Genomic DNA, 72,089 nt, shown 5'->3' with positions numbered 1-72,089 from the left:
CTATCCTCAATGTTTGGACGAGTGATCTCGAAATCTTCCTTAATGTTTATTATTTTAGTGGCTGTTGTCATTAATGAGAATGGTAATGATTTAGAAACTTTTGGGGGGTGATAACTAGTTGCATGTAATGTGGTGTTATGGTCAGTAGGTTTTCCGTTATACTGTAGTAATGTATGTATCTTACAATCTTTTCATTTAATAAAAATATCCAGAAAAGAGATCTCATTTCTTTCTCCATGAGGTAGTAAACGAATTGTGGATTCCAATGTGTTAAGGTAATGAAACATTTTAATTCATTTTTCTTCTGAAATATTGAAAAATATATTTAGAAAATTCAGATGAGTATATATATTAATTCTCATATTGATCCATATGTATATGTTGGCATAGGAGGGTGCTGGAATGGATCCCATGGAACCCTTCCAGCGTCAATGCCCTTATGATATGGTATATTTGTAGAAAGAATAGCTACAGTACGTCCACCATTACCTATAGAAATTCATTATTCTCAATTCCATCTACAGTATGTTAACTTTGGACAGAAAAATGTAGGAAGACGTTACCAGCTGATTTGTGCAGAAAAAAAAATCTAAATATTGTGTAAGTAGTTGACGAATTGAACAGGTAGAGGAAATTATTGGTCTTTTTATTTACTTAGATTGCCCTTGTACTGATGGTTTTGTTTGAGATGTGAATTGATATCCCATTTTATGAAATTAGAAAAGATACAGCTGAATTTCTACAGTAGCTGGGGGCATCATTTGAATTCTAGCTAAAAAAAATAAATTGCTGTATCCGTGTTGGTTAAGGGCTGCACATACCCTGCCTGAAGAGAAACAGTGTTAGTGGAAAAGAAAGAACATAAATTAAGCGGTCTCTCAAATTTTAACCATTCTACTTCAAATTCAATCTGGCTAAATAACACCGTACTGTAGGTACAAAGGTCAAACCTTTTGTCGATACAGTCAATTCACAATCAGTAAGTTGTTTTCAGTCAAGTTAAATACCATCAACTCACCTTCTTCCTTGTTCATGGTTCTAATATCCTTGCCGGACTTCGATTTGGGCGTTCCATTGCCCCTTTGCGTTTGTTTCTTAAAGCCTGTGACTGAGATTTCCTGAAAGAGGTATCAGATGTAATATCTATATTCCGCTGAATTCTCCTTTAAGAGAATCTCATTTTATTTTGTTGAGGACATTGTGAATCTTTTAGGAAGCCCCACCATCCTAAATATACTGTACTAAAGGGGGGTCTGACTATTACCCCATGCTCTCTTGTTGGTGTCAATGTGTGTCACAGATACACTATCTGTAAGATACACTACTGGAGATGTGTGATTTTTTTTTTCAACAAACCTTTTTCTTACAAATATTACATCCAGCGCTTTCAATTGCTGGGTTTTCAGTGCACCACCTTTTGTGTTTACCTTACCTTCATGATTGACTGCAGGCAGGAGCACGCCTACAATGGGACAGGATTTCGGGACACGGCTCCGGACCACATCAAATGTTCCAAGGCAGTGAGTTTTGAATATACATTCCATTTTGTGTTGCTTACGTGCCAGTGTGTGACAGCAGGGGGATTTCAGTGGGTGTTGGCCTTGTCACGATCGGCGTTGGGGGATGCACCTTATGGTGGGTTTGCTGGCTGCCGGTCTATCCTGCCTCCTCTTTCCCTTACCTGTAGAATCATTTTTGTCCACACGTTCATGGTGTAACGGGTGCTCACCACAAACTGGACTGAACCGCGAGGCTGAGGTGGGGATATAGAAACACCGACCTGAAACAGCGAATTTGCGTCCGGAATACAGATGCATAGTCGTGGTTAGCCGGGTCAGGGTTGGAGAGGTGAGAATAGTAGGGGTCACGTAGTCAAGGTCGAGGGTAGTAGAAGTTAGCGTAGTAGGTATCCAAGCCAAGGTCGAGGGTAGGAGACAGGAGGGTAGTAGGTAAATCCGTGGCAAAGGTACAGGAGAACTGAAGGAAAGACAAAGCACGGCAAGGCAGGACAAGGGATAAAAGAGTGCTTGCGACCAGCACAACGTCACACGGTACAAACTATTATGCTCAGCCAAATTGCAGAGGCAAAGACTGAGCATATAAAGGGTCAATCAGCCAATCAGTGGACTGTTTGTCAGCAGAGGCTGAAAGTGATACCAGAGTGTTGATTCGTTGGTGTGCAGAGTGCACACAGCAGGAGCTGATGAGGAAAGCCTGCAGCAAGTCAGAATCAAACTCTGGAGCGGAGCTTGTGCCCGATCCTCACACATGGGCTCTAGTCTTTTCTAACATAGACACAGCATTTAGAATTCCCATGGACCTATATTGACACACTGATACATGTCAGTTAGAGCATTTCTTCTCCATAAACATTTCACTCTCTAAACCTAGAGTAACCTACATAATAACATCATCTCAACATTTGTGCTCCTATCTGCAGCCTGGAGCAAAAACCCCAGAGAAGAGCAGGAGTGTGGCAGGAGCTTTGTAACCATGTCTCTTCCCTGGAAGTGACGCCGCTGCTCTGAAAACTTCAAAGAAAATGGTCTTCCAACATAAATAGGAAGTTTCACCAAAAGATGGCAAACAGCCGCCCGCATTTTTCTCGAGCCAGAGGAGAACTCCCCAGAACCCTAAAGACGAGCTGTATGGAGGTGAGACTTGGCTCCATTCTTTGCCCTGAGGGCATTTTTGGCTCACCAGGTGACAAGGACATTGGACAAAGCGATCAAGGTACAAAGGTTTTCTTGCCCCATACAGTTATTCAAAGTCCTTTATGAGCAAGCTACCCAGCTACCTGAACAAGCTCCTCACCCCTACCACATGCAGCACTTATCACCTGAGATTAGACTCCAAAAGACTGTTCATGGTCCCAAGGCTCAACAAAGTATCCGGCCGTTCCTCCTTCTCTTACCGTGCACCCCAAAACTGGAATAACCTACCAGAGAATCTCACATCCACCACCAGTTTAAGTTCTTTCAAATCCAGGGCTGTCTCACATTTTAATATGGTCTGTAACTGTTTCACACGCCCATAATATATATTTTCTTTAACTGTGCATGCAATGTCTTGTATATAATGTATACCCTGTTCATTTATGTAACTGTATTTGTAACCATGTATTATTTGTCCTAACTCTGTGCCCAGGACATACTTGAAAACGAGAGGTAACTCTCAATGTATTACTTCCTGGTAAAATATTTTATAAATAAATAATAAATAAACACAATGTTCAATGATGCGGCATCAACTACAAAGTCATCACATCATAAAACATTGAGATGTTGATGTTAACATTTATCCATAGTTTTTAATGGAACTTATAGACTCATTCAGTATAAATACATAGATTATATTTCACTGGATGTAGCAGTGCTACCAAGAACATTTTCAAGGTGCAATACCATCACATCGGGAAGGCGCATTACAAAATGCAAAGGTATGGTTGTAGGACAGTGGGGCTCACTTAGTTAAAAACAAGATCATATACAGTTATTGCTTACAGATATGAGTAGCCTTAATTCACAGGGTAGTGCTCATGGGAACACCAAGTTTGTTGAATGAGAAGCTTTAGCACACATCGTTGGACCATTTTCAGTAAAGTGTGTGCTATGGTTTTCAAGTCCCAAACACATTACAATCAATTTTTGCACACATGAATTAATAAGCACCATATATTCACGAACAATACATTGTTAGAGCATGAAATGGACAGTTAAGTAGTATGATTATGTTGCTGGTAATTCTATGTTCACATACAGTACAGTACTCACATCTAAGTCGCAATATTCTTATTTTAAATCTTATCTGTACATAGGGCCATCAGTGGATATTCCAGAGCCAAACTTGGGGGCCATGGATTTGGCATAGCAGGATGAGCATAGAGACGAGGCATCATCTGTCCCAGAACAAGGAACTGAAACGTCAGAGGTTGAAGGGGTTGCAGCCAACTCAGGATGATACAGATAAGCATTTCTGCCAGAACCAAAAGTATACCACCAGGAGCGGATGGAACTTAAAAGAGTTCTTGGGGCTGATGTGCACACCGTACAAATGCAGCTGAAGAACACAATTACTGCCCTCAATGCCATGATTGGCAATCGGGAAAAGCAGATGTCAGCATAGGAGAGACCGAACTCAGCTACTGAGAAAATAGCTGCTGCTGTAATGGAGATGTACAGTCTTTTCTGAGATAGAATAGGTGTGCTGAAGGGAGCAGCTCAATGCAGCCAAACAGCAAACACAGACCTGAAAAGTCTGCAGGAAACAGTACCTCCATCTAGTAGCAGACGTGGGTCCATGTACACAAGGAGACTGGAGAAAAACATCTGCAGCAGCAACATCAACACCGTCACCACAAGAGCCCAAAAGGGCTCATAAAAAAATGAAGAAAATGTTGGTCGAAATGAACAGATAACAATAAATATTTGTCAATAAATGTGGAGTTGGTACATAAATGCGTGTTTAAGAAATCACTATTTTTGACACCATAAAGTTCCTCATATTTTGAGTCACTGCTTCTCTGCAAATAACATTAAGGATTCATAAATGACGTGCCCAATAAATTCATGACAATCAATTAACAAAATGAAAAATGTGAGAGGCGTTTGTTCCCACAACATGGCCCCAAAACGTAATCACATTGTGCAAATGAAGTGCCATCAACAATAACATACACCACCACAGGCCAAAAGAATCCGTGTTGTCAATGAGGAAATGAGTGTTCCCTGGCAGCTAATTAGGCCATATGCATTTTAATGTGGACACCGGAATTTCAGGAGACAATAAACCATGTCATTTTAGCAATATACTTTATGTTATGACAAGGAGGACTGCTCTGGTCGCCTTTATCAAAATAATGTATATGAAAAAAAAAAACAAGTACAGGAGATTACACTTTTAAGTACCAGTGAACCTTTCAATGTCTAAGACCAGCTGTTGTTAAAATGTTTATATTGTCACAATTCTCTGTGTCCTAGATTTAAAAGAAAACCGCTTTATATTTTATATCATTCACCCTTTGTAATCTTCTCTACCACCCCTGCTCAGAAATACATTGCAATATCTCGACTAGTATTATAATTACTAGGATTTGGAAGCCAAGGATGTAAAGTCCAACGTTAAGGCTCGGCCTCAGGGAAATCTAAACTAAGAAGTCATATAATCCTGATTTTAATATTAACAGTAAATCAAATGTGCATTGCTATATTTAATCCAACAACAGCTAAGACGCTTGAGACAGCAAAAATGAAATTAGCAAAGGCACAGAGCTGTAACCACCTGATTGATGCTTCTGGCCATGCAGGTCGGCTTTCCCTACGAAATCCAATGTAAAATCCAGTGTAAAACATTATTTAATTACTATATAGTAAGTCTAGTGCTGGCTATGGGGATATTATTTGTAATATCCCAATTTTTAATTATTATGTTGATCAGCCAAATGGCTCTTAACTTGCCATGGCAACCTGTTTTTGTCTCATGTACAGTACATGACAAAAAAATAGTATAAGGCACCCAGTGATGGGGAAGTTTTTCTGGAGAATCTGTAGTCTTGTTCCATATAGAACAAACCTGACACCTGGTTGATAGAGATCCAGGACAGTATTTCTTTATTTTTTATGCATATTATACTAAAGTTCCCAACAGACCAGCAAATTCATAATTGGAATTCTATCACACAGTTAATCTGGAGTTGGATGTCAATTATAACACAGGATGATGCAGCATTATAAACTGTGTTATTGTGAGATTTTGGTCCAGACCTTTTTTACTAACTCTAAACCCCAGTGCATTCTGGTTTCCAACGGTCATGTATGTTAATAGAAAATGGAAACTAGAACGCTGGTCTTCAGTCTCAGGATGATTTGGGGTTTGGATGTGTATACATATATAAATGACATAGTTAATGCTGCAGGATCAAGCCATACATCATCTTGTCTTACATCTGGGTCATAATAAAAAAAAAATGTGTTTGTGTATGTAGGGGTGTGTGTGTTAGGCACCTTATGCTGTTGCAGTGCGTGCTCGGAGAGAGTGGTGTAAGGTTCCATGGCGGCCCGATAGTATTGGGTGCCGCCATGTTTATTGCGCAACATTCAGAGGGCACGGGCAGAGCAGAGAGGTCGCGCATGCGCAATGCAAGCGCGCGAACGACGGGCCAATAAGGGAAAGGCTCCATTGGCATACTACAACTCCCATTAGCTCTAGCGCAGTCACCTGATGCCCGGGAGCCAATCAGAGGGCTGGAATCGCGGGAGGAGGAAAGGGAAGCGTGGGGAAGAGACCACGGTAGGCAGAGGGGAACCGGAGGGCAAAGGAAGAGGTAGTGTGGGTGCAGGGGGTCCGTGACCCGCCTGCATAGGACAGATCTTCCCCGCAGGCCCTAAGAGTATCCCTGAGCCACCGTAGAGTGAGTTGCTGCAGGGACACCCTATAGTGGTAGCGTTATCCCCTTACTGAGTAACAGTTAGAGACAAAGTACAGAGTTGCGGTTGCTGCAGTCATCTGGGACCAGGTTGCTGAGCATCGTGACATCAGAAGCAAAGCGTTGGATCGACGGATCCTTTTTGAAGCTGTTACCAGTCACCGCAGTGACCGGAAGGTATTTACTACAAGTGCACCAACACCGGTCAACAGGCGCTGATCCCGCCTTAGGGAACACTCTTTGGGGACACTAGTGGAGTGGCCAAAGGACTGAGCCTAGATAACTATTTAGTATATGGACACGGTGTGGGGCACGCGGTGACGGGACAGAGACATTACTCATTAGGAGCGTGGCCGAGCCACTAACGTTATAAGGACATTGCCAGTTATTAGTGTGTGTGATGTATGGTTGCCAATGCTAAGTGATAAGGTTATTATTGCGTTACAGTAAACCCAGTTCAAGCATGTGTGTTGTTATGGTTCTTGCCCAGGGGAATCTTACATGATGGGGATCCTGGGTAAGTGTAGGCGCTGCGCTAAATAAGTGTTACCCCAGGCTCCCCGCTAGCGGACTTTCAGATCTCCTGGAGCCACAGGTGTGTGCAGTACCCATAGTCTCTTTAGAGTGTCAGAAAAAGGGCTACATAAGGCAATTAAGCTCAGCCCCCTGTGTGATTTACCCTGCAGTGCTAAAGGGGGGAAACAGCTATATTAATCTGCATTCAACAGCAAACCCCATGGTAATTTCAGTTGTGGGAACTGCTCAATCTGCAAACATCTGCACACTGAGATTAAAACATTCAAGTCACATTCAACTGGTGAGAGCTTCACGGTCGACAATTTTATTAATTGCAACTCGACCAACTTAGTGTACCTGATTAATTGTGCTTGCGGCCTCTAGTATGTAGGCCGTACTAAAAGATATTTAAAAGTACTAATGGAGGAGCACATTAGAAACATTAAAAGTGGGTATGAGAAACAAAGATGTTTAAAAGTACGAATGGAGGAGCACATTAGAAACATTAAAAGTGGGTATGAGAAACATAGTTTATCGCGCCATTTTGCATCACATCACAATAAGGAACCTTCAACACTTATGTTTAGGGGAATTAAAATTGTACCTATGGTGAGGAGGAGATAGGGTTAAAAGTCTCTCCTATCAGGAGACTTTCTGGATATACAAGCTTGAATCCCTCTCCTCGAAAGGGTTAAATGAAGATATAGATATCTGGTCCCTGTACTAATAGTATTATCTTCTGCTCCCTTAGACAATTATTTCTTTTTTTTTTCTCTTCATTCTTCTCTGAGACTAGCTAAGTAATGTTGTTGGTATTAATCGATTCCTGTATCTCTAATTTTGATTTATTTCTTTTTCAGCATCCATTGTTCATTAATTAATGTTTTATTCTTGTAATTTTTTACATTTGTAATTTTATATGTGTACTTTATTATGTACACTTTTATGTGTATTTAATGCTGTTCATTAAGTGTATAAATGTTTATTACGCATGCAGCAGTTTGATTTTTTTTCCCTGCAAGCCTGATGATTCGCCAGATAATTTGAGAACCTGACCTATCATCTAGGAATGATGGGTATTTATTACAAACCCTCGTCCTACTTTCTCATTTCCTGAAGTAGCGTTCAGCTACGAAACGCGTTGAATGATTGCCTCATAGCTGTACACTAGCTTCATCTATTTTCCCCCATTGCAAGTTTGCCTAAACCCTTTCTGTCCACTGCGCCTGAACACACTGACTGTGGAGAAGATCCCGCGAGAGCTGTGTCATCAGTGTGTGACCAGCATACCAGAGTCACGTGATCGGAAGCGCCGACAGTGTTGGGGAGAGTGAGGGACACGGCGAACACTCAGGATTCCACACTGGAAGTGTACCAGCCCCTCATACCCACACTGCTATACAAAGGACATTAAGGACATTCTTGACTGCTGTTAGACCCGAGGGAGGTCTGTAGACCTGGGATCACCGGATCACTTCACTGTCGACCTGTATGAAGTAACCAGCTGAGACGCTGTTCACGGTTCCAGCGTGTGGTAACCCCCTCCATGCTTTCATGATGCTTTATTATTCTTGCTTGATGGACGCAGAACATTTAACCTTTTTATTATAAATTTTTGTATTACTAACTTCACTATTAGCATTGTGCGCTGTGTTTTCTGTCTCGTTTTCCTAGCTCCAGTAAAGGCCTGGCAAAGCATCACAAAGGAAACCCAGCGTTTGGTGATGTCCATGCGTTCCAGACTTCAAGCAGTCATTGCCTGCAAAGTATTCTCGACAAAGTATTAAAAATGAACATTTTATTTATGATTGTGTTCATTTGTCCAATTACATTTGAGTGCCTGAAATAAGGGGACTGTGTATGAAAATGGTTGCAATTCCTAAACGTTTGATACAATATTTTTGTTCAACCCCTTGAATTAAAGCTGAAAGTCTGCACTTCTATTGCATCTCGGTTGTTTCATTTCAAATCCATTGTGGTGGCGTACAGAGCCAAAATTAGAAAATTTGTGTCAGTGTCCAATTATTTCCGGACCTAACTGTATATATTTAGGGTCAACATTGATAGCCACATTGGCAATCCAGGTCCCCATTGAGGGCCTAGGAAGCCACAGTAATATTCAATGGAGGTAAATGCTTGATTTTTATTATGTTAATACTTATTGTAATGTATAGTTTGTTAAATGTATTTTTATTATGCTTTTCAATTGGCAAAAGCCCCAATAGCCACATTTGGCTTATAGGGATATTGTCCAGTAGTCTAGTTGTTTTTTTGGGGTTGGTGGTTTAGGGGGGTGAGTTAAGTTATGGGGGTAGGTGCCCCAGTGAGAAAAGTTAGGCTGCCTGTGGAGTTACAGGGGGTGTTAGCCCTTTGTATGCCATAGTGGTTGTAACGCATTGATATACAATGGGTAGTTAGGGTATTTGTATTAACCCCTTTGTTACCTTATAGGCCATGAAGACATGCCCTGATGGCTACTATGGCTTCCAAGGGGTTAATACACATATTTATATTGGTAAGGCAGATGCCAGGTATATATTGCATTGCAATATGTACCTGGCATCTTCATAAGCATATGGTTAACACTAGCCAGCATTACAGCCAGTAACAGTCCCCGGGGTTTGTAGCCATATGCAAATGAGCAGCACATCGACCATTTGTTCCAGTCTCTGTTCAGTCACTTGAATTTTGCTACCTGTGTCCTCCCTATGGGTAGATTTTTCTTGTAGGCAACCGGCGGGGGTAAAATCACTGCATCATTTCATCACAGTGTCTAACAATATTAAACATATACTGTAGGATACCTTTTATGGCAGTTACAATGGTAGGATTTTGGCATTGCAGATCAAGCAGACAGAACGGTGTTCAGATGCATTTTTTTCAGGGCTGCTGGTGTGTGGAGTGCTGGTTTGTAGAATGGGAGCAGCAAGAGTTTTTGGGGAACCTTACCTTTCTGGAATTGTTTCCTTTGGTGGTATCGGTTGAGCTTGGGGGGTGGAGCTGAATAATAGGAAAGTGATTTTCAGGATGGATAACATGGGGGTGGTCACGGCAGTAAATGGAATATCTGCATCTTCGGAAGCGTACCTAGTAGGGGAGCCATGCGCTTTTAGAGGGCGGCAGTGGAGGAGTGATAGAGCAGCACATGTATGTGAGGGATCGGGAAGAGTGGTGGAGCGTTTTTTATGAGGAGTCTGAGAAAGGGGAGTAAGTGCAAGGAGTAAGGGGGCCACTAGGGACCTGTTGATGGGATTAATAATGAGGAAGTGGGAACAGGGTTGTTTTCGTCTGCTGCTGAAAGATCTCTCCAAGGACTTTACTGTATGATATGAAGAGAGTGGCAAAATCAAAGGAAGAGTGGGTACCTATTTGGGTGAGCATGCTTTAAACAATAGTGGGCATAACACTGGATGTCATCTTCTCTTAATACAAGGTGAGGTTATTTAGTTTGATCTTCTGTTTGGCATTACTGAAGTGAAACTTCTTTAGTGGCACCTAGTCAATTTTGATTAACAAAACTCCTTCATGGAGACGAAAATGTGAAACGGAAATGACGTCAGGCTCCTAACGGCCGCTGCTCCCCCCACACGCCCGCTCGGCGCCGCTCCCAACGTCCGCCGCTCCCAACGTCCGCCGCTCCCCCCACACTCCCGCTGTCACATGGAAATGGATGTAAGGTGCAAGTGAAGTCAATGCTGGCAGATGAGGCCAACACTTACCTCCATGCCCACATTCGGGAGTGGGGTGGGAAGATATAGGAAGAGCGCTGAGTACACGCGCGTTACTGTGCGTCTGCACACGCGCGTTACTGTGCCCTGTCGCCTCCTGCTCTGGTCCGGTAACGGAGGACTTGAGTGCGCTGCGTCCTTTACAGAACAACCAGAGGGGGGGACGAAGAGCGCTGAACGCACATGTGCACACACGCGCGTACCTCCGTAGAGAGAGTGGAGGCTGCTCCGGCCATGTACCTTCACGGGGGAGGGGGGGGCTGCTCAGAAGATTCAGACAGAGCCCCCCGTGACCGCAGCTCCACATGGGGAGGGTCAGGAGGGATGGGGGGGGGGGGGGAAGGACACAGAGAGAAATACACACACAAACAAAGAGAGAAACATACTCTACTGACACACATACACACACACACTGACTGACACACACACACACTGACCCATACACAGACTGACACTCACACACACACCCTGTGATGTGCCGAACACCATCCCCCGAGTGATGTGCCTATCCCCTCCAGTGAGCTGCCGAGCAACCCCACATATCCCCGTACCTCCCCCGGGAGGCTGGCTGCAGCAGGACACAAAGCCTGCAGCTCCATCAGGGGGGGGGGGGGGAGGCTCAGACAAAGCCCCCAGTGTCCGCAGCTCCACCGGGGGTAGTCAGGAGAGGAGGGGGGGGGGGCAGGACACAGAGAGAAACACACACAACACACAGAGAGAAACACACACACACTGACTGACACATTCAGTGACTATAAATATAGACGTGCAAATAGCTAAAACACGCGGTCAAAATTCTTTGTGTTTTGGAACTGAAATTGTGTTTTGATTTTTAATTAAAAACATCACCATCACAAATACAATTTATGTGACAAAAGACAAAGAAGTTTCACTTAAAATGCGCGTGCTCGGCACACACATATGCATATTAATGAGCTGGTGTGCACATTTAAGAAAGGTATATGAGGTTTAAGGAATGAGGACGGGGTCGTGGAGATTGAGGGTTTGCACTTTAGGATTATAAGATTTAGGATTAGGATGTACAGTATATCACAAATTATATTATTTAATATTTTCTGCTTTTTACTTATTTCCCCATCTATATGCGCCCACAAGCTTCTTCTTTCACCTCTGTATCAGTCCCTCTCAGTCACCTGGGCTATGAGAGTCGTCACAGTCTGTGGGCCTTTCAGACTATCACTAGCTATCTCTGTTTCTCAGTGTCTCAGAATGGCCGCTGGACTCCCGCTGTCTCTCTCAAACTGACAATTTGTTTCAACATTTTATCCCATAGCACCTGTTGTGTGTTGCCAGGCAGATCAGTGAGTGTCTCCTATTCTGTATCCCACTATGTGTGATAGGTGGAGCAGATTAATTCTGTACAGGCAGTCCTCGTTTTACAACGCTTCGCTTTACAACGAATGGCTTATCCAACGCTATGCAATGCATACCTATATTCATTTTTACAACGCCAAAATGGCTTAACCAACGCTCTTACGACGCTTTGCAACGTTGTGTATGTGTGTGTATATATATATATATACACATTCACATAAACAATGTTGCAAAGCGTGGTAAGAGTGTATATATATTATACTATATAATATTATATTATACTATCTAATATATTATTTATTTTGTTATATCTTATACTATATTAGTGAAAGCACTGTATGTTTGCCTGCCTGCATGCATGCATGCCTGCCTGGATGTCCGGTGTCACTAGGGGAAATCTCATTGGTCCCTTGGCCCGCCCGCCCCCGCACACCTCTCATTGGCCTGAGGCGGAGTGACGGGCCAAAGGACACACAGGGACACACACACACAGGGACACACACACACAGGGACACACACACACAGGGACACACACACACACACACACACAGGGGGACACACACACACACAGGGACACAGGGACACACACACACACAGTGACAGACACACACACACACACACACACACACACGTGTGTAGGGGGGGTGTTACCTACATTAGCGGAGCTCACAGTGTTAGCAGCACCCGCGCGCACCTCCTCCTCTCCCCGTGTCTCCCGCGCTTTCACCCCGCCCCCCCCTCCCCCGGCGCCGCTACAGTCAGCGGGACACACACACTATTATTACCCCTTCAGCGCCCCCCCCCACCGTGTCAGCGGCCGTGCGAGACCCCCCTCTATATCTCCCACCTCTCCCCCCCCCACACATATACATGCCCCCCCCCTCCCCGGCGCTACAACTCACCCCTCCCCGGCGGGGGAACAGCCAGTGGCCAGGCAGGCTGCCTCGCGGCGCCGAGTACCCAAGATGGCGGCGCCCGGGACACAGCGGGGGAGCGGCCACAACACGCTGCCTCCCGCCTCAGATCCACGTGGGACCTGCCGGATGGGTGAGTGAGCGGCCTTCACCCCCCTTCACCTCTCCTCCACCCCCCCTTCACCTCCCCTCCACCCCCCCTCCCCTCCAGTGTCAGTGTCTCCCCGATACCCCCCCCCCCCCGGCGCCGCTACAGTCAGCGGGGGAGCGAGTGAGCGCCCGGGACACAGCGGGGGAGCGGCCACAACACGCTGCCTCCCGCCTCAGATCCACGTGGGACCTGCCGGACGGGTGAGTGAGCGGCCTTCACCTCCCCTCACCCACCCCTCACCCCCGATCACCTCCCCTCACTCCACTTCTCCCTTCCACCCCCCTTCACCTCCCCATTTATCTCCCCCCCCTCCACCCCCCCCCATCACCCCCCTTCCGCTCCCCTTTCCACCCCCCCCTCCGCTCCTCTTCCCCCCCCTCCACCTCTTTTTCCCCTTTCCCCTCCCACACTTCCACCCCCTCCTCTAACCCTTCCCCCCCCTCCTCTAACCCTTCCCCCCCCTCCTCTAACCCTTCCCCCTCCTCCTCTAACCCTTCCCCCTCCTCCACCCCTTGCCCCCCTCCTCCACCCCTTGCCCCCCTCCTCCACCCCTTGCCCCCCTCCTCCACCCCTTGCCCCCCTCCTCCACCCCTTGCCCCCCTCCTCCACCCCTTGCCCCCTCCTCCACCCCTTGCCCCCCTCCTCCACCCCTTGCCCCCCTCCTCCACCCCTTGCCCCCCTCCTCCACCCCTTGCCCCCCTCCTCCACCCCTTGCCCCCCTCCTCCACCCCTTGCCCCCCTCCTCCACCCCTTGCCCCCTCCTCCACCCCTTGCCCCCCTCCACCACCCCCTCCTCCCCTTCCCGCCGCCCTTCGCCTTCATGCCCGCCTTACCGCCTCCCAACCCCCGCCTCTGCCTTTCACCCGCCCTTACTCCGGCCGCCTCTGCCTTTCACCCACCGCCTCACAGCCGCTGCACGCACTCAACAGACACCCGCCACACTCGACACATACCTGCCGCCACACACACCTGCTGCCTCCCGCCCCTACGCACCGACATCACTGACCCACCGCCTCACACCCTAGCAGGACCCCCACGCACAGACAGCACTCACAACCCACGCGCCAGCCGCCGCCTCACACCCTTGCAGGACCCCCACTCACAGACAGCACTCACAACCCACGCGCCACCCGCCACCTCACACCCTAGCAGGACCCCCACTCACAGACAGCACTCACAACCCACGCACCACCCGCCGCCTCACACCCTAGCAGGACCCCCACTCGCAGACAGCACTCACAACCCACGCGTCACCCGCCGCCTCACACCCTAGCAGGACACACGACTCAGATTTTTACATCACTTATGGCACCAAAATATACATTGTACTGTGATGTGGTTACAATAAACCATTTTTATACAACATCGTATTACATTTTCTTCCATCTTTCTTTTCAATATTATTATCCAACCTTTACAACAAACAGTCACCTTTTGTTCCACGATTTATAAATAATACTACCTATTACGGATTTACATCCCGGGCAACGCCGGGTCTCTCAGCTAGTTATATATATAATACAGTACATACACTATATAATTTATGTGTGTGCTGCATATCTTATTGCCTGCATAAAATATTTGGTGTATTTTACTGTTAAAAATGCCTTCAGGAACGGAACCTTTCATTTAAACAGTGTTCCTATGGGAAAACGTGTTTCGCTTTACAACGTTTCGCTTTACAACGCCATTTTGAGTAACGCATTGTGTCGGATAACCGAGGACTGCCTGTATTGTTAACAGTATACATATATTTGTAGCTGGGGCTACAGTTGGAACAGTCAAGCTTTGTCATGTCTGTACATCTGCTTATTGACATTTCTGCTTATAGTGCTGAATCAGGTTTGTTTTTTTTTTTTTTTTACACCCAGAGTCATGTGTTTTGTCAACTATATTTCAAACTTTTTCTGAAAATCAGCAAAATATTATTGCCAAGAATTCTGTGTTCTAGAATCCTTCTACAAATAATATTGCTGCATATAAAATTTTAAAGCTATTGCATAGTCTGTGAAATGCATGTATTTGAAATACAATTTATGCTTGGTACATAATACCTAACTCGGTCCTGTAGTCTTTAAAAAAACAAAACACATTGTGAACTACAACAGGTCCCTAAGCCACTTCCAGGGTTCCATTACTGTATGCGTTCTACTGATTCAGCCACTTGTATCTATCAGCTACCGCAGAGCACGTATTGGTGCACAGCGTGCCAAGAGTTGACCGGCCGCGGCGCAATGTTTGGCAGGGGGTAATGGCCCATCGGGATTAACACAGCAGGCATCCCTGCTTCTGAATGGGACTCCCCTTGTGTGAATCCTAGAAGGCTGCATCAGTGTGTAAGAGACGTGCAGTAAGAATACACAGAATCAGTCACTCTCCCTGCGCGCCTCTAACAGGCGATCACGAGGCTTTTATTTTAATATCAGTATTGAAGAAGGGGGTCTCCGGAGCTGAACCGCATTTATTTCAGCCACGGGGACCCTCTGCTTTTCCGAGTAACAGGGTATGGGGTGCCGGGATCTCTCTGCGTTGTTTATATGTCCAGGTCACATAGTCTGATCTGGATCCTGCACATTGACACGCAAACATTCCTGCACCTAAAACTTCTCATTATAGTGTGTGTGTTTGGTAACTTTTCATATTGTCACTTCCCAAAAAGCAAACTGGGGCACAATGGACAAACCTGGAGCAAAGCACCTTTATATAAAATCGACATTTTTGCTCCAAAATTGCTTTGATACAATGCTGGGGAGAATTTAAATGGAAAAAATATCTAATTGTATCTATATTTATGAAAAATACTTCATGGTCTTATCTATAGTTGTGTGTCAACAAGTGTGGCGAAGATTGCAATAAAGTAATATAAATTCTGCAGGTCTCAGCAATCCAATACTCTTATGACAATAGTATAACAAATGTTACAAGCTTTCCAACCTCTCAGGGTCCTTCATCGGGTATGGCAGAAATACAGAAACACAATATTATATACATCGATGTAAGAGGGATATCTGGTTACAATGGATGTTGAGAGGAAGTGGAAGATAAGATATGGTAGAAACATTTACTGTAGCCTAGTGTGAAAATAAACAGACACATACAGTAAAAGGCTTTTCTCTATTGCAATGCAAAATGCTGAAGATGGCACTGGAAATAAAAACTTCCAATTAATTGAATAAATACATTTATTACACAGAACACATATTTCGTTCACACAGCTTAATAAAAAACAATACAAATTACATTTCATGAAATATTTTGCATTTGGGAAATTTTGCATTGGCATTGAATAACTGTGCACTATTAGAGAATGGATAGTTTGCTAGAAAAGCAGTAATAAAATGATAGCACTTAATTGTAGCTAAAGGAGGAACAAGTTAATGCTGGTACAAGTAATTCATGTTAATACAGAAGGTCACATGCAAATGTCACATTGTCAGTCCCCTCGAGTCTAGAACATGCAACTTTCTTTTCGGACAAATTGGAAAAAAAATTTGAACTGGTTTTAAAGCAGTATTTTATATTTACAGTACATTATACCCACTCGGTGTAAATTAATTTACAAGCAGACACATTCAACTATTTAAACCATTATTTAAAAGAGAATGGAGACTGAACATCACTATTGCTTTGAAGTGCATTATTTGCAAATTTAGTGGGGGATCGTAAATTACAGTTTAGGAGTCTCACTGCTGGTCCTTTACAGCTCTTTAATCCCTTCACTGTACATAAACTCTTTCAATACAAGGGTCATCTCTAATCCAAATATTGTGATGGGCTGTTACTTGTCATTGTGGGTAAGATGACTGCAGAACTGCGGCTAGTTCTGGTAAAACTATGTACTGCACCGACACACTTTATTCGAGCAAATACCCGGTATGTACCTGGCAGATACCTGGAATGCGCCGCTCCTCACCTCTGACAAGCCCCGTTGCATTTGCCTTCCCAGCCTGGGTTCATGCCTGGCTGATGGGCGGCTGATCTGTTAAATGATAATGATTAGGATTTAATAGGCTGCAATGCTTCGCGTGTCTACCAAATGGCATAAATTCATGAATTGTAATGCAGTATATATATATGTAGTGTGCAGTATTGCAGCCAACGGGAATAAAATGCTTCAATCCCTGCCGGAAAATAACTCAATGCACTCGGGCAGAAAACAGTCACAAACCTCAATACACCCGGGTATACCCGAATTCGTGGGACTAGCCGAGCTCGAATAAAGTGTGTCGCCAGTGTAACAAGATATATGTTTCCCCTATGAAAAGAAATTTTGGAAATACAATAAATAGGAAAAAAAAAGTTGAAACCCATTCAGTGCCACCAATGCACTGCATATTCAGTAATGTGTTCCTAGCTCTTCCGGCAGTGAGTGAATGAAAGTAAGGCATCCTCGGAAAGGGGGTATTTAGAATTTTCTGCCAGATAATATGAAATACTGTTTCAACCCTCCCAGTGCTGAAGAGCATGACAACAAGGTTGGCCCAGGCAGCAGTGAAGGGGTTAAAGGTTTCTCTGTTCTTGTAGCAAAAAAGTTGAGTGGCAAAACACTATCATATTCTTCAATTCATTTTATAATATTATATTTAATCACATAAGCAGTTAGTTTACTAAAAACTACAGTACAGGTAGTCCTCGCTATCCAACGTTTCACTTTACAACGAATGGCATATCCAACGAAACCCTAAGGGCCGTTTCTCGACGCCTGAATGCGTTATCCAACGCTTACCGCCACTGATTAACATGGGACTCACTTTACAACAGTTTCACTATCCAACGCTACTTCCAGAACAGATTCCGTTGGATAATCAAGGACTGCCTGTAGAACGTTGTTAATAAATAAATATGAAATACTGTACTATAGTAACAGTACAAAAGTAATATTAGAATAAAGTCGAAAGTGTTGTTAAAATAAATGGTCTTTACCTTCCCCCCCCCCATAACCTAAGCCTCTCCCTGTATCCCCTTAAGTCACTCTTTGGTTCTCTTTAAAAAATACATTAGGAAATCTGTATGAGATTTTACTACTACTTGTTTATCAGAGCGTTAGAGATCAGCTTGCTAAATAAATTTAGAATACATATAGAATTTGTCACACTTTCTATTTTGTATGCCAGCAGTCACACTGTTTTATGTGGTTTAAATAACTAATAGAGTTGAAAGGAATGATAATCTGCCTGTTGCAGGAGCCCTACTGTACACTTCCTACACGTTATGTTATCATAGCTACAGCATGATTTGCAAAGGATGCTAATAAGTCTTTAGTTTGCAGGCCGAATACACCAAAATGGCCCACAGTTAATATAGTATACGCCAAACTTATCAAGATACCAACAATAACGCAGACTCTAAAAAAAATAAAATATATATATACTGATGCGACTTGCTCTATAATGTCTCTGTTGCATTTTCTTATATTCAATGCTCCCGTCTATCTTAACAGGTAATCTATTTGTAATAAAGTGTAAAGCACACAGGCACAACGTTCACACTATTTGTGTTCCCAAATGTTATCCTTTCGAGGGCCCTATCAGGTACTTACATCTTGAGACCTGCTACGCCAAGGGCCCCATCACACATTGATTTGGTCATCCACTTTGTGATTCTTTGCTGTGATCTGAACAGAAGAAAAGGACCCTGTTCTTCCATTCGCTTAATCCAGTGACGTCACGATCATGTGACCACTGATACGTCATTGAGACGTGTTGGAGGGGATTTGGCACTCTCCTCCGGAGCTCAAATGGTTAAAATACAATTAGTGGCTTCTCAAATTTAAGCTTGAGAGCCCAACTTCAGAAATTAACAAAACAGTTAATTGAATACACAATACATAAACATGCTGATTTGGTTATGGGCTATTCAAGGGACCAACTCTAAATGCGTGATTCCAAAGAAATTTGGGCCAAGTGATAGAATACAGTATTAAAGCATCTTGTTTTTTTTGGCAGGTAATCCCTCAAACATTGGATAAGCATTCCTATCGTACACAAAAGCACTGCATATGCTGAATTCAACTTGGGGATGTCTGTCAAATAGAATAGAAAGTAGCATGTAATAAACAGTACTAAAACAACACTGCAAATCTATTTACAGAATTGAGTGCCTAATTCATTTCAATGACTGGTAAAATGTAATTACAAGTAATCATTGGTTGCAAGGGTAACAATGTAAATGTGTATTGGTGATCTTTTTTAGTACACTATAATTTAGTATATATACTGTAATGCTACTTGAGCCTTTTCTATAATAACGTCACTTCAGAGCTCATTCTTTATACACTAGGTGGCTGCATAGTCTTAGCGAATTTATTTGAAATTGAATGACTACTCCAACATTAAATATGTTTTGCACTAGTTACAATTTCTTTATGCTTGGGCAATGGCTTGTGTTTTTACTACAAGGAAGAGTATTACATAATTCCTTTATCTCTGATAACATAATTTCAGCCCAGAAATAGTTTTTGTTCCTGTCTGGTGAAAGAGCAGGAGTGATTCTTACAGCAGTCAGGCATGGTACTGTATGTCACTTGGGTCAATGTGTCCTTATGAGACCACTAGTTGCAAAGACGGCAGGAAACCTGTTCTACCGATTGTAACTAGGTAATCCTATTTTTGTTTGTTCATCACATGCACGATACATCCAACAATACAACCTGACAGACCCTGTATACAACACATTCATTTGTAACCCGAGAAACCACTGGTAAAAGTATAGAATACATATTTGCATGGAAGTGCACATAAATAAATATATACAGATGTAGTAAATTACTTGATATTTAGTTCCCAGACATACCTCTGAATATCAGTCACCACAGAATTCACCAGTAATGTTGCCACAGAAGAGAGAACAATGAAGCTCGTTGCACACACACACACACGCACACGCACACGCACACGCACACGCACACACACTTTTTATAATTTGAGAGACAAGCCAAAGCTTTTCTCCTTGCATCCACAGCCAAAATCGATTGACATAACTTTCATACTTATTAAGTATATTAAACCAGACGAGAACAATGATACCTTTGCATTTAGATGCATGAAACATTGCAAAAGCTTTACAACTAACAGCAGTTTAGAAGAATGACGGAAGGGAATGTATGACTGCATTACGGTCATAAAAAGGCCATATACTTAGTGGACCATTAGAGGCGTAAAACCTTGCTCTGACAGGCAAAGGGCAATTACTAAAGGCAGACTGCATTTAAACCAGGGTTTGAAAGCCATGATTGCAGTTATTTTTTAAATATCCCATAGAGGCCCACACCATGCTAACATTCCCATTTAATGTTGCTTTTGGCAAGGTAATTAGAGCAGCAAAATAATCTGGTCTGTGAAGTATTCTTCCCGGTGGCCTGGAGCCTTCAAACTTCAGCTCGCCACCGTAATAGTGCAAGAAGGGGTAACGCTCATTCACTGGTTCAATTAAGATGGTGTGGCTCACAGCACATCCTCAAACTGCATTTTCTTTTAATGATGCCTTATCGCATCTATGTCAAAGAGAGACGAGTATCTCAACAGGTTCAAGCATCCAAGTTCATGGCTTCTGAAGTCTTCATTCACAACTGGGAAAGCCCGTTCTTCATGCCAAATACCAAGTGAAACTCTGAAAGAGAAACGATTTAGTGAAAGGCTTTTAGTGTAGCCAACATTCCAAGTCCAAAGATCCAAGTCCATCTCACGCAATTTCATTAGATGTGGTTTGTTGTTGCCTTTAAAAAAAATTATATAGCATATAGCAGGCTCAATGAGTCCCTGCCCTGAATAGCATAAATCTAATTTTGGTGCAGGGAGATAAAGTAATAAGGAGACACTGCAATTCAAACCAGGTTCACCTGCTTCATAGGCAGTGTTCTTACCATTAAACCACTCCTGTTTATGCCCCCAAATGTATGACATTATGCAATCAAATTGCATCTTTCATCAAATGTTCCAAGCCTATAACTTTGCTTCAAGAAGTGGCTTATGCACAGAACTAGCATAAGATGAGAATTTGAGCTCTCTGTAAATAAATGGGTGTGTTAATATTTTAATTTAAAAAATACATACATTTTGCAATTCAGTTTTTGGTGTAAACAGAGACTTTGCTTTACAATTAAACAAGTTACATAGTAGATGAGGTTGAAAAAAACACTGATGCCCATCGAGTTCAACCTATGTTAAATGTAGACGACAGATACTTATCCTAGATTGTATTTATAGTATTTTACTTCTAGAGGAAGGCAAACAAAAAACCCCAGTGAAATATTATCCATTGAGGTTTCAGAAGGGAAAAAATAAATTCCTATGCCTATAATGGCAATCAGATTACTCCCTGGATCAACAGCATTTCCATGTTTACTTATTTGGTATATCCCTATATACCTTTCCTTTCTAAAAAGATGTCCAACTTTTTTGAAGATATCTATTGTATCTGCTATAACAGTCTACATGGGTAATGAATGCCACATTTTAACTGCCCTTACTGTAAAGAACCCTTTCCTTTGTTGCTGGTGAAATCTCCTTTCCTTCAACCTTAAGTGATGATCCCATGTCATTTGTACTGCCCTTGGGATGAATAGTTCTTTTGAAAGCTTCATGTATTGACCCTGAAAATATTTGTATATAGTTATTATATTCCCTCTTAGACACCTCTTTTCTAATGTAAACAAATCTAATTTAACTAGCCTCTTCTCATAAGTCAGATTTTCCAGCCCCTTTATTCATTTGGTGTCTCTTCTCTGCAGAGAGTTCATGTCTTTTTTTTTTTTTTTTAACGAAGTGGTGCCCAAAACTGTACTTCATATTCAAGGTGTGATCTTACTAATATTTTATACAATGATGTAATTATGATTGCTTCCCTTCCATCCATATCCCGTTTAATGCAAGATAAGATCTTGTTTGCCTTTGCAGCTACTGCCTGACATTGGGCACTATTGCCAAGCCTGCTGTCTTATAAGCACTCCTAAATCCTTCTCCATCAACAATTTTGCCCCATTTAATCTGTAAGTATTCTGTTTATCCTTGTTTCTTTAATGCATAAACTAAGATTTATCTGTATTAAATCTCATCTGCCATTTACTTGCCCAAGTTTCCAGTCTATCCAAGTCCTTCTGGAGAGAAATTACATCCTGCTCTGATTTTACTACCCAAGTGTAACAGGGCCTGTGGCATCTACTTTTTGTCACGCTCGCAGAATTCCAAGAAGTCAAAAGGGCTTCCCTTCACAATTATTCCTAGGAGTTTTGTAGTGGACGTAACACATCCTATAAATGTGCAATAGGAAGACAACACAACCTATGAATTTATGGTAAAGGTTAGCTGATGCTTTTTTCTTTTTAGGAATTAAAAAGCATCACTCGATTATTTATAAATTCTCCAATTTTTAACAGCATGGTCAGCTTCTGTGAAGATGGATGGTACCATTGTAACATGGATGGTCACCAATGTTCGGTGCTGCAATGATAAAACATTTTTTTAATGTAGTGTTAATTTGTTCTTACAAATGATCGAATCCAGCGTTTCAGGAAAATGCCTTAGGCCAGGTCCCCGCTGGCTACTGCAGCGCCCGCTGTGGCGGACGCTGCAGGGACAAGAGCCGCCCCACAATGGGGCTGGGCCCGCTGCGAGGGGGGCTGCCGCGCTGTGTGGTGAGTTTCTCCTGCTCTCAAGAGAATTGAGATCAGGACTCGCGACGGAGCGCTAGGCATGCCCCCCCGGCGGTTCAGCCAATGAGGGCCAACATGCCGAGTGACATCACGGCTGCGCCCCGTCACTCCCCCTTCAGCTCACTGCAGACCAGGGGACTCGGCTGCACACGCCGCCAGCCTGGCAGACGCATGTGCAGCGGGGCATTAGCCTTAGTATTTGGGGGGTGGGGAAGAGCAGCTTTTTAAAATCAATCAATAGGTCTATTAGAAAAAAACAAAAAAAAACTGAACTATATATAAACCACGACTAGAAAAAATGTCAAAATTTAAAAGTAAGGAAAACTGCAAATGGGTCGCTGGATTATATCTCCGGAGCTCCTAGGATTCAGTCATTAAATTTAATTTTTACCCCACAATACAGTGAGTGGACACGTTTTAGGGCAGTACTACTGTCACTGGTCTATGTTGCCATGAAACACTAACCATCTTTTTCTACTTTGTAATGTTTTATCCTTAACTACAGTAGGTATCCCAAAGGGCCAGATTAGAAAACATTTAGGAGTAGATGGGCCACAAGCGTAGTACAATATAATTTTAGCTACATGTAAAAACTTAAAAATTACTACTTTTAAACTTTTTTTGCAAGCATTATTATACTCATCTGTTCTAAATGAAATAATCTGTACCACCATAAAGGGGCATTGCCGACTGCCCTTTTGTTTTAATAACTGCAGCATTTACATCAATCTGCAAAGATCCTGCTTCCCATAGCATGCAATATGGCTGCCTATTACAAAAGAGGAAGTCCTGCGGCTTTGTAAATGATTGCTATAGTAACCTAGGGAATACCTTAAAATGTATTGAAAAGAGCATTAAGAGTGAAAAGAAAATACAGTAAGTATCTAATAGTACACAACGGATTTATAAAAATGAAAAAAACACATAGGACTTAAATTACAAGGGAGTTTCAGTCAGAAAAATGGCACTTAGCCACAAGTAGAAGAGCCCTGGTTTATAAGATAACCATATTTCTGTGTTTGTTAATATTGGAGTGTAAAGTAGATTTGTTTTTGTTTTTAGATCTTGCTTTTTTTCTCCTAAAATCCTTTGAGCTGTTAGACACATAAAATCATGTATGTGTACACACACACACACACACACACACACACACACACAAGTTTGTGAATCCCAATAATAATTAAGAAAAATTCCATAATTTTTCCATGATAACCTTTTTGAATCAAAACCAGTCTTTTTTAAAATATTCAATAGAGTTTATATTAACCAATTCCATGTCTTTTGAAACGGAATGATATATGATTTAGACAAACAATGAGTAATTAAAAGTCGATGTATGAAAAAGTAAGTGAAACCCCGGTTTTATCAGCTAAATTAAAGGGATTATTACAATTGGGTGTTTAAATAATTAGGTAGATCTTCAGGTGAGAGTTTGGGAACACCCTATATAAAGATCAGAAACTTTGCGAGTTTGGTCTTCACCCTACAAATGTGTGGAAACACGTCATGTCACAACCAAAAGAAATCTCTCAGGACCTCAGAAAAGCACTTCTTGATACTCATCAGTCTAGAAAGGGTTACAAAACCATTTCTATGGATCTGGGGCTCCACCAGTCCACGGTCAGACATATGAAGAAAGTTCAAGACCACAGTTACTCTACCCAGGAGCGGTCGTCCTACCAAAATCTCTCCAAGAGCAAACTGGCAAATCATCCAGGAGGTCACAAAGAACATCCAAGGATCTGTCGGCCACTCTCGCCTTGGCTAATGTGAGTGTTCATGACTCAACTATCAGAAAAAGACAACCAGAATGGTATTCATGGAAGGATAGCCAGGAGGAAACAACTGCTCTCTAAAAATAATATTGCTGCCCATCTGAAGCTTGCCAAAGAGCACATAGATGATGCACAACACTTCTGGAACAAAGTTATCTGGACAGATGAGTCAAAGGTAGATTTTTTTGGCCTCAATAAGAAACGTAATGTTTGGTGAACACCAAAACCGTGTTTGAACAGAAGAACTTCATCCCAACCGTCGAGCATGGTGGTGGAGTGTGATGGTGTGGGACTGCTTTGCTGTCTCAGGACCTGGATGGCTTGCCATCATTGACACAACCATAAATTCTGCATTGTATCAGAAGATTCTAGAGGAGAATGTCAGGCCATCCGTCCGTGAGCTGAAATTAAGGTGGGTCATGCAGCAAGACAATAATTCTAAACATATAAACAGATCTACAACAGAATGGTTGCAGAAGAAAAAAATCCAATTTTTAGTATGTTTAAAACCAGAGACAGAACATGAAACACAGACAGAGCTCAGTGCACATCCAGTGAAACATATATTGTACAGTGCCTAAATATATATGTATAGATATCTATTAAATAAAATGGTCTTTTTGTTTAACATTTTGGTCAAAAAGCCCTTGAGCCACTACACGGCAGATCACATCTCAAGGGTACCTAACACTAATATAAATTCTTAATAACCTGTGCATTACCAGGAAGAATGATTTATAATAAATTTGTCAAAATTAGTTGCATAGTTGTAAGTCTGATTGAAGCTCTTATTAACCTGTACATTACCAGGAAAAGCACTCTGTATTAGATTTGTCACAATCAAACTGCAAGCAAGCAAGTTCCCCTGAGAGTGGGAGATGCAATGGAGTGAGCTTTTAACCATTTAATGTGGGAGGGTTTGAGCTTCAATTAGGTAGGAGGAGCCACCCTCCAATCAGCTGAACAAGAATTGTAAAACATACAGGACACCTACAAGCTCATATTGAACCCCCAATATAACCACTTACAACACTTTGGCCAAAATGTTAAACTAAGAGACCATTTTATTTAATAGATATCTATACATATATATTTAGGCACTGTACCGTGTATAAGTTTCACTGGATATGCATTGAGCTCTGTCTGTTTCATGTTCTGTCTCTGGTTTTAAATATATATTGCCATGCTCAGTAGCACTTCTATGTGACACATATGCTTATATATATGTTGTGGTTATTTTGAGGGTTCAATATGAGCTTGTAGGTGTCCTGTATGTTTTACACTTTTTAGTATGGCCTAGTCAAAGTCTGGACCTACCCCCCAATCAAAATGGTGTGGTAAGACCTGAAACAAGCTGTCCATGCAAGGAAGCCCTCAACTGTCACTGAGTTAAAGCAATTCTGTAAGGAGGAATGGGCCAAAATTCCTCAAAATTGATGCGAGACTGACCAGTAGTTCCAGGAAACACTTAGTTGAACTCATTGCTGCTCAAAGGGGTGCCACCAGGTACTGAATCTCAAGGTTCACATACTTTTTCACACAGGGATATTGAATGTTGAATCATTTGTGGTTAAATAAATGTTGAAAGAGTATCATGTTTTTGTGTCATTTGTTCAGAGGATCTTTATCGATTATTAGGAATTAGATTAAGATCTAATAACATTTCAGGTTTGAAAAATGTGCAATTCCTACGTGGGTCATAAACTTTCTCTCGCGCATGTGTATGTATACATACACACATACACAAAAATGAATGCATTAATATAGAACACGTACAGATTTTTGTGTTAAAGTGTGTGATTTCTGTATATATTCTACATATATATTTACTGTAGATTGTTTGCCCCAGCCATATGTTAGAAGAGAAATCCTGGGATTGCAGCGGTGCACAGCCAAGTAGGAGAAGGGGACCAGCAAGGTGTGGGTTAAAAATATTTATTAATATTACATGGTAACGGGGACACACACTCTGACGCGTTTCGGACAGGGATTGTCCTTTATCAAAGAGCTGATCCGCGTCATTCGCCCTCAGTCTTATAGAGCACTCCCCGCCCACCTACGTCATCACGCTACGTGATTTTGGTGCGAAAATCGCCGATGTACATCCTCATTGGTCGCAGCTCTCAGCGAATGGGACAGCTTGATGCCGTGGGTGTGTATCGAGGGGAGGGGAGTGACGCGCTTCTCTCACCAGCACATAGACCCCTCCACTGACACACATAGCAACGCTGCTTGGTTGTATTCCCTAACAATAACAATGAACCTCCTGTCAGGGTATATAATTAGGTTTATATGTGGATTAACGGGTAGGCGGGATGGGAGGGGAGAAGGGGGGGCAAGGGGAGGGGGGGGGGGCAAAGCAAAAGACTTATGAGGAGGAATCAGAAAAATAGATAAAATTAGCATAGCAGTACATACTAAGCTAAACACATAATAACATTTACATCAATCATTAAAAACAATTTACCAATGGATTGCGAATCTGAAACTGAGGCAATATATACAGGCAGGGAACAATATATAATCATTCATTATTTCCAGTGCTCGACAAACCCGGTCGCCCACTCGCCAGGCGCAAACGGAAATTGGCCGGTGGCCAGCTACTTTTTCCCCCTGCTCTGCGCAATTTTTTTTTTTTTTAAATAAATAAATAAATACAAATATCCTCCTGGCTGATTGGCCAATTGGTCGTGACGCGGAATGGAGCCCTTCTCTGCAGGGGTAAGTAATGGCTGCTCCCTGTCTCCTGCCCGCGCTTCCCCCCTCATCCCCTCCAGTCTCCGCTCCTGTCGGGCAGGAGATGACAGCAGGGGATTTCCCCCCCTGTCCCACGGTTCCGCTCCTGTCCCTGTGGCTGCACGCGCGGGGCAGGAGATGACAGCGGGCGATGTCTCCCCCACCTCCCCTGTCCCGCTTGCCCTCAGGTTCCGCTCCTGTCCCTGTGGCTGCATGCGTGGGGCAGGAGATGACAGCGGGCGATGTCTCCCCCCCCTCCCGTCCCGGTTGCCCTACGTTCCCCGCTTTCCCCCAGTGCCCGAGGCTGCTCCCGATGCCAGCAGGGGTGTTCCCCTCGGTCCCCGTGGCTGTCTCCGCTTCCCCCTCCCTTTCCGCTCACCCCCCCTCCCTTTCCGCTCCCCCCCCTCCCACAAATGTAAAAATAAATAAATAACAAAAAAATATCCTCCTGGCTGATTGGCCAATTGGCCGTGACGTGGAATGGAGCCCTTCTCTGCAGGGGTAAGTAATGGCTGCTCCTCGCGCGCTCGTTTCCTGTCTCCTGCTCGCGCTTCCCCCCTCATCCCCTCAATCTCCGCTCCTGTCCCTGTGGCTGTGGCTGCTCGCGCAGGGCAGGAGATGACAGCGGGGGATTTCCACCCTGTCCCGCGTGTGCTCCGGTCCCGCTCCTGTCCCCGTGGCTGCACGCCCGGGGCAGGAGATGATAGAGGGGAATGTCGTCGTCCCCCCTCCCCCCCCCGAACCCGCTTCCCCTCTGGTCTCTGCTCCTGTCCCCGTGGCTGCTCGCGCGGGGCAGGCTATGACAGCAGGGGATTTCCCCCCCTGTGGCTGCACGCGCGGGGCAGGGGTGTTCCCTTCGGTCCCCGTGGCTGTCTCCACTCCCCCCTGACCCCCCCCCCCCCCAACGAGAGAGAGTGTGAGTGTGAGTGTGTGTGTGTGTGTGTAGGACACCAGAGGTAGTCATCCCCCCAATCAGTCAGTCATCCCCCCACCTCACCCACTCAGTCAGTCATCCCCCCACCCCACCCAGTCAGTCAGTCATCCCCCCACCCCACCCTGTCAGTCATCCCCCACCCCACCCAGTCAGTAAGTCATACCCCCACCCAGTCAGTAAGTCATACCCCCCCCACCCAGTCAGTCAGTCATACCCCCCCACCCAGTCAGTCCCCCCCCACCCAGTCAGTCAGTCATACCCCTCTACCCAGTCAGTCCCCCCCCCACCCAGTCAGTCACTCCCCCCCCACCCAGTCACTCCCCCCCACCCAGTCAGTCAAACGTCAGTCATCCCCCCACCCCACCCAGTCAGTCATCCCCCACCCCACCCAGTCAGTAAGTCATACCCCCACCCAGTCAGTAAGTCATACCCCCCCACCCAGTCAGTCAGTCATACCCCCCCACCCAGTCAGTCAGTCCCCCCCCCCCAGTCAGTCACTCCCCCCCACCCAGTCACTCCCCCCCACCCAGTCACTCCCCCCCACCCAGTCACTCCCCCCCACCCAGTCAGTCAAAAGTCAGTCATCCCACCCCCCTGCCCCCTGCCCCCTGCCCAGTCACCCCACCCAGTCAGACAGTCAGTAATCCCCACCCAGTCAGACAGTCAGTAATCCCCACCCAGTCACAGTCAGTAATCCCCACCCAGTCACAGTCAGTAATTCCCACCCAGTCAGACACCCCGTCACCCCACCACCCCACATCACCCCACCCAGTCACCCCATCCAATCACACAATCCCCACACCCAGTCACCCCATCCCCACACCCAGTCACCCCATCCCCACACCCAGTCACCCCATCCCCACACCCAGTCACCCCATCCCCACACCCAGTCACCCCATCCCCACACCCAGTCACCCCATCCCCACACCGTCACCCCATCCCCACACCCAGTCACCCCATCCCCACACCCAGTCACCCCATCCCCACACCCAGTCACCCCATCCCCAGTCACCCCATCCCCACACCCAGTCACCCCATCCCCACACCCAGTCACCCCATCCCCACACCCAGTCACCCCATCCCCACACCCAGTCACCCCATCCCCCCACAGTCACCCTCTCTCCGTCTCTCACCCTCTCTCCGTCTCTCGGTTTCTCCCTCTCTCGGTTTCTCCCTCTCTCGGTTTCTCCCTCTCTCGGTTTCTCCCTCTCTCGGTTTCTCCCTCTCTCGGTTTCTCCCTCACTCTCTCTCACCCTCTCTCCGTCTCTCTCTCACCCTCTCTCCGTCTCTCACCCTCTCTCCGTCTCTCACCCTCTCTCCGTCTCTCACCCTCTCTCCGTCTCTCACCCTCTCTCCGTCTCTCACCCTCTCTCCGTCTCTCACCCTCTCTCCGTCTCTCACCCTCTCTCCGTCTCTCACCCTCTCTCCGTCTCTCACCCTCTCTCTCTCGGTTTCTCCCTCTCTCGGTTTCTCCCTCTCTCGGTTTCTCCCTCTCTCGGTTTCTCCCTCTCTCGGTTTCTCCCTCTCTCGGTTTCTCCCTCTCTCGGTTTCTCCCTCTCTCGGTTTCTCCCTCTCTCGGTTTCTCCCTCACTCTCTCTCTCACCCTCTCTCCGTCTCTCTCTCACCCTCTCTCCGTCTCTCTCTCACCCTCTCTCCGTCTCTCTCTCACCCTCTCTCCGTCTCTCTCTCACCCTCTCTCCGTCTCTCTCTCACCCTCTCTCCGTCTCTCTCTCACCCTCTCTCCGTCTCTCTCTCACCCTCTCTCCGTCTCTCTCTCACCCTCTCTCCGTCTCTCTCTCACCCTCTCTCCGTCTCTCTCTCACCCTCTCTCCGTCTCTCTCTCACCCTCTCTCCGTCTCTCTCTCACCCTCTCTCCGTCTCTCTCTCACCCTCTCTCCGTCTCTCTCTCACCCTCTCTCCGTCTCTCTATCACCCTCTCTCCGTCTCTCTATCACCCTCTCTCCGTCTCTCTTTCACCCTCTCTCCGTCTCTCTTTCACCCTCTCTCCGTCTCTCTCACCCTCTCTCTCCGTCTCTCTCACCCTCTCTCTCCGTCTGTCTCACCCTCTCTCTCCGTCTGTCTCACCCTCTCTCTCCGTCTGTCTCACCCTCTCTCTGTCTCACCCTCTCTCTGTCTCACCCTCTCTCTGTCTCACCCTCTCTCTGTCTCACCCTCTCTCTGTCTCACCCTCTCTCTGTCTCACCCTCTCTCTGTCTCACCCTCTCTCTGTCTCACCCTCTCTCTGTCTCACCCTCTCTGTCTCACCCTCTCTCTGTCTCACCCTCTCTCTGTCTCACCCTCTCTCTGTCTCACCCTCTCTCTGTCTCACCCTCTCTCTGTCTCACCCTCTCTCTGTCTCACCCTCTCTCTGTCTCACCCTCTCTCTGTCTCACCCTCTCTCTGTCTCACAATCTGGATCTGGATATTTTATTTACCCTGTATATCTTAACTGCCCTATACTACACCGAAATAACCTATACTGCTTTCTTCCAAATCTGATTCAAGCTTCACACGGAAGACATCGGAACCCCCCCTAACCCAGAAGACAGGTAGGGAACACCTCCCCTCCAATGTATAACATTGCGGAAATGAGGTACCTGGACATTGAGTGTCTGCGGATCAGGTAAGATCCCAGGTGGGATTGCTGCTTTAAATATTGTGAAGCAGGGGCATCCAGGCACTAGTTAAGGGGTGCAGGAAACTAGTCATTCACATCTGGCTTTTTTTTCTAGATTCGACATTTATACACACACACACACACACACACACATACACACACACGGACTAATTGTAGTATAATGTAATACAATAAATAAACTTATGTCAAAAACGAATGTTCTTACTAGGAATTGATTACATTTATTTCATTTATGGTTTTTTTTAAATGCGGGGCTGGGGGCGGGACTAGAGGCGGGGTTGGGGCGGGACTAGGTGGCGAGTAGATTTTTTGGTTCGGCGAGTAGATTTTTGGGTGATTTGTCAAGCACTGATTATTTCAATTGACCATATAATATTGATATTCGTGAAATCAATTTGGCAATTTTATAATACATTTGTACCTGTGCATTGTGTAGAGAAACATGTATTTCTCTTTTATGCAAGTATGACACAATGCACTGTATGGGGAGACTTATATTGTCCCCATATGTCTTTAAATCCTTACTTGACAAATTTTATCAGGTGAACGGACAAAGACAGGTTTCGGATGCAAGCTGATCATTTAAAACATATAGGAATCATAATGGATACTTAGGTCCATTCGAACAGTAGTGTACGCAATAGATATTAATTCAAGTCATTGCATTTAAGCTTGTAGATCTAGGTGGACACAAATACTAGTTTTAGTTGGCATAGAGCAAGTCAACAGTGATGTTATTCACCATATGAGTCTAAATAATGGAACAGATGTTTATTTGTTTATATATTTAATTCAGGAAGTGTTTGAGCTCCCAGTCTTGGTTCATGCCCTTGGGTGCCAATGTCCCAAGGGCATAAATCCAGAACATCTCCCTACGGTTCAATGATGCCTCCCTGTGACCTCCCCTGGGGTGTATAGAGATGTTTTCTATTGCGCTATACGTGAATGTTTTAATAGATCCTAAGGGACATGTGTTGAAGTGGCGCGCTACAGGAAAACGATCATCACAGTTCCTAATACTACGAATATGCTCAGTGATTCTGATTTTAAGTGCTCTAATGGTCCTGCCTATGTAGCCGCTCCCACATGCACATTTCAATAGGTAAATTACAAAATTCGTATTGCACGTCATAAATGACTCGATGCGGTATACATGACCAGTGTGGATATCTTTTATAGATTTTATTGGTTCAGCATATCTGCAGAGATTGCATTGCCCACATTTAAAGAATCCCTTGGGTAGATGTTTAATGCTTTTCTTCTTAGAGCCATACAAGCTGGGAGAAACATGATTACCAATGGTCTTAGCTTTTTTAAAAACCATTCTAGGGTTAGACATGGTGTATAAATCAAGATCTGTGTCTAATTTTAGAATTCCCCAATGCTTTTGTAGGATGAATCTGATCTGCTCCGCTTGTTTGGAGAATGTGGTTATGAAGAGTGGACACTGGTTTGTTTCATTGTTGTGAATTGTTTTTTTGGGGTTTCTCTTTCTAAGGAGGTACTCCCGATCTGTTTTTAAGGCATGATTAAATGCAATTTCCAGGTCCCTCTCTCCATAGCCACGATCTCTGAATCTGTTCTTAAGTTCTTCAGCTTGTGCCATAAAGGATTCTTGTGTGGAGCATAACCTCCTTAATCTCAGGAATTGTTCTTTGGGTATGCCCTTGATGAGTGATCTTGGGTGGGCGCTGTTTGATCTGAGCAGGGAGTTTTTGGAGTTTATTTTCCTGTAAATGTTGGTCTGTATTTGTTGACCAACATCTATGTACAAGTGTAAGTCTAAATAATCAAATCTGTGAATCATTGTATAAATGTGTGAACTTCAAATTGTACGTATTCTCCTCAAGATATTCAAAGAAAGCGTGTAATGTGTCAGTATCCCAATTCCAGATAAATAATAAATCGTCAATAAAGCAACGATAGAAAATAATGTGTTCTGTAAAGGGGTTAGTGTCACCAAAGATGTGAGAGGTCTCCCAAAATCCCATGAAAAGGTTTGCGTATGAAGGTGCAAATGACGTGTCCATGGCTGTGCCTTGTGACTGTAAATAAAATTGTGTGTCAAACATAAAGTAATTGTGCTGTAACAAAAACATAACTGAATCCAATAAAAATGTGCTTTGTGCCGAATTTAAGTTGGAGTGATTAAGAAAGTGACTGATGGCTCTCGTGCCCAAAGTGTGATCAATTATCGTGTATAAGGAGGTTACATCGAGCGTAACCCAAGTGTAACCATTAAGCCATTTGATTCTTTGAATATCTTGAAGCAAATCCGCAGAGTCCCTCAGATAAGCAGGTAATGTTTTAACCAAAGTTTGTAAGAAATGATCAACGTACCTAGATAGACCATCTCCCAAAGATCCGATGCTAGATATAATTGGTCTACCAGGAGGGCAGTCTAAAGTTTTATGGATCTTTGGGAGATGGTGAAAAATAGGCATGATGGGAAATGGATTATACAAGTAAGATGATTCACGATTGTTGAGTACTCCCAACTCCCTGCCCAGATCAAACAGATCTCGAATCTCCGCTAGATATGACTGAGTAGGGTCTCTATCTAGCTTGCAATATGCCTGTGTGTTGGAAAGCTGTCTCAAGGCTTCTGTTCGGTAAGCGTCTGTATGCATAATCACCACTGCTTCCCCTTTATCCGCGTTCTTGATAATGATATCAGACCTCTTTTTTAATGAGCTCAGGTTTAACCTGCCTTCTTTGGACAGATTGTCAAATGAGGGAGTAGTGAAGGTATAGCCTTTGGCAAGAGTTTGTAAATCCTTCTCCACTAGTCTCTCATAGGTCTGTAAATGTGGGCCCTTGGAGAAGGATGGACAAAAAATAGACTTACTCCTAAAATTTGTATGTTTGGTACCAGCCATATGTTAGATGGCAATGCTCATCTTTCTCTTACCTCAGTTCACAAGTGTTCTGCATTCATGGGGCAAGGCTGACTGTGTCTGTACTGCATGATGTGCACTGTAGACTGATGCCACCAATACAACATTACCACTGCAAGGATATGCCACAGCTGATGGCTTGAACCAAAGTAATTCATCTGCCCTGTAAGGAGAAGCACACAACACATTCAATTGCTTTCTAATGTGACTTTAGCTAAACTGATACTGTATAGCAATTACACTTTCCAAACTGATAATTTGCAATGAAGGCCTTTCACATTATTAATTTGAGCAACTATCCACACTATAAATGTTCCTTAGATTCAACTTAGCCATGTAACACTGATGGTATGCGCCAGTATGAGAAAGTATCTACAACGCCAAAATCCATGGTCAAGGCTGCAGTTTGTGTCAACCATTATTTTTACTGTAACCGTTCCAGCTCAACCATTGCAATTAATATCAAGGACTGACACAGTTCTCTTTTAATTGTAGTGGGCATGTAGTTATAGCATGGTCAAGTATGATCCCAAGCACACCAGCAAATCTACAACAGAATGGCTGAAAAAGAAAAGAATCAAGGTGTTACAATGGCCCAGTCTAAGTCCAGACCTCAACCTGATTGAAATGCTGTGGCTGGACCTTAAGAGAGCTGTGCATAAACAAATGCCCACAAATCTCAATTAACTGAAGCAACGTTGTAAAGAAACGTGGGCCAAAATTCCTCCACAACGATGTGAGAGACTGATAGTCATACAGAAAACGATTACTTCAAGTTATTGCTGCTAAAGGTGGTTCTACAAGCGATTGAATCATAAGGTGTACTTAGTTTTTCTTACATGGCTTCTCCATTTTTGATAAATAAATCATGACACAGTGTAATATGTCATGTGTTGTTCATCTGAGGTTGTATTTACCCAATTTTAAGACCTGCTAAGGAACAGATGATTGTTATTATGTCCTGATATGTAAAACCCTAGAATTCAAAGAGGGTGTACTTTCTTTTTCACACAACTGTATATATACACACATACACACGTATGTATGTGTATATATGTAAGAAAATCTTCAAGCCACGGCTCCAGAGATCGCACTGCTGCGAAGTCTCTGCGATAAATCTATCATTAAGTCGCTTCAGGGGCCCATGCCCCCCCTCAACCCCCAGCGCAGCGATAATAATCAGGAACAGGGGCAGTCGCGATCCTGCGGCATACACTGGTGCCGAAAACAGCAAGTCTTGCTACATCTGAATTTTATGCAATCAAACTGGCTTCAAGTACCAGCGATGTAATAATTCATAGTTTTCTTTAATTATGGTACAAATTGTAGAGCGGGCTGTAGCTTCCAAAGATCCGACTAGTCCACCAGATCTATCTATATGTATCTATATATATATACACACACATATATATATATATATATATATATATATATATATATATATATATATATCTTTAGTATCACAAAATCACACGCTAATGCACATGGTACACGATACCTAGCATCACCTCCACTGTGACATAGATTTTCGAAGTGTGTGTTGGATCTTTTAGGTAGTTTGGAAAGAATAAAGTGGCACAGCTGTACATCGCTTAGAAACTCAGAAATTGGGTGTTTAAAATGATCTTGACGAGAATCAAATGTTTTAATGTCATCACCTAAAAGAAAAATCATAGCATCTACATCAGGGGTGGGCAAATTCAGTTTTCAAGGGCCACCAACAGGTCAGGATATCCCTGCTTCAGCGAAGGTCGTGCAGTATTCGACTGAGCCACTTGTTCTAAAGTTGCCCATGCCTGATCTACATACTGTAGATCCGCTTTTTCCAAAAGGTGTAAAATACCTGTATTGAAATCTGGATGATTAAATAATGGAAGCAAAACGAGATGTATTTAGATATCCCGTATATGGATCTGTTAAGTTCCCACATTTGGCACACACAATTGCTAATATAGTAGGGTGCTTGAGGGATGCTGGGGTTCTTGATTTTGGTCATCGATCCATAGTAGATTTTGGACACAAGGTAAGTATTCAATCTCTTATCACCCGTCCCAACTGGACAACAAATCAACAGGTCTAATTGGGCACCTTTATACCAGTCCTCAAGCATTTATCAGTTCTTTTTAGGATATTCCTTTTTATTTAACCCTCTTCAGAACGCTTTGAGGAACCTCCTCTTCCACTGGCATAGTTTTTCCTCTTCGAAAATATTTATGTCATCATCATTAGCTAAACAGTCAAAAACAGAGGACAAACAATGGCTGATAAGAGGTTGGCTTCATACTGTAGTTATTTGAAAAGCTATTTTGTCTTTACCTGGAAAATACCTTTCTGGAACTTTAGATATGTAGACGAGAAAGGCAACAGCTGCAATCGTATACATTACAATTATACGCGGAGCAAACACCTGCAGAAGAATAAGAAAACATGTCTATATGACTGTGTCACCCTTTTTCATTCACTACGTTTTAAATACTAAATATATCAGTAGTTCCGCATGGTACCAGAGACTGTAAAGCAATGCATTGCAGGGATTGCTGTCCATGATGCAGTTAATACAGACTTATTTGAAATGATAGCGATAGAGGGGTTTATTTATAAAAAGTATTATATATATATATATATATATATATATATATATATATATATATATATATATATATATATATATATATACATACACACATACTGTACATACACATACACACACTTGACAAATCTAGTGCTATTTGTGCACCAGTTTCGCTGTATTGAAAAAGTTAATATGTGGGTGTGTGTGTATGTATGTATGTATGTATGTATGTATGTATGTATGTATGTATGTATATATATATATATATACACACACACGCTGTATAATATAAGAATATAAGATAAAGAAAAATATCAGCGCCAAACTATTCAATACACGTTAATGCATAGCAATATACCACTACTTTCCACAAATAAAAAACTTTCAATCTGATCATTAGTGAATAAACAATTAGTAAATAGTCATGCTCAATATGAAACATTTTAAATGTGAATCAAGTGGATAACCTAAAATACTGTGTAATATATTCGCAATATGAATGCTTCTCATTCCTTATACACAATGCCGCCCACGCTCCGTTTATAAACTTACATAAACAATAGAAGTTCCAATTCCGCCGTTCAGCCAAATCCAGTGCACTGTAGGGATGATTCCATAGCCAGACACAGAACAGAATAGAACAGAGCGCAGCCTGTGCCACTGTTGGGTGAGGTAGCTGGGGTGAATCTGAGCAAAGAACACTGCCAAGATCATGGCCAGTACAGTGATTAAATACACCTGACGCCAGTACTGAAACAAAGGAAACACATTAACCTTTATAAACCTGATACATGTTGGTATGTTCTGTACTCTTGAAGCAAAATGCATTAAATGTTAAATTCCATCTACTCAAATAGAAAGTGCCGCCGCAAGTAGGTTCTAAATAAAGATAGTGGTAGGGATATGTTTTAATGGCTTTAAATACATTCTGATGAGGATTGCTCCTTAATAATTGGAGCTAATATTCAGTAAGTGACAATTCCACAGGCCCTTTTGCAACTGGGGACCTACAAAACAATGTTATTTGTAAAAATGTCCTCTGAAAGGTAATAATTACTTTAATTACCTTTCACTTTCTCAATTCTGGTCTTATAACTAATGAAAATAACAAATGTACCAGTAACCCAAACCAGGCAGTTTATATAAAGATATTATACCAAAAAAATAAATACTGTACATGCTATAGTTTTGCAAATCACCTGATTTCTCTTAACCAAAGAGTATTCTTATAGCTGGAAAATGTGGCATCCAACCCACATTTTATTGACTGCAAGCAAAGCTCGTCTGGTTAGGGTCATCTTTATGTTTTGGGCATATATTTATATATGTTGTTTAAAAATTAAGTTGAAATTACGAGTTTACATTTCTCAAAGGATTTGCACTATTTTTACATATAAATACTGAGCGTAGCGTTTCATGTAGGAACATTAGAGTAATGGATAACCTTTATTTATAGGAGCTTGTTTCATCTAATCTGTCATATATGTATTTTAGGTTTTAAGAATGTCTTTGGTGTCTTACACTGTGTGTGTATATATACATATATATATATATATTTTTTTAATTTGGTCGTGGTGCACCATTGTAATAAATGATCCAAGCCTTGACGATGCCATGGTTTAACTATGAGAGCAGCGTGGGGCAGGCAGCTTTTCACCCTGATGCATCTAGTATGCCGAGTTACAGAATGGATGAGATGGAATGTTTATTTACTGGCAGCTGGCACGAATGCTGCTAATCTAGCCCGCCTGCTGCCATGAATTGCTTCATTGTTGTAACAGCAGAACAGCCTATTTCTTTCGTTCTATGGAAGTGCGGTCACAAATGCAGGGCTGTTGCACTTCAAGGCCTTTGCACCTACCTAACATTTTTACATTTGAAAAACATTACTGTTCATTTCACTGTTTCTTGGAAAGCAGTCTTGGATGAAAAACCTGCATAAAATGCGTTTCATTTGGGGTGAATAGTTGAAGAAAGTGTGAAAATTTGACATCTTAATTTCTGTGTCCCTTAAGCACCTTTATAACCACATAGTCAGGAAATCATGTAACCTTTGTAGGCCAGTGATGTAAAATAGTGAATTAGTTCTTCGTATTTAGCCATCTTGCACAGAGTCTGCCAATACAAAATGCACAACAATGGCCAAGTCTGTAAGCCCTGCTGACCAAGACTTAAATAGATAAATAAGTTGTTAACAATAAAATTCTCTTCTTTATTTGATGGCATCTAGCTCTCCATACCTGACCACTAAAATTGGCAAATGGGGTGGCAAATTGTTCAACAGTGACTGGAAAGGAGACCACAAGAGAGACTCAAAGCATGGGAGTTTAATAATAAATAAGTCACCTTGATATGATAATTGGGCCATTCTTTGCTGCACGATGAATGGAAACGATTGAAATGGAAGGTTTGTGCCATCTATATGACATGTGTGCAGTGCTGGTGTCGTATTGCCTGGTTTAACTTTCCAAATGCAAGTGCGTGCCAAAAATTGAGAAGAAATGTAACATGTAAGCGACACTTTGGACATTATCAAAACATTGAATTGACAGGTGAGCATTCTGGACAAAAACTCTCCAAAATGTTATGAGAAGGGCCTGCAATGCAACCTTAAAACGTCAAATCAGCGGAATATTGCATGCAACAACCAAATAGACTCAGAAATCCAATGACAATACACTGCGCCACTCAATTCCCCAACCAAAGGCTACAATTAATGAACCCCAAATGGCTCAGTTGGCATTTTCCTTCCATCCCATAAAAGACTCTTTCTGAAGTACTGCTGTGTAAGCGCTCACGCCACAGCTGCAGTTGGCAAAGCGTGTTCAAACAGGACGCACAGAAGCCAGGAGTTCAAATGTCCCTTCACTCATTATTTTTAATATGGAAATTCACTCATGTAAATTATGTGGACTTCAGCTCCCAACAGTGCTCATTAGCAAGATAAATAAGACTCAAGGTCTGGAGAATAGAAAATAAAACCTTGCCTGGGGCATTTGGAACCAATGTGATGGCTTCATTGATTTGAGCCAGAAAAAAGAAAAAGAAAAGAGAATGGTTTCCTTCACTAAGCAAGTACGGGGGGAAAAAAATGAGAATAAAGCTGTTACCTACATTGTTACAGTAGAAAGCGTAAAACACTCCGGAGACATAGCAGCCCAAGATGCCGAATGAAATTCCCGCGTAATCCAAAGCCAGCCACCGACGGCTAGTCTTCTCTGAGCGATGACAGCAGAAGAGGTGATACCCCACCGAGCACAGCATGCAGACCTACAACATAATACAGACTACATGAAGCTTGTGGGCATCATACATTTATTAGGATGACACTGCCAATGTACACAACACTGTACACTGTAAAGCAATACAGTCAATAAATTCCTGCCAGAAAAGGTTACAATATGTATTTCCATAAAGCCCCCCTGCTTCAAACCTGTACAGTATTAAAAAATGAACACTTTATTTTCACAATGGCTTGGATTGCTCCTTTAAAAAAGGTATATTTTAGGTCTCATTTTTTTTTAAGTTATCACTTCAGTTGAGTACACCTTCACCTAGTTGCTATATTTTTCACTATTTTTAGTCCTTTTCCTTACTTCATTTATTGTAATATTTTATTGGGAAAAATCACAGGACAGAAAAATCTTATTTTCAAGCAGTTACTGATAACACAAATAAGTTTCCAACACACCTCTAGATTCTGTACAGCACTATTCAATTGTCTGCATAAGACAAAATCAATTTTGTCAAAAAATCAAAAAAAAAACGAAGAATGTAGAATTGCAACATACTGCAGACATTCGAAAACACCAAGATGTTCTCGTAGCAGAAAAAAAAAGATATGTGGTGTAGCCCACCTTGTCTGCAGAAATGCTGTAAAATTAGTGGACCAGCAAAGATTAGTAGAGGAACTCCAAAACTTTTAACTGCAAAAATGTATTTCTTGAGAATGACAAATTGTCCGCAAAAAGGTCCTGAAACATTGATACTATGATTTGATACACAATCGAGACTATCACATAAATGGAAGGAAGTTTAAACCCTTCACAAAATTCTTTAAAAAAAAGCTTATTTGTTAAAAAAAAAAAAAAAAAAAAAAGACTTTGTGCAGCTCGACTTACAAAGCATATGGTTAATTGGTGAAACATCAGAGTATACAACGTTTCACGTCCATCCTTGGTTAACAAACAAGCTTTGGAAAGGAATTCTGTGGAGGGGTTGAAACTTTTTTCTTATTTGTGAGATTGTGCATGTGTGCTGCCACACACTGTTTATTTTTTTACATCACAGAGACGACTACAGTATATGCTCCAAACATTTTGTTGTATGATCCAATAGGGACAATGTATGAAAAGGTCGTCGTTCATGACACGAACTGTTCTCTGACAAAATGCAGAGATTGCACGAAACGCGTCAGAGTTCCTCCTAAAATGACTTGTTTTTAGCTGATGTTGCCCACGTTCATTAAATGATCCTTTTGGAATAGTGATCCAGCATCCGTTTTTTCTTCCTGCATCCGAAACGCAAGAAGCACTTGTTGGCACGCAGTGCACTGCCACTATTTTCCCCCTTGGGAGGAATTCCTGTTCTGACACTAACTGTTCTAATTCACTGATTGCGCAAGTGATGTGGCACAAACATATACGCTGTGTTCCAATATGAAGCATTATATCTGAGCTGGTAAATTTGTATGTTAAGTGATGCAAAGCAGATTTTGTGGCGTGAAAAAATATTCTCTAGTGCTTGTGTATGTTTTTGTCAAAGGATTTCTGACGAGAAATACCAGAGATAAATCAGCTGCAAAGGCAACAACTAGACGGGCAAATGTACCACAATTTGGCCTGCGAATATTTCAGTTTTTGATAATATGGAGTTGCCCACGAATATTTGGCTGCAAAGTTTGTTCAAAAATGTATACAATTCTGACGGTGGTCACGATCCACCCAGACCCCGAAATATGAGTGCGACAAAATGCAAGACAGCGCCTGTTCTTAGAGTCCCAAGTGCTATAATATAGATTACCTCAAACACGTGGAGAGATACCTGTGCACAAACAATGGGTAGCCCTGAGATACCTGGGAAATGTTAAATCTGTCATGCAAATGACTCCTATTAGCATATTTCCCAAGTATCTCAGGGGTGCCCATTGTTTGTGCACAGGTGCCTCTCCACGTGTTGATTGAAAGTGTGTTTGAGGGGGATATACCCAGTTCATCAAGTAAAATATGACTCGCTCCCTCTCACCACATGTTGGGGAATAATTTGCCAATCTCTAGCAACAACTACATATTCGTGAGGAGTATTATGAAATTGACCATAAATAGTGTGACAAAAATAAAGAAAATAATAAGATTCAAACTTATTAAAAAATGATTATAACTTCTTCTGGCACAGCAGGGGTAAACATGTTCTTTCCCCATACAGCCTTCCATGATAAATTCTTTATTTCCCCTGCTTTCATGGTTTCTCTTTTATTTTTTGCATTTAACTCTTTTTATCCCTCTTTCTACCCTTTATATTCAATTCAACATTATTAATTACACTTGCTGAAACTCTTTCTGTGTGTCTCTCTAGTAGCTCCAAATGTCTCCTTTACCGCTTCCACTCCTGCAATCTGCCAAAGAAATCCTCTCACAGACACAGTTGTGAAAGTCGCAGCCAAAATTCTGTGTGAATTCTGTACTAGGGGGAAAACCTGTTATAGCCGTTGCGGTGAGTGACAGCACAGCCACCATCTCCAGATTAGAATGCACGTCCCCCAGCATTGTTCTGCCGGCATGTCCCCCAATTTTTTTATTTTACAATGTGGTTATATAACGAAGGTAGCACAGGGACCCTCGCCATGCTCAATTTCTTTTCTGCAAGTGGTGAAATTACAAACAAATGTCACGCCCTGATGCAGAATAACTTATTTTAAATGTGACATCACAGATCTTTCCGGATTGGAAACAGGGGGTCCTCCGGAGCTGATCCACATTATTTCCAGCTCTGGTGACCATCAGTTCACAAGATACTTACCAGTGAATTTACAGTAGTTATGGGGTGGCCAACTCCAGTCCTCAAGGGCCACCAACAGGTCAGGTTTTGAGGATATCACTGCTTCTGCACTGGTGGCTCAGTCAAAATGACTGAGGCAACTGTGCTGAAGCAGGGATATCCCTAATCCTGCAGTAGTTACAGTCCATTTAAATGGAAGTCGCAGTGAATGGATTTGTGGCTGTCTATTGGCCCCCGTGACCTGAATGATTTGTTGGAATTCCCTTAAGATGAGGAGACCACCAGTAACTATACCAAGTATCTCAGGAACAAGGGGATCCCATAGCCAACAATAACGTGGTCCCTGGTTCTAATGCCTTTAAAAAAAAATATATATACTGTAACTAATCGATCAGTCGGCACTGCAGCTTTAAGAATGCGGCAGAATTTTACAAACGTAGCTCAGTCTCAGTCAACACAGCAGCAGAATGAGCCAAGCAGTTTACAATGGTCATGTTTTCCAGATGTAATGGGCACTACTACCCTCAAGTATAGAATGCCTGTTATGGGTACTAATGACCAGTCAACAGTGGGTGGAGCATGTAAGAAGGTGTCATCATCTATAAGAAAAATCACAGGGAAATGAATGAATCTGACAAATGTGGATTGTGACGGGATGGGGTAACCAGGCTAAACATTACATGTTAAGTCCACCTGGTTACCCCATAGTCCGTGGGGTCCCTGGCAAGCTACACAGCACCATAAACCAGGGATTATACATGTAAAAAATAAAGTGACCCCTGCTTTTCTGGTTTACATGTTCCCTTTCCCATAGAAACGTGAAACTTTGTATGTAAGTTTTATGTGGGATATTTGGGTAGAAATGCCATTATTTTGTTTGCAGGAGTTCGGGGGCCAAAGTTACCAGTAGTCCCTGAATTCTCCCCGACGTGCAGGCACTATTTGCCGGTACGCGGGTTGAATTACACCGGGGCTGCTCAGTGTTCCCCAGACTCCTGGTTTTTGAGCCCAGATATCCCAGATCCGTTTCCCTTATAAGTATAAGGTTCCCCAAGGTCCATACTTTATTAAAATAGGTTTTATAATGTTTTGTGCTTTTACTATAAATGTCTATTCAGTCAGCCCTGGCATCCACACAGGTGCCGGGGAGTCTGGATAGACATCGTAGTTCAAAGAGGAGTCGAGATGTTGAGAGGTGTCGGGGTGCTAAGTGGCCGGGGCAGGGCAGAGTACTGAGTCCAGCGAACAGAGACACCCTGCGGAGAGGACCCTCTGGTCTGCCAGACTCAGTGGAGTCTGCCCAGTAGGTGGCAATTGGTTGACTGGGCAATTTAAGATAACTTTTAATATTCTCAAGAAATCATTTTAAACTTTCTCTTTCTCTAATGAAGAAAAACACAGGTCTGCTGTAATACTACTACAATGTCTAGTTTAATAAATAGCCCCCAATGCATCAATTATGTACTCCACTGTAACAGGTATAACTCATATGTGCCGGCTTAATTGACCCTGGTATGACTCTAAACCGGCAGCATCACATCTGCTTGTCTTTTTAGACGTACAAGCAATATTTGTGCAGATGCAAAAATTCATACTGTTTACCGCAAATAAAATATCACTTAAGGCGAAGTTTATAGTAATGCCTACGGCGACGCGACCGAGTCAAGTCACGCGGCGCTGTCGCTATAGCGTTTGTTGCACTGTGGTGCAGGAGACCTCGGGAAGGCAACAGGGGGCGTGGCCGTGACATCACACGAGCGGTCCGCCCTCATTGGCTGAACAGCTCACGTGACGCGGACGTCACACTCACGTCACTGGCCAAGACAAAAATCCTTGGTTTCAGCGATTTCGGTCGCCATGTCGCTGCGCAGCGCCGTCGTGATCACTATGGTCATCGGGACGGACTTCAAGTACTTGTGATGGCGCTGTGCGCCGTCGCCAGTACTATAAGCGCAGCCTAAGCATACAGTGCTTCTACTGCAGCTAGAGATTCTGGGACATGACGTGCAAAAGAGCACAGTGTCACCTTTTGCTTCATGTCCATTTTAACATGGACTCCCTATACGCTTATGCCTGTTGCATATACTGTTTACCAAAACTTTTACCTCATTGCTAAACGATATCCTAATCACTGTGCCACTTGAACAAAAACAACGGATTAAAAAGCAAATAAATATTTTGCGAGAGAAGTATAAAATATACTGCGATTGGAATAGAAAGAAAAAAAGAAAACAGAAACTAGTTCAAGCCATACATGATTTTTTCTGCACTGTATACATACACTATGTCATCTTTGAGCCATCTTTGACAAAGCTAGTTTTATGAAAGAAGTAGCAGACTACTTTTGGCCACGTGTACCGCTTGGAGCAGAACCCGTGATTTATTATCAGACAACCTGAAGTAACAATCTTGAACACAAGAAAATAGGCACCGGACATGGCAGCCATTAATGAGAGGAACAGCTCAAAGTGATCTTCCCCTCACACATTGGCTTGCCCCCAATTACGCGGCAAGCAGACCTTCTCTCTTTCTCTTGTTTTCAGCACATCCCGGGTGATACAGCAGTTTTTAACCCAGCAAGTGGCATCAAAACATTGATGATCCCTGCCACTGGCGTGGGATGAGAGATGGGGAACAGTGGTAAAGAAGGGGGTTGAGGGTTTGAGGCAGAGGACAATGAGATGTGTGGGTAACAAGGTGCAAAGGGCTGGAGGGTGTGAAAGGGGAAAAGAGGGAAACAAAGGGGGGCAAACGAGTGTAAAAAGGAGACTAGAGGGGGGCAGTGGTGTGCAAACTATAAAGCAAATGTTAAAAGCTGGACAGTTGGTGTTAATAGTGTGTGTATTAATAAATCAAACACACACTTCAGGAGATTAAACAAAGTGATTTTTCATTTCATTTTTGGCTGGGTAGAAAATACAGAATGGAACTTTAAAAAGCAATTGTCATCAAACGTGTGTACAATTAACTGATTGTACCCAGAGCAGTGAGTGAGCAACTTGTGTGCATGGTTAATTTTTCATTTAATTTATGGCATGAAATTGAATGCGCTTACAGTGTACCTCGCTAAGTGGAAACAAAGAAGTGATCGAGGGGACTGCCGCTCTGCTGACAGGAAAAATTCGGGAACTCACCAGTTCAAGAAGATAAAAAGTCTTTATTGACCTACATAAAACAAGGAAGCAATGCTCCTCCTCCCACGCCAACTGTGGCGCTTTGTCAAGCACTCCTTGACAAAGCGCCACAGTGGGCGTGAAACATGGGAGGAGGAGCATTGCTTCCTTGTTTTATGTAGGTCAATAAATACTTTATCTTCTTGAACTGGTGAGTTCCCGAATTTTTCCTGTCAGCAGAGCGGCAGTCCCCTCGATCACTTCTTTATTTCTGTATTACTACGGATCGACGGACGCCACCGGGGTATTCACGACGTGAGTGATCATTCTATCATCATCCCAGTCAGTTTTGCGGGAGGAGCGGACAAGCGGTGACATCTAGAGAGCGCGCGGCTCCACACCACAGCCAGTTGGGAGAGACGAGGGTAAGGAGAAGCTTCGTATGGGGCTACACAGCTCGGTGGGACACACTCGCCTTCCTGTAAGTACCCCGCTTCACACACTCCTTACATCATCCCCTTAACAAGTCTCCCCGCCATTCATTCATTACCCGGACATTGCTCTCACCTCAATTATTATTATTCATTTTCCCATGGTCTTGCCACTTTGCTTGGAGCTGATATTCGTTTTTTTCCCCCTTACCTCGTTAAGTGGGACTGGTTAGTACAGTATGTTCAAGCAGGGCTGCAGACAGCAGGAGAGCCGGGACAACTGTCCAAGGCCCAGTGGCTGCAGGGAGCCTGGCCGTCTGGTGCTGACAGTTGGGCCTGGCCAGAAGACAGACCTAACTTCTGTGTCCGGCTGCTGTGCCTCCGATTACCGTCGGGTCCCTGCTCTCCCCAGCTGCTGCGGGCCTCTCCTTTGCCAGGCCCGCCTCTCCCGCCGAAAGCTGGGCCTGGCCGGAAGTCAGGCCCAGTTTCTGCGTCCAGACTGGAGCGGCATCAGAGGCCTGAGACCACCACAAGGTAAGTCTCCCTGTGTATTGTGTGTGGGGTATATTGTGTGTATTGTGGGGGTGGGTATTACGGTGTGTGTATTGTGGGGGTGGGTATTACTGTGTGTGTATTGTGGGGGTGGGTATTACTGTGTGTGTATTGTGGGGGGTGGGGGGGTAATTGTGTGTGTATTGTGGGTGAGGGTTATTGTGTGTGTATTGTGGGGGATAATTGTGTGTGTATTGTGGGGGACGGCTAATTATTGTGTGTGTATTATGGGAGGATAATTATTGGATGTGTATTTGAGTGGGTAATTATGTGTGTATTATGGGGGGGGGTGTCATTATTGTAGGGGGAATTGTATGGGTATTGGGGGTGGTAGTGTGAGAGAGGGAGTGTGAGAGACAGAGGGTGGGGGAGTGTGAGAGACAGAGGGGGAGGGGAAGTGTGAGAGACAGAGAGGGAGGGGAAGTGTGAGAGAGAGGGGGAGGGGAAGTGTGAGAGAGAGGGGGAGGGGAAGTGTGAGAGAGAGGGGGAGGGGAAGTGTGAGAGACAGAGGGGGAGGGGAAGTAATTGTGTGTGTATTGTGGGTGAGGGTTAGTCTTTGTGTGTGTAGTTTGGGGGATAATTGTGTGTGTATTGTAGGGGACGGCTAATTATTGTGTGTGTATTATGGGAGGATAATTATTGGATGTGTATTGTGAGTGGGTAATTATGTGTGTATTATGGGGGGGGGGGTAATTATTGTAGGGGGAATTGTATGGGTATTGGGGGTGGTAGTGTGTGTATGTGTGTGGTGGGAGAGGGGAATGAGGGAGCGGAGGGATTGAGGTCGTGGCATGGAGTGAAAAGGAGACCATTGAGTGAGAGCGAAGAGGGGGGGGGGGAGACAGTGTGAGAGTAAAAAGGTGGTATAAGAGAGGGAGTGAGAGGCGAAGTGTGAGAGACAGAGGTGGGGGGAAGTCTGAGAGACAGAGGGTGGGGGAGTGTGAGAGACAGAGGGCGGGGGAGTGTGAGAGACAGAGGGTGGGGAGTGTGAGAGACAGAGGGTGGGGAGTGTGAGAGACAGAGGGTGGGGGAGTGAGAGAGAGGGGGAGGATGTGTGAGAGACAGAGGGGGAGGGGAAGTGTGAGAGAGAGGGGGAGGGAAGTATGAGAGAGAGGGGGAGGGGAAGTGTGAGAGACAGAGGGGGGAGTGTGAGACAGAGGGCGGGGGAGTGTGAGAGACAGAGGGCGGGGGAGTGTGAGAGACAGAGGGCGGGGGAGTGTGAGAGACAGAGGGCGGGGGAGTGTGAGAGACAGAGGGCGGGGGAGTGTGAGAGACAGAGGGCGGGGGAGTGTGAGAGACAGAGGGCGGGGGAGTGTGAGAGACAGAGGGCGGGGGAGTGTGAGAGACAGAGGGCGGGGGAGTGTGAGAGACAGAGGGCGGGGGAGTGTGAGAGACAGAGGGCGGGGGAGTGTGAGAGACAGAGGGCGGGGGAGTGTGAGAGACAGAGGGCGGGGGAGTGTGAGAGACAGAGGGCGGGGGAGTGTGAGAGACAGAGGGCGGGGAGTGTGAGAGACAGAGGGCAGGGGAGTGTGAGAGACAGAGGGTGGGGGAGTGTGAGAGACAGAGGGCGGGGGAGTGAGAGAGAGGGGAAGTGTGAGAGACAGAGGGGGAGGGGAAGTGTGAGAGACAGAGGGGGAGGGGAAGTGTGAGAGACAGAGGGGAGGGGAAGTGTCAGAGACAGAGGGGGAGGGGAAGTGTGAGACAGAGGGGGAGGGGAAGTGTGAGAGACAGTGGGGGAGGGGAAGTGTGAGAGAGTGGGGGAGGGGAAGTGTGAGAGACAGAGGGGGAGGGGAAGTGTGAGAGACAGAGGGGGAGGAAGAGAAATACATGGGGAGGGGGGGGATGTAATGGGGGTGAGAGTGAAGTGGTGTGAAAGAGGGGGGCAGCTCGCAAGGCCCCTGACATATGGTGTAGTTCCCGGGGGAAACTCTAGTCCTGGGCCCTGTGTTCAAGCCGTCTCATTTCTCCACATCCCTTGCTGAAATGCAATTGCTGGACTAAGCATAATAACACATATTTTCTCCTATTCCACCTGTGAAACATAAAATAAAAGTGAGAAAAGCAAGAGCCTCATTTTGTAAACAAAAATGATGGACTTACCTGAAAGCAGAACAGGTAGATGGAGCAGATAACAAAGTCTTCCCTGGATGCATTTGCCAACGGCAACACTAGCAGCATGTCGTAAACACCCAGACTGAAGAAGATTAGGAAGCCCAGCAGGTGACTCCAGATGTTCACGGTCTCATTGGACAAAATGAAGAGGCTGCAAAGGACACAATGGCAAAATGAGTAGACCACGGTTAGGGTCGTCCACTCTAGGAAAACCCCAAAAGATGACATGTGGACGCAAAGGTTTAGTTCCACAGAGCTTCGTTTCTCGTATATCATGGTTAGGTTTATTGTTGCACATTGCTTGTGTGCATAACAGGGTATATTGTGACTGTTCAGGATGTTCCAACAATACAATACTTGTAGACTCCTTGAAGTCACAAGGTCATCTAATTGCTGCTTTGCATGGTTTCATTAATTCTGGCCGCTTAGCATGTGGGAAGTACTACACCTGTTTTTAGTAAGATGTATCTATTTAGTATTGTATATGATATGATTGATATGTTTGGACTCATTGCCTCTGTGCCATACTTTAGATTGCTTCGCTCCTGCTGGTAAGGGATCCAAATTGTTCATTCTGCTCTATTCTTAGCTTGCAAAGTAATTATGGAGCCATGAATAGTCAAAAACTGGTAAACATTTTTACTAAACGTCACACGGGTTGGCACTATGGTAGCCCTTGTGACAAATCGGTGAACGTCATCACTATTTTGCTTGTTTCTATAGAAGACGTGATCACCATTTGAGATGGGCGAGATTTTACGGGATTCGAATCCGCCACGGATTGGCCAGTTCATCTAATCCGCGGATCAGTCTCAAAAAGGCAGATTCCTTTTTTTTCTCCCTATTACTTAAAATCCGTCCGATAGATTCGGAATCTGAATGGAATTATTATGGGAGGAGAATATAAATATCAAAGTAAAGACATTTCGTGGATTACAGATCCGTCTACAGAGTCTTTAAATCCATGTGGCAGAGAACCAACTACAATATTGAAGAATCCGGGCGGATTTAAGAGGAAGCAAACCGACGACGGATTTAAACGTGATCTGAACACGTAGCACCGTCACCTCTGTGATCTTGCGACCACATGAGTGATGAAGGGAGGGGCCATGAAACCTTGATCCCACGACACTGAAAGTGTGTGTGGCGAAGGTGGTATAAGGCTTGTCGTGCACGCTCACAGACCTCCCCCCATCTTCTTAAGACCATGAAGAGCACTTATTGAGGGTTTAAGGGTTTATGCCTTTAAACCTTTTGCACAACAACGCATTTTAGGGCTCTATGGCAGCGAAACGGGCAGGTGAAGGAGGTGCAAGGTCTTGTTATTTCAAGGAGCCGTGCGACTATAGATGCATGGATGGCTATGCATGGTACCAAGGTGCAAAATATATATATATATTTTTTAAATGGCAGCAAAAAATATATCCAATTCATTTCAAGAAGATGTTATTCTTTGATACAAGCGGTGCAGATTTATTCCTCCCATAATTGCACCACTTTTCAATTCATACACAAATCCCATAGCCTGGTGCCTCACCTTTTCAGGCACAACCTGGATGGGAGGTAAGCCCTGTAGCCGTCTGTAATGTACGGGTTATCCTTGAGGAATATGGGAATCTGTTCATATGTGTAGAGGCGGATCCCCCGGGGGAGCAAGACTGGCCAGTACTGGTAGCTGCCCAGCTCGATATAGTGGGAGCTCTTCAGCACCTTCTGGTGCATGATGCAGGTGTCAGAGCCGCAAACCTGAGTATTTGAATAAACACACCACGGTTACTTACCAAACAACGGCTTGCGGTGTTGATGGGTGCGATTATACGGTCGGCAGTAATCAAAGTGTGATGGTGCTTAAAAAGGTATGGAGCAGCACCTACACTTTTTTTTTAAATTGTATTAACGGACCCAAGAGTACCGCTCACTTTTTATGGACAAGCTTACAATTCCACTTTCTATTAAAAAACAATATACACTTTAAGAAGCCTTCTACCCCCATCTACGTACTAAGCATAAATACGGTATACTTCTTTCTACAATACTGTCAAAATAGCTTTCCCCCAATTTTGAAAGCCTTTGTGGACCGCTGCCTGTCGTACCACAAGCGTGTAACATGTAAACAATTGGGGTTAAGGAGCGGTGCAATCATCCGGACTGCGGATTTATTAAAATTAAACACATGCACAGATAATATACACATACATTTTTTCTTATATTTGTAAAGCACTAACATATTTTGCAGCGCGGCACAAAAGGGGGTACAGCGTTATGTATATTATATAGCCTAAACAGAAATAAATGCCAAAAAATGATAGAGATAGATATACACACACACACACACACACAAACACACACACACACACACACACACACACACACACACACACACACACACACACACACACACACACACACACACACACACACACACACACACACACACACAGCAGCAATAAGAACAGGTACTCAAGGTCATAATCCAAAATTGAAAAAAGTTTATTAATAAACATTACTCACTGTGGGGCCTTTATCAAGACATTGAGCCGAGACATTGATCAGTGAAGCTTTTTTCAATTTTAGATTAAGACGCATAGTGCCTTCTCTTATCTATCTGTACTATTACTATTTGTGTGTTAGTCCATTTGCGATAGTGCAGAATAAATGAGTTCTTCAGTATTAGGTGCACAGCATTCCCCGTCCCCCCAATCCCATGCTGTTCCTTGTCCCCCTTCCATGGCTTCAAACACTTTATCACCCCACCTTATCTACAGAACATCTAAAAAAGGTATCACCTAATACTGAAGAACTCATTTATTCTGATATATATATATATATATATATTTTGAAGATCAATAAGCGCTACCAAAAACAATTACTGAATATATTTAAAAAAAAAAACACTCTAATAAACTTAACATGTGATATATAACCGATGAAAGGAGGTGCTTACCAGTATACATTCCCTAAGTAAATGCAGCCAAATAGGTCCTCAACCCCACACAAGCCGAGAGGAATTGTACAGTGAAGATGACCTAGGCGCAAATAAAAAGAAAAAAAAAAGGAAGGGGGGAGTGAGAACAGAGTACAGGACGTCCTCATTTTCCGGCGTTACTTTTTCTGACGGATGCGCTATCCGGACGCTGCATAATGCTGTTCAAAAACACATTATCCAACGGCAGATTCGCTTATCCGACGGAAACCGCTGCTGGTTAACATTGGACCCGCTTTCCGACGGTCCGCTATCCGACGGCGGTTTGCAGGACGCATTCCGTCGGATAAGCGAGGACTGCCTGTAGTATGTCTGGACTTGGCCTCTATAAGGAGGGTAATGAATGCACTTACAATAAAGAAGAAAATAAACGCTTTTCTCCAGAAACACTGGATCTGGAACAATGATGATATCAGCGTGGGATGGAACCAAGGATTCTTTATCCAAGATGTCGTCTTGTTGCAGGATCTCTACTGATTTAAGGGTACTCTGTACTTGGTCTGTCGGCCACAGCGCGACCACAAAGCAGCATCGGTCATGAAAGCATGCTAGTAGTACTGGTGATAGGTCAGTCAGCGCTCCGCACAGCACAGGCACCAGGGGTTATATTTTAGGCTCCGGGATTTTTTCACTCTTTAATTAGACTTAGAATTGTTGCCAGTTTCTACAGACAGCTATTTTAACTTGTTGTGTTTCATCAGTGTGAGGCTGGGTACTAACACCAGTATAACCAACCCCACAAATGATGAGACCCAAAAGGTCGAACATGTTTATAAAAGCGTTCCATGTAAAAATGGATTTCAGGCAAAAGGTGACACGTACGCATGTACGTTCTCCAAAACTCAGTGCTTGGAGAGACAAGGACATTTGATTTCCAAGCGCAGAGAATGCTCACATGACCCTTCTCTGACCAATAAAAGAGCACCAGTTCGAAAACCAATCACACAGCAGCCTGAGCCATCCAATCAAAGAAGGAAAAGCAGAGAGCAGGAGGATGCAGACGTGAGGAAAGCGCGGGGAGAGACAGAGAAATATATATATATTTTTTTGACTGTATAATATTATCTTTCTTGGGTGCTCAACCAGGATCATATGCAAAAGTAGAGGCTGTCCATGGCACTCCAGTTGAAGTACAACATATTTATTTTACTCAATCCATAAAAAGTACACAAAATTACGTAATGTACTAAACCCAGCAACGTTTCAGGTCTAACCAGCTCTTCGACAAGTTTCTCACGATTAGGGTAACCAGACGTCCCGGTTTGGCCGGGACAGTCCCTTTTTTTTATGAATGGTAGGTGAGGGATATTCTCCCAATAATCGGGTCTCAGCTGTCCCAGGGATATGTATATATGATATAGGATATGAGTCTTTAATCAAGGTATATAAGAGCAATGATGAGTGCTATGGGAGACTCAAATGAGGCAATATATGCAGTGGTATATTGGTACTAGTAACGCTGTGTGGCTGGCTCAGATCTCCATATATATCATAAAGGTCCCGAAAAAGCCCCCAGCAAAACCAAAAAGTACATACCATATCAGTCAATGATACTGAGATCTCCCTCTTGCAGCACAGCTCTAGTGGGTGCATCACGTCAGACGTAGTAGAAAGAAGGATGGTCCCAAAGGGGCCTTTGGCGGAGCACTACCGAGGAGAAGGAGGGGGATGCAACCAGTGATGAATAGGGACGCAAAAGGGACGCAGGTCCCGAAACGCGTCAAAGTAACCATGTACCTCTGTTTGACCACCCAATAAATCTTTTTTTATTCATCACTGGTTGCAGCCCACTCCTTCTCCTCGGTAGTGCCCCGCCAAAGACCCCTTTGGGACCATCCTTCTCCCTTTTTTTTATGATGTGTCCCGTTGGGCCGACATACCCCGAAATGTCCCGGTTTTTGCTGAGTGGCCCGGTTTTCACAGAGCAGGAGATGCCGGCGGGGAGCAGAGCAGATGTTTGGCCTGGTAGATGATGGGGGTAGGGTTAGCACCAGGAAGAGGGATGGGTCAGGGAGGAGAGCAGAGCAGATGTTTGGCCTGGTAGAGGAGGGTGGGGGCGGGATTGGCCTGGTAGACGAGGGTGGGGGCGGGGAGCAGAGAGAGAGCGCAGAGAGAGAGAGCGCAGAGAGAGAGAGAAAGAGCACAGAGAGAGAGAGAGAAAGAGCGCAGAGAGAGAGAGCGCAGAGAGAGAGAAAGAGCGTAGAGAGAGAGAAAGAGCGCAGAGAGAGAGAGAGAAAGAGCGCAGAGAGAGAGAGAGAAAGAGCGCAGAGAGAGAGAGAAAGAGCGCAGAGAGAGAGAGAAAGAGCGCAGAGAGAGAGAGAAAGAGCGCAGAGAGAGAGAGAAAGAGCGCAGAGAGAGAGAAAGAGCGCAGAGAGAGAGAAAGAGCGCAGAGAGAGAGAGAGAAAGAGCGCAGAGAGAGAGAGAGAAAGAGCGCAGAGAGAGAGAAACAGCGCAGAGAGAGAGAAAGAGCGCAGAGAGAGAGAAAGAGCGCAGAGAGAGAGAAAGAGCGCAGAGAGAGAGAGAAAGAGCGCAGAGAGAAAGAGCGCAGAGAGAGAGAGAGCGCAGAGAGAGAGAAAGAGCGCAGAGAGAGAGAAAGAGCGCAGAGAGAGAGAAAGAGCGCAGAGAGAGAGAGAAAGAGCGCAGAGAGAGAGAAAGAGCGCAGAGAGAGAGAAAGAGCGCAGAGAGAGAGAAAGAGCGCAGAGAGAGAAAGAGCGCAGAGAGAGAAAGAGCGCAGAGAAAGAGTGCAGAGAGGGAGCGCGCAGAGGGAGCGCAGACAGAGAGCGAGTTACTTCACTCGGCTTCCCCGCCGCCTGCAGCAGGAGAGATCTGTGTCCTGCATGCAGAGGAGATGGGGAGGCGTGTTGGGTGGACAGCCGTGACATCACGGCGCTGATTTGTCCTCATTGGGCGAACCTCTCATGTGACCTGGCCGCCGCACGTGAAAACTGATTTTTCTGTTTCCCCCTGAGTCGCGAGAGCCGACGCCTCTGCTCTCGCGCGCTCTATAGACAGCCACATAGAGGCATGTCTATGTGATTGCACCGCCGTGATCACCATGCCCACAGCCTGAGGCGCTTGACATAGGGCAGTTTAAACCTGAAACATTGCTAGTATAGCCTGGGTCCCCCTGGTCCCCTTACCTTTCCATAGGCAGCGGAGGCTGGGGAGAGTGCGGGGAGGGATGCGCAATAGCAAGCGCCGGACAATAGGAGTATAGCACAGTAGTGGAACTACAAGTCCCAGCAGCCTCAGGGGCTGCAGACCACATGTTGCCAGGCAACCTATAGGGCTGAGAGATGCATGGCAGTTAGAATTGTGTCAGCGAGAGTTCTGACAGTTGGAGCCAGGACAGAGACAGGTAGGGTCTGGGTGTCAGTGGCACCCAGATTAGGCCAGATTAACCCTTTAGGTTCAAGATAGGCACCACTCACTTAATCAGAGTGCGGCTGCTACAGGGAAACCCCTAGCTAGAGACATTTCCCTTGTAGCTGTATACAGTTAGTGTATAGTGCCATTTGAAGATGCCGCACAGTGATTTGCGGGCTGTGGTCTGGGGCAGGACCACCTCCGCACTATCAGACTATCAAAGGTGAGATCCTCGTACCGGAGTTCACCCCACGCAAAGGCGGAGGCTTTGCCGACATCGACGTCGCTGGATTAGTGGATCCCTTTTGCTTTTCGGCCATACCTGGGTGCTGGAGAACCTGGGCAGGTACCTCACAACTATAACACTTTCAGTTACTGTGGGCAGCGCTGTCTCACACATTGGGTGGGTTGGCTCTTGTGGACACCAGGGAGGTTGGGTGCCCGGGGGCCCCTCAGTACTTTGGGTAAATCCCATCAGGGATGGACACTACGGTTTGAAGGCACGGTGGGGCTACGGCCGTGCGAGGCCTATATTGTATGTAGTTAATGATATATCTAAATAGAAACACTGGGTGGCGCTCAAACACTCCTACTCAGTGCTTAATATAGTGTATAGTGACCAATAATACATTCTGAATATATAAACCAATAGTGAATATTGGATTTATAAATAATGATATGAGATCAATTAACGTGAATATATGAATGTATAATACAATGACCATACACCACCACGTGCTAATGTGAAAATAGTCATAAAAGGCAAAAACTTCCTCTCAACTTCCTCAGGAGTCTAATGAGGAAGCCGTCACTATTGCAAGGCGAAACGCGTAGAGCGTGGCTTGCAGTGTGATCCTGGAAGAGAGACGGCCCCGGAGGGGGGTGTTTGAAGACCTGCCGTGACGTCACCGGAACCGGGTGGATGCGGAAGTAATTGGAGCACGGGCAGCAGAGCGGTGAGGTCGCGACTTGCCAGAAGCTTACACCCTATAATTACCGGGCCCTTGATTGACTGCCACACTATCTGCTGAATCTAATATATCCTGAAACTAGCGACATCATTGCCACTGACTGGATTTATGCGACAATACTACTATGAATTTTGGAGCCCCCTTATTATTTTTCCCATTCACTGTTAGCAATATTGCACCATGTACAGGCATACCCCGGTTTAAGGACACTCACTTTAAGTACACTCGCGAGTAAGTACATATCGCTCAATAGGAAAACGGCAGCTCACGCATGCGCCTGTCAGCACGTCCTGAACAGCAATACTGGCTCCCTACCTGTACCGAAGCTGTGCGCAAGCGGGGAGACTATAGAGCCTGTTACAAATGCGTTATTTACATCAGTTATGCACGTATATGACGATTTCAGTACAGTACATGCATCGATAAGTGGGAAAGAGGTAGTGCTTCATTTTAAGTACATTTTCACTTTACATACATGCTCCGGTCCCATTGTGTACGTTAATGTGGGGTATGCCTGTAATGTTTTTTCTTTTCATGGCTGACTACATCACTCCCCTGGGATTTGGAGGAAACCAATGATGTATCTAGTTGTACCTGTGTTCAGTAAACGGTTATTAAATACAAGTGCATGATATTATTGCATTGGGTCCTGTGAATGGGGTTATCCGGTGCTGTCAGGATCCCTCACAGGTGGAGGTGCTGTCACCAGATGGATCACCACCGGGTTCCCAGCAGCAGAGGTTCAGGCCTCCTGTGAGCCACAGGTAAAGCACCACACACTCCGTAGCCGCCACATCTCCCATAGAGTGGGGGAAACAGCGCTACACTGGGTTTTAGCACATTACGTAATTGTGTGGACTTTTTATGGAAAGAATAAAATTAATAATTTAAGTCAACTGAAGTGTTGTGGATATTCTCTACGAAACACACTTTATTGTTGGTAGGATTTATAAACTGTAATTGCAGTGTTGCCCCTCCTCCTGTATATTGCAGGGATGCTCAGTACTGTAAATTGCAGTGATACGCAATACTGCTTTAAATTGGAGTGATACTCAAAACTGCTGTATATTGATGTGATACTCAGTACTCCTGTACATTGCAGTGATACAGCCTCATCCTGTACATTGCAGTGATACTCTTCACCCTTGTATATTGCAGTGAGACTGCCCCCTCCTGTACATTGCAGTGATACTCGGCACTCCTGTGTGTTGCTCTCACCTTCACTCAGCGGCCGCCGGATTCCTCCCTTCGGATTCTGTCCGCGCGCCTGTGCTGGGATCCATCGGGGGCGTCCGGGAAGCAAGAGGTTAAACGCAAGAAGCAGCAGCAGAAGGGAGTCAGGTACACGCGCCGGTCGTTAGCGGCGCAACTGACTTCCGTGTCCATGACGTCATCCCGTGCCTGGCGCTGCGGCGTCACGAGCGTGAGACAGAGGAGGAGTAGAATATGGGCGAGAGGGCGAGAATAACCTGAGGAAAGGGCAGAGACTGAGGATGAGACTGAAGATAAACCAGAATAACATCCATACACGATACTGAGGAGCTGAGAAATACAATTGATTTATTCTCGCCCTGTCTCGCTCCCTTCTGCCCCTCCTCTTCTTTACCATCCTTTTGGGATCCCCTTACTACCCTGCAACCTTAAACATGGAGGAAACTGTATATTATTATTCTCCCTGTGTTTCCATCCCAAAATAATTATTCCCAGAGAGGACAGACTTTTATTCAACCCAAAAATGTGGAAAAAACTGAGAGGGGAAGCAACGTGTAAACTAAATAATAACTACACGCCATTATATTTTTTCTATGATAAGCAAAATAAAATCCTAGATACAAAATAATATATAATGTGAGTTATCTTTTCCAAAACTACTCACAGTAAGCCTGGCTTAGAGAAATACATTTGAAAAGACACCCAACAAACCTAAGGCAAGTTTTATAAAAAAAAAAAGTTTGCAGCAATACAGTTGTACAAGAGTTTGTGCAAAACTATATTACTTCTACCTACAAGAAATCTTGCTGCAGAGTACAGGCATACCCCGCTTTAAGTACACTCACTTTAAGTACACTCGCGAGTAAGTACATATCGCCCAATAGGCAAACGGCAGCTCGCGCATGCGCCTGTCAGCACGTTCTGAACAGCAATACCGGCTCCCTACCTGTACCGAAGCTGTGCACAAGCGGGGAGACTATAGAACCTGTTACACATGCGTTATTTACATCAGTTATATACGTATATGACGATTGCAGTACAGTACATGCATCGATAAGTGGAAAAAAGGTAGTGCTTCACTTTAAGTACATTTTCGCTTTACATATATGCTCCGGTCCCATTGCGTACGTTAATGTGGGGTATGCCTGTTCAGTTGTACTTTCCGAAATACTATCCACAAAAGTTCTTAATATTATACTATATGGACTACTATATATTTTCAACAAAAAAAGCGAAGGAGTTTAAAATAAAAGATAACTTTTATTTAGTTGTCGTTTTTATAGTCCTGGTTTACTAAGAAAGATATGCAAAATAGGTTAGAAAATGCAGTTTCTCTCTTAAAAATGTGCAAAATTCAATTAGGGCCCAAAGACAGTACTTATTACATTTTAGATTTAATATACAAAAGCAGTACAGTCCTTAGGTACAGAAAATAATGTTACAAGAAACATACAGTATGAGATAAAACAAACAGACATTTCTAACATACTGTATGTAACCCTGTTTCCCCCACCCAATCTCACATAGGGCCTATCTCTGGGAAACTCGCTCTGGTTACATGGTTCAGTGTGGTGCAAACCTGCTGGTAACAGGTGGCCCTGGGTCTTCTGCATGATGGTATAGGGGAATGACAGGACAGGCTTCTGGGGTCTTGCCAGAATAGTACTCACAGGTGCAGCGCCTCCATCTCATGCAGCCCCCAGGTATATGGGGAGAAGTCTCTGCAGAAGAATCTCTTCCCCCTCCTCCCAATAGTCTTCACTCTCAGGCAGGAGGTATAATAAAACACAGTGTCCTTTACTGTCTCTCTGTATTAGCAGCACAATTGATAGTAGCTTGTAGGGTGTCCACCCTAAGGATGTCCCTGGACTCACTCCCAGCCAAAGGGCACAAGGAGCGGTCCTAGCTCTTCCCTTATCCCCTGGTGGGATAAGAGGAAACGATTTCCCTCCGCTCCCCTAAGGGTGGGCCTCAAAATGCCAGAGCCCTGACAGCTTGGTTTGGGTAAACCAGCCTCTATCACGGTAGTAGGGTTGCCAAGTGTCCGGTTTTTACCCGGACAGGCCGGTAATTCCGATGCCTGACCGGTATAAAATTGGAGGTAATACCGGACACCTATGTGTCCGGTATTACCATTATAACTTGCGGAAGGCTGGCAGCGCGAGGTCGGCGGAAGGCAGGCAGCGGCAAAGGCGGAAGCACGTGGGCGGCTGGAAGGCAGTCTATGCTAAGACTGGAGGAGAAGACAGCCAATCCGAGGACAGCAGGGGGGCGGAGCCCACACCCCGGCAGCCCAGAGACCACTGCAAGGGATGGTCGTCACGCTGCGCTGTCTGTTTTTCCTGCAGACAGGAAAATTATGAACAGAACTAGCGACGGAGCCCTAGGCCATGCCCCCGGTGCTTCAGCCAATAAGGGCGAACCTGCCGGATGATGTCATAGCCGCGTCCTCGTCACTCACCCCTGTCTTTCCCCCTGCAGCTCACTGCAGACCGGGGAACTCGGCTGCACGCGCCGCCAGTCTGGCAGGCGCGCTTGCAGCGCAGACAGCAGAGCCTTAGCCTAAAGACACGGGGAGAGAAAATACCCTCATAACTTTCTGTCTATAATACTGTACCTAAAAGAATGCCATCTCTACTTTTGCATTTGTTTAATTAAAATACATTTGTGGATATCCATCTGGATTGGGTAACTTTTAATCTTTGAAGGTGAAATATGTATCTGATATGTAACTGTAGCCCTGTTTCCCCCCTCTCCAGAAACATGTTGCTGCTGCTATTGATGTCTTGGTGCGTGCCTACCTGTGAGGGTCCAGGAGAGCTGAGATGTCTACGATGGGGTGGGGACCAGAACAGACTTACGGTGATCCTTATGTTCTTTCCATGGTGATACACCATGACCGTATCCATACCCCTGGACTTGGGCAATTCGACCATAAAGTCCATCGAGAGGTGGCTCCACGGGCGGTCGGGGATGGGAAGAGGCAACAAGAGACCAGGTGGTTTATTGCGGGGTGTCTTCTTCTGGGCACAGGTAGCGCAAGAAGATACGAAGCTCCTGATGTCTTTGCGCATGCCAGGCCACCAGAAGGTGCGTTCCAAGAGATCGATAGTCCTCCTAGTACCAGGGTGACCTGCCGTCTTGGAAGCGTGACCCCACTCCATGACCTGTCTGTGAAAGGTGGGGGGAGTGAACATCCATTGTCCCTCAGGAACCAGGACACCCTCAGGGATGGTGTTCTGTGCCTTCGTGATCTCATGAAGAGCGCTGAAACCTTTTGTGGCAAGGATGCACATCGGGGGAAGGATCGGCTCAGGTTGATCCAGGGATTTTTCCTCAGTTAAGAACTGCTCGGAGAGTGCATCCGCCTTGATGTTCTTGGAGCCCGTGATGTAGGAGATCACGAAGTTAAAGCGGGTGAAGAACAGAGCCCAACGTGCCTGGCAAGATCCTAGGCGGCGAGCTCCTTCAATATAAAGAAGATTTTTATGGTCCGTCAAGATGGTGATAGGGGTTGTTGAGCCTCCCAGAAAGTGCCTCCATTCTTCCAAGGCCATTTTGATAGCGAGGAGTTCACGATTTCCCACGTCGTAATTCCTCTCTGCTGCAGAATTTTTTTTAGAAAAAAATGCACATGGATGAAGTCTTGCCTGGGGCTCCTTTCTGTGGGAGAGTACCACGCCAGCTCCGACATCAGAGGCGTCCATCTTGAGAGTAAAGGGTAGTGCAGGGTTCGGGTGCAGAAGTATAGGTGCGGATATGAAGGCCTTCTTTAGTCTTTCAAAGGCTTCAATAGCTTCGGTAGGCCAGTGAGCCGGATCGGCTCCCTTCTGGATTAGTGCTGTGATACAGGTGCGCCGACGAGTATTCTAAAACTTGCCTTGGAAAATCTGGGGCTATCACCAACAAGATCCAGGTACATTCTAGGTACATCTTGGGTACATGCTGCAAACATTTCAGTGACATTTCTGCAGAGACTAATGGCCCATCGGATTAACACAGCAGGGGTCCCTGGCAGTCCCATTCAGTTTGAATGGGACTGCCAGGGACCCCCGCTGTTAATCCGATGGGCCATTAGTCTGTTTGCAGAAATGTCACTGAAATGTTGCAGCATGTACCCAAGATGTACCTAGAATGTACCTGGGTCTTGTTGGTGATTGTCCCAGATTTGTTTTAGAATACTCGTCGGCACTACAGTAGGTGCGACTACTGCAGAGAAGCCCTGGACGAACCTCCGGTAGTAATTTGAAAAACCCAGGAACCTCTGAACTGCTTTGAGAGACAGTGGTCGTGGCCATTCAATGATCGCCTTGACTTTATCCGTGTCCATCGTCAAGCCAGTACTGGATATGATGTATCCCAGGAACGTGGTGGAGGACTGGTGGAATTGGCACTTCTCTAGTTTGGCGAAGAGATGATTAGTGCGTAGTCTCTGGAGGACCTGTTTCACGTGTTCGGAGTGCTTGACAGCGTTCTTTGAGAAGATCAGGATGTCGTCCAAGTATACGACTACGTATTGGTCGAGCAGGTCCCTGAAGATCTGGTTCACAAATTCTTGGAACACTGCGGGTGCGTTGCACAAACCGAAGGGCATCACCAAATATTCATAGTGTCCGTTGCGAGTGTTGAACGCCGTCTTCCACTCGTCTCCGTGACAGATCCTCACCAGGTTGTATGCCCCTCTCAGGTCCAGTTTCGTGAAGATTGTGGCTCCTTGGATCTGTCAAATTATTCTGAAATCAGAGGGAGAGGGTAACGGTTTTTAATTGTTATTTTGTTGAGCCCCCGATTGTCTATACAGGGTCTGAGAGACCAATCCTTCTTTTTAACAAGAATCACCAGCGGGTGAGGAAGATTTTCGGATGAAGCCCCTGAGGAGGTTTTCTTGTATATATTGCCTCATGGCCTGAGTCTCCGGTGCGGATAGAGGGTAGGTGCAACCACGGGGAAAAGTGGCACCCCTCAAGAGGTTGATGGGGCAATCGAAGGAACGGTGGGGCGGTAGCTCTGCGGCTTGACCTTTGTCGAAGACATCCCGGAATTCGTGGTATATCTCTGGTAGAGAATCTCCAGGCTCCGGTAGTAGTAATCCGGAAAGGGTTTTAGATGTGTCCAGACATTTCTCCTGGCACAGAGTACTCCAGCGGATCGGCAAAGTACCGGTCCAGTCCACCTCCGGGTTGTGTTGCTGGAGCCACGGTAGTCCTAGGACGATATCTACGACGGTGTGTGAATAACATCGAGTTTTATAGTCTCGGAATGGCCACCGGGGGAGTGTAGGCACAGAGGGATGTTTTGGAGGATTATAAAGGCCGGTTGGAGGGGGCGACTGTCGATAGCCTCGAGGCCCACTGGGCGCTCTTTGGGATTAAAGGTATCTTGTTTCTCTCCACAAATCCCTGGTCGATAAAGTTGCCCCCTGACCCGGAGTCCAGGAAGGCGCGTGTGGTTGTCTTAAAGTTGTCCCTGGACAAGGTGACGGGAATGTGGATCCTGGTGGGAGATTTGGGAGAGGGCTGTGACGTGGTTTCCAATGTAGTTCCCCCGACCTTCACTGGGCGTTGGCTTTTCCCGGCTTCATGGGGCAGGTGGCGACTAGATGACCCTTGTTGCCAAAATACATACAGAGTCCCGAGCGTTGTCTTCGCTGTCTCTCTCCCTGAAGATCAGTAGCTGCCGGTAAGCGGGGAAGTACGGACGGCGGAGGCGCGATCCTGACACTCCCCTAGGTGAAACACAAAGTAGGGGTAGGACGGACCAAGCAATGACCAGGCTCCGGATGAGCCAGTCATGCTGAGGGGTTTGGCTACATTTTGCCGCTGAAAGGGTTGCAACATTTACAGAACTTTGCAAAAAGGGTTGTTTGCTTCTTTTGCAACCCACGCGGTCCCACGATTTCTGCGGGAATGCAATCTTGAATATGCAGCACTTGCCGGGTACTCTATTTTAAGTGCACAGCAATAGAACTAGAATACAATTACACAGGGTCCCCGGTAACACATCAGGGGCCTGTTTCTTTTACTCTTTTTGGACAGTAGAAAAGTCCAAAGCCTTTAATGTGCACAAGGTCCCTCACAGTACGTTGTAAGGGGCCCGTCCCTTGTAGAACAGGATGTGTGGTTCACGCTCCCTGGATAAATTTCCCACAGTGTGCGCCCCCAGAAGCACAGTTCATCATGCGTTGGTACCCAAGGGTCCTCACGGTACACTGTAAGGGCCCTGACCCATGTTCAAAGTAGAATGAAGGGTAACACGCTCCCCGGTACCATAACCTCGGGGTGCGCTCCAACTGAGTGTCTTTTGGCAAGGGTCTAGGCAGCCCCCTCCCTGGTGTTGCCTCAGGCAGAGGCTTCCCCCTTACTTAATGTGGAATGGGTGCTCAGTGTCCTGGGGTAGCATCAGAGGCCCGACCCCTGCCTATTTAACTGCTGCAGGCCGCAAAGTCTCTCTGAAAGCCTGTCCTGATCTCAGCAGTGCCTCCAATTGTAGCCCTGTTTCCCCCCTCTCTGGAAACATGTTGCTGCTACTACTGATGTCTTGGTGCGTGCATACCTGTGAGGGTCCAGGAGAGCTGAGATGTCTATGATGGGGTGGGGACCAGGAAAGGCTTACAGTGATCCTTATGTTCTTTCCATGGTCATACTGTACACCGCCTCCACACACGGCAGGCTACAGCAAGGCTGCAGGCAGTCCCTACCATTATAGTTCTTTCTCTCCCAATACCTCTGACTTATAGACCGTAACTCAGCCAGGGGTATATAAAGGAGGTCTTTATTTGTGACAACCACTGCAGATGGTAAACAGCGTTGCATATAGTAGAGAAGGGGTCTCAGATCCCTGGATGGTGTTGGCCAGCAGTTAATGGTTGAGGCCTTGTGGCCATGCACAGATCTTGCTCTCCCTGCCCCAGAAGGGGCTGAGCTCCTCTCTCTTCCCCGGGGGAAGGACGACTGACTCACACTACAATTTGGAAAGCCTCCTCCCTGCTGCAAAAGGGGAGGACATAGGATCTGCACCATGATTGGCTGCAACACAGACCCCATGACACCACCTCTCGGGCCACTCAGGGAGGTTGCATGAGGGGGGGGGGGGGTAAACCCAACAGGATAGCCTGTCACTGCCTGTAGCTACTGAAACTTAGGCTAAGGCCCCATTCCCTCAGTCAGCGCGCCCGCACTGCATGCAGGCAGCGCGCTGAGAGGCAATTGACCGCTACCTGCGGTCTGTAGGGAGCCGGAGCGGGGGGGGGGGGGGGCGTGGTTTGAGCAGAGGGCTCTCTGTGCTGTTCCCCTCTTCCCCCCCTCCCCCGTCGGTCCATCTGTCCCCCCATGGGTACTGAGTACTGGGGTGTGAGGGGGGGGGGGCAGCAGCCCAGCACTGGGTGAGCCGGTTTTCACGGGGGAGGGGGGGGGGGGCGTGGAAGGGTTAATGGAGCACCCCTCTGCAGGTATCTGGCTGGGGAAGGGTTAATGGACTGGAGCAACGTTTTACAGGTCTGTGGCAGGGGAAGAGTTAGTGGAGCAACCCACCCCCCCCCCCCCATATCCCATCCATCTGCTGCTGGCCGCAACCTCCCCAGCACTCGCAGCCTGAAACGGGCACCGGAGCTCTAGACAGCTTCCCTCCTCCCCCTTGCCCCCTCATTGGCTCCCTGCCGTACCACGTGACGTGTCGCCTCTTGGGATCACGATCCTCGTGTTTCCCCTGTTGGCTGACGCGTTGCAGTGCGCAGCCAGCCTTGCAGGGAGGGGGAACTGGGGCCGGGTCGGGAGGAACTCATGTCCCGTGAGTGACGTGCACGGGCCGTGCGTGCCGTCGGAAGCAGCGGGACCCCGGCCTTACGTTACAAGTGGGGCAGAAAGATAGCTGGACCAGCCATGGCTACAGTATATAACATAGACCAACCTCTCATATTTGGTCTTAATTTAATCAGCTGAATTCCCTTGTTGTGAATAAATTTTTTCACATCCTTGTGAATTCTATCGAATCTCAAACATCTTAGATTTAGTACACTTGTTCAGACGTGAAAAGTCTTCCTGGCCTCACCCTCTTGCGTAACTCATGTCACTTGATGAATTCCCTTTGTTATCTAAAAAAGCTCTGCTCATAAAAGAGTTGTGGTTATATGGTTCTAATCCCCCCACAATCCCAGTTGAGCAACTATGTACCTGTGACAAGGTGAATTCAGTATATCTGGAAGACCTATGTATAGGTCTGCAGTCCAGCAGTGGCCAGGTTAATCACAGCTTTGAGAAGGCTGGGTTAATAAACCAGGTCCCAGCTGCCTCGTTAAGGGGCTTGAAAAATAGACTATTGACTTGCTCAGGGTTCTTCTTCCTGATTACACCAGAGAAAGACATGCTGAAACTCTGAAGGGAGAAAGCCTGAAATAAGGTCTGTGTATCTTGGAAATCTTGTTCTGTAACATGGACTTCAGAAACCCTTCCTGGGAAAAGGGCAAAGCCTTTGTCAAGGACTTATGTTTTTGTTAACACTTTATATGCAGAAGAAAAGCTCTGGTATTTTTGTCTCATATTTGTTTGCTGGCTGAAATAGAAAGCCTACAGTATACGCAGAACACCCACGTGTCGTTGCGTTGTCCCTGCAACAGTACCAAAAATATAATACATGTATTTGATGGCCACACAAAAAAAATGGAACATTTTTTTTTTAGAGTTTCTGTGTGAACAGGCCAAACGGACAATTAATGCAGGAGCAGGCCAGGCAAAACCAACTACTGCAGCAGCAAGCCCAGCTCCTATCCCAGCAGCAGGTCCTATCCCAGCAGCAAGCAGCACAGGAGAAAAAGTAGGGGAGGCAAAACCAACTACTACTGCAGAAGGAGGCAGAGCGAGATTAAAAAAATGCCAGGCAAACTGGATTACTACTGCAGCAGCAAGCCCAGCTCCTATCCCAGCAGCAGATAGCACAGGTGGAAAACCAGGCCAGGCAAAACCGTAAAATGGCCAAACTACTGGTTTGTGCCCCTTCTGCTGCCGGACCAGAACGTCTGAACAACCCCCCGGATCACATGAGGAAAATGAGTCCGGCTGAGGACTCAGAAGCTTTCCTGTTAACCTTTTGAAATGGTTGGCGAGGCCCATATCTGGTCCAGAGATCGCTGGTCAACTGCTTTTTCCCTGCTTCTCATAGAAGAAGCCAAGGTCTCATATCAGGGTCTACCTGCAGATCAGGCTATGGATTATAAACAGGTAAAAGCTGCCATACTGGATCGCTGGGGCCTGGCCCCAGAGGCCTGCCGGCAGCAGTTCCGGAACTTGAAATTTACCTCTAAGGTGAGACCCCGGGTCATAGCTCAGCGCTTACTGGACTTGTGTTCTCGGTGGATAGAGCCCGAGCAGCGCACTAAGGAGACAATTTGTTTTGGAGCAATTCCTACAGGTGATAACCCCTCCCGCATGCTCCTGGGTCAATCGCCATGCTGCCAAAACCTTAACTGTGACTGTTCAACTCGTGGAAAACGTCCTTGTTGCCGAGAACCAGGAGACGGTCCTGGGACCACCAACACAGACTCCACCAGTTCCGGCTGATACCCAAGGAGAGAGGTCGGCACACCGGATAAACGGCAACCCATCCATTCGCGACCGCCAAGCCTCACGAAGGGATCAGTCTTTCCAGCAATGCAGAGGTCTGGACTCCGGACACCGCCGAGAGGCTCGTCTTCTGCCTGATGTCGGCTCATCCCCAAAAGAGGGAAACTTCAGAGGACGTCGCACACAGGAGCCACCGACTCCTGGTCTCTAGTATCCAAATCGCCTGAGCGGTATCCACGTCGAACCCCTGAGAGAGCCCTCTCTGTGTTCTACCTGCGGAGAACAGGGTCACCGACATATGGAGTGCCACAGACTGATTCTTCTGTCAGCAGAACAGTAGCTTCAGCCTTCCCCAGAGAAAGCTGCAAACCCTGGCTACTTCCAGTCCTGATTTGGGATAAATCCGTCCTTGTGGATTCGGGCTCTGGAAAAACCCTTGTTTTTAAGGAAGTTTTATCACCTGAAGTGCTTTCCTATGACTCCCTATGGAGCATAGAATGTATACACGGGGATAATATGTATTACTTCCTGGTAAAACATTTTTATAAATAAAAAAAAATGAAATGGTACCCGACGGCCAACATCATGCTACACGTAAAGGGTCGGGAGGCCACTATAGAAGTAGGAGTTGCTCCTTGGCTCCCTGCCTCTGTTTTGCTCGGCAGGACTGGCCCTTTTTCTCTAGTTTACTGGTTCCCTCCCAGGAGGAGCCGCCTTCTCTGATACAAGGAAATTGTTCCCCTTCCCTGCTGATCTATTCCCAAGTAGACATAGAGTTCCAAAATCTCGGAAGCAAAGACGCTGGGATAAAAAGGACTGGTTACAAAAATCTAAGACTCAATGTGACAAGACAAAGATACGTAAATCACAGGTAATGACTGGGAATGGCCAGAGGTAGGGAGAGACAGAGTTTGGAGTGTTACCAGAACTGTCTCTCCCTGATTTTCACAAGAGGCACCCTGAGGACATTGTCCTTGCTAGACAGTATGAGAAGGTGGTAAAAATTGGTGACAATGTATTGAATGCACAATGCGTAATGGTGTTCCCTCATTTTGAATTGTCAAATGATATTCTGTATCGGGGGAATAAGCATACACAAACAAGGGAGGTCACCAGACAAATCTTGGTCCCAAAGGTGTTTATTAAAGCTGTCATCACCCTAGCCCATTCTATCCCGTGGGGTGGTCACCTTGGTAGGGACAAAACCATGGACCATATTTCATTCTGATTTATTGGCATGGGATGCATGATGATGTGACAAAATTATGTGCGGCATGTCCTGAATGCCAGCTAACAAGTCAGAAGGGGCAAAAATCAGTCCCTTTGGCCTCTTCACTTGATCTCAGTTCCCTTTGAGAGGCGGGGTAGACTTGGTAGGACCTCTAGAATCCTCTGCTAAGGGACACATGTTTATTCTGGTGATGACTATGCAACAAGGTACCCTGAGGCATTTCGCCTGAGAAAAGCAAACCGCTAAGCAGGTAGCCAACAAATTGTTGGAGCTGTTCTCATGGGTCTGACTTCCCCAGGTTATGTTGACAGACCATGTGACAAATTTTATGGCTAAACTGTTGCAGGATGTCTTTAAATTACTAGAGGTCAAGTCAGTTCAGACATCGGTCTACCATCCACAGACTGACAGATTGGTGGAAAGGTTTATTCGAACTCTAGACAGTATTTTAAAGAAGTTTGTAGATACTGAAAAGAGAGCTTGGGATGAACTTCTTCCCTTTCTGCTGTTTGCAGTGTGAGAAGTTGCCCAGGCCTCCAAGGTTTTCTCTCCATTTGAGCTATTATATGGCCACCAGCCCTGGGGTATCCTAGAACCCCTAAAGGAATCATGGGAGGAACAGTGGTCCCCTTCTAAGAATGCCCTTCAATATGTGATAGACGTTATGAATCGCCTATACATGGTTGCCCATTTTGCAAGGGAGAATCTTCGATTGGCCCAAGATAGCCAAGAGAGACTGTATGTATGTATGCATGCATGTATGTATTTATGTATGTATATCTTTACATAGCGCCAAAAGTGTACTCCAGCGCTTCACAAAGAATACAGTACAGGGAATTATAATACCATAAGCGCAGCAAAATCAGACAATACTAAAGGAAATCCATGCCCCGGAGAACTTACAATCTAAGTGGTGTGATGGGAGACGTGCAGAGACAGCAGGTGAGGGAATAGGCGCTGTAGATTGCAGTGCTTGGCCACACTGGGTGGTAGGAGTGACTGTGGGTGTGGGACAATAGCCATGAGTGCCGGCTATTGGGATGCTTGATTTGTGGGGTGAGTTTTAAGGTTAGTCAGTATTAAATCAGAAGGTTAAAATTTTTGCAGGGCAAGAGATGGCAGGGAGGTGTGGGTGAAAATAGGTTTGTTTATGTCTGGGTTCAGGATTAGGAAAGATCCCCAGCAGCAGGAAGAGTAGATACAGTAGAGGCTGTGAATAGAGTATTTGTGTGGGTGCTTTTTATTGAGGGGTAAATAAGTTGTTTTGAGAGTGGTGTATAAATAATGGTGCAGTGTATGGGCACATGCATAGGTAGAGGGGAGGAGAGATGAAGAAATGTGGATAGGAGGGGAGTGGGGACGTTGGAAAGAACAGAAACGTTCACAAAGGTGCGAGGAAATGGTAAACACAAAAAGCCATAGGGAGGGCCTAGTGAGATGCAGGAGGAGAGACTTCCCAGGTATTGGAGGATAGGAAGAATACAAATAATCACAGCATTGAGAAAGTCAAGTTCTCACAGTTGAAAAGTTGTTGTTGATAGAAACAGAACCCGGTGTAAAAGTACGTTCTCGTCCTTACAGGTTGCCTGAAAGCCATCAGGCTCTGGTGAAGGAGGTACAAGAAATGTTAAATTTGGGCGTGATTGAGGAATCATGCAGAGAGTGGTGTTGTTCAATAGTTACGGTCCCTAAACCAGATGGGAATGTAAGGTTTTGTGTGGACCTCCGAAAAGCAATTAAGGTATCCAGGTTTGATGCGTACCTGATGCCAAGGGTGGATGAATGGATTGACGCCCTTCGTACGGCAGAGTATATATCCACGCTTGATCTCACAAAAGGATACTGGCAAATACCTTTAGAGGAGGAGTCCAAGTGCAAAACAGCCTTCGCCACTCCGATGGGTTTATACCAGTTTGTGACTATGCCATTTGGTCTGCATGGAGCCCCAGCCACTTTCCAGAGACTTATGGATAAGGTACTGAGACCTCGTAAAAATTATGCTGCAGCATACTTGGACGACATTGTCATGTTCAGTAAATATTGGCGGGCCCATATAAATAGGCTAAAAGCGGTACTTGGGTCTCTAAGGGAAGCAGGGCTCACCGCCATCCCTAAGAAATGTGCCTTCGGTAAGGCCGAAACAAAATGCTTGGGTTATGCAGTTGGAGGTGGAAAAGTGAAAACAAAAAAAAGGTAGCAGCCCTGAAAGAAGTTCCGACCCCCTGAACAAAAACGCAGATGCGCTCTCTGTTGGGCTTAGAAGGGTACTATCGGCGATTCATCCCTAATTTATTTGGAAATTACTGCACCGCTAACAGAGTTGTGTGTGCCGAGCACGCGCATTTTAAGTTAACTTCTTTGTCTTTTGTCACTGTTTTGTCACAGAAATTGTGTTTGTGATGGTGATGTTTTTGTAACACTTGCGCTGTCCACGAGCAAGACAGGACCCCGGTACTGAGGTGGGAAGGTATTAAACCACTCACCCAAAGCAGCTGAAGCATGCCTGGCAGGCAGATTGTCAATGTAGCCGGATCTGGATTGGAGAAAGTGGGTTATAAGATACTTGCCAGAGTTTTGAATTGGAGAAGTTAGAGTGGTCTGGGGTTGGAGAGTTTAGAATGGAAGTGATCCGTATTGCTGTGGTCTGGGGTTGGAGAGGTAAGCGTAGTATTGATCCATATTGCCATGGTCTGGGTTTGAGAGGTCTGCAGTGTCGAAGGTAGCCGGGGTCAGTATCCAGAGAGGTTCCAAGTTCAAGCCAGGTCGGTACACAAAGAATCAAGCTGCAGGGAAAACACAGGACAAGGGAGCAAGGCACACCATAACGCAAGAGCTCAAGGCTACAGCCAGTTATGCTCAGCAATGCAGGGGTGAATGAGCAAGGCATATAAAGGATACCAGATCCAATGAAACAGAAGGCGGAGCGGAGGCGCGGCCTCTGCGGAGATACGGATGGGCTAGGAGACAAGTGGGCTAACAGAACACTTGACACGCAGCTGGGGAGCGGTGCACATCATCACGTGTGTGCGCCATGCACAAGAGATGCGCGGCACATCCGAGGGGGCGGAGCCAATCTCCGTGGCATAGAAGAACTGTGCGTGCACGTGCGCTCTGTAAACAGAGCGGGGATGCGCGCACGCACTGGTGCCAGTGCGGAGGTCTGCGGTGATGCAGGTAAGGAGGGAACACGTCGCAAAGGACGTGTTCCCCGATTCCTTTTAGTACCCCCCCTTTAGGATTGACCTCAGGATGATTCCCATAAGGCTTGTGCGGAAACCTGGCGTGGAATCACTTTAACAAGCTAGGAGCATGGATCTGATGAACAGGTAACCAGGAACGTTCTTCTGACCCAAAGCCTTTCCAATGTACGAGGAATTGAACACCTCCTCTGGAGAATCTGGAATCAAATATGGATTGAATTTCAAATTCTTCTTTACCCTGTACGATGACAGGTAGAGGTTTGGGAGAGGTATCAGGAAACTGGGAACTCTGGACAACTGGTTTGAGCAAAGAGACATGTATCACGGTAACTTGTGAAGGGTTATAATATACACAAAATCTCTGGGTTGAATTGAACATGTCTAGGATATGATAAATTAAGTTTATTCCTTAAAGAAGGTGAACACACAAGATTGCACAAATAACATACAGAATATAGCACTTACTCAGGGTTTGGGGCAATGAAGCAATCAGGATCTGGATTGGCAATTCATTCAGGCATCAGGGAACAAGTAGATGTAGTAACGAAGACACTGGGTATAGGGCTTACACAGGATTCCAGCTCTATACCTTAGCATTGGGTGCCAGGTATTGGTTATCAATTACCTCCACCCAATTATCCCTTGCCACCTCACTTGAGAAGCCAGGTAATACCTGCCCATAGGGGTGGGCATTATTCTAATCAGGAGCTAATTTCCCTAGCCCCCTCCCAAAAGGCTAGGCGCCTCCAAGTCTGCCTTTTATAGGAAAACCTTTGTCTCAAGGTGTGAAACACAACACTTTACACAAGTACCCATGTCCTGCTCTTCTTTGTTCTAGCATACACAAGCAGGGTGGGGGAGAATTGATCAGGGGGCTTATTGTAGACCACTTGTCGCCCCCTGAGTATTAACATACCATATGGCCTCTAGCTTTCCCGGGCTTTGAAATACCAGGGATGCAGAGTAACATTTTAATATTAAACATATATTAAAATAATCCGTTCTGTGGGTCTGAGCAGGCTGAAATTTGCCAGGTCCTCATGCTGGAGGACCCTTGCCATAGTGGCCAAATATCAGCCTTCCACGACCCCCAGAACC

General features: G+C 45.2%; 1 protein-coding gene and 1 long non-coding RNA gene across 3 annotated transcripts; one reads left to right on the top strand and one right to left on the bottom strand.

Moving 5' to 3' along the window:
• Nucleotides 1-16,232: 16,232 nt before the first annotated feature.
• PAQR3 (progestin and adipoQ receptor family member 3) lies at nt 16,233-57,192 on the bottom strand. 2 transcript variants are annotated; one of them, XM_075606589.1, is made up of 9 exons: nt 57,013-57,192; nt 51,419-51,500; nt 50,012-50,220; nt 48,463-48,625; nt 39,384-39,539; nt 36,822-37,019; nt 36,014-36,104; nt 33,712-33,860; nt 16,233-20,676 (listed from the first exon to the last, which is right to left on the bottom strand). In XM_075606589.1, exons 3-8 carry the CDS (start codon nt 50,194-50,196, stop codon nt 33,718-33,720), a joined length of 936 nt encoding a protein of 311 aa, XP_075462704.1. In that variant the 5' UTR covers nt 50,197-50,220; nt 51,419-51,500; nt 57,013-57,192; the 3' UTR covers nt 16,233-20,676; nt 33,712-33,717. The 2 variants fall into 2 exon arrangements, with proteins under 2 accessions (XP_075462704.1, XP_075462709.1); XM_075606594.1 differs by lacking the exon at nt 51,419-51,500.
• LOC142498095 (uncharacterized) lies at nt 54,799-57,711 on the top strand. The gene is made up of 3 exons (XR_012802369.1): nt 54,799-55,169; nt 55,613-55,779; nt 56,953-57,711. It is a non-coding gene; the product is annotated as an uncharacterized LOC142498095 (long non-coding RNA).
• Nucleotides 57,712-72,089: the final 14,378 nt, after the last annotated feature.

The sequence above is a fragment of the Ascaphus truei genome, chromosome 1 (genome assembly GCF_040206685.1).
Source record: "Ascaphus truei isolate aAscTru1 chromosome 1, aAscTru1.hap1, whole genome shotgun sequence".
Classification (NCBI taxonomy): Eukaryota; Metazoa; Chordata; class Amphibia; order Anura; family Ascaphidae; genus Ascaphus; species Ascaphus truei.
Note: the sequence above shows the minus strand (reverse complement) of the source record. Positions and strands in the feature narration are given on the sequence as shown.

Coding starts and splice junctions, on each gene's coding strand:
- PAQR3 (XM_075606589.1), bottom strand. CDS start 50,196: ATGCACCAGAAGGTGCTGAAGAGCTCCCACTATATCGAGCTGGGCAGC. Junction 39,540..48,462: donor TCTACCTGTTCTGCTTTCAG/GTAAGTCCATCA, acceptor ATTATGTTGTAG/GTCTGCATGCTGTGCTCGGT. Junction 36,105..36,821: donor TTGGAACTTCTATTGTTTAT/GTAAGTTTATAA, acceptor ATTCTTCTGCAG/GTGTTTGCTCCGCGTATAAT.